The sequence below is a fragment of the Heteronotia binoei genome, chromosome 1, assembly GCF_032191835.1.
Source record: "Heteronotia binoei isolate CCM8104 ecotype False Entrance Well chromosome 1, APGP_CSIRO_Hbin_v1, whole genome shotgun sequence".
Classification (NCBI taxonomy): Eukaryota; Metazoa; Chordata; class Lepidosauria; order Squamata; family Gekkonidae; genus Heteronotia; species Heteronotia binoei.
In genome coordinates this window covers 129699943-129772031 of record NC_083223.1, presented here as the reverse complement: position 1 = coordinate 129772031, position 72089 = coordinate 129699943, and positions in this window count along the sequence as shown.

The following is a 72089-nucleotide window of genomic DNA, read 5'->3' as shown; positions in this document are numbered from 1 at the left end:
TATAGGTCAAGTATTGATCCAGGCTGATCTTGCGCAATCTTTAAAACGTTGCTCTTGCTAATTAGTGAGATGTCTGAGCCTGCATTTCATCCACCAGCTTTTTGAAGTTGGGTGAATATTGCATGAAAGCCAGTCTCAGGGAATCCTGGAGATGTTCATTTGTCATGTTGGAACACTGTGTACTCTTTTGTCATTTTCAGATGGGAAAACGCAGATTCACACAAATAAGTTGAACTGAAACAGGAGTGTACAGCTTCACTGCATCTTCTCAAGTTGGGAAATTTGTCTCTAGGCACCAGCTTCCGAAATGATTCTTGCTCAGCACGGGTCTTGAGAAAAATGTCATTGTTGGAAAACTTCCGGGGAGGAAAATGGCGAGCTGAGTTGTCTCTCGTAACGGGAGCAAGCTGAAGGTCTTGTTCGGGGTAGTGGAGGGCAAACCAAAGCCCACTGCCTACCTTTCTCAGTGAGAGAAAGGTCCAAGACTTGCACTAAAAACTTTAGAAGAGATTTACCTTGGCTGAAAAGGAGCTTTGGAGAAGGGTCCTTTGAGGCTTTGAGGAGTCTCAGAAGTTTGCAAAATTATCGTCTGCAAGATCTCTCAGAGCCATGGATTTGGCATAAGCTCGTCACGATCCTAACCTTCTGGGACATTTTTAAACAACTAAAGTCTTGGAAGACCAGTGGAACTTGGATAAACAGAGGAAAAAAGGTACAGAAACTCTTCTTTCACTCCGGAGCTATTTACAGACTAAAGAGACGTTTTAAAGGTGGAAATAAGGGGAAAATATAAAACTTGCAAGTAGAAGAAGGGAAGGGTGAAGTTTGGACTATTTTGACATAAAAGACAGTGTTAAAAACTGCTAAAAATTGAAGAGAAATCATTGTTGTGTCTACTTACGATTTGTGGAATGTAAACAACCATACTGCGCAGGAATATACTGGAACAGTCCTCTAACTCTACTGAGCAAGACAGGAAGTGCGTCAAGCAATCTATAAGGTTGAAGGTGACAGAGACAGGAAGCAGTAAAGAAAAAAGCCTACTCTACATCATAGAGAAACATCGGCAGCCATTGCTGGGAGGTCCAATTTAAAACATCGTTTTAAAAAGATTTGGGACTTTAAAAAGTGACAGAAACGACAGGGAAAAGGGTAAGAAGATAAGAACTATTGACTACATTATTGGTGGGCTCCTGGGGTGATTTTAAAAGGGGAAAAAAAATCTTTAAAAGGAGAAAAAATCGCGGCCGCCATTTTGGATTTTTTAAAGACTTTTTTGTTAAATATCTTTGCTTTGGGGGCTCAGAAACCAGCGAAATTGGGCTTGCTGGAAAGGGCAAGCCCTGCTCTATTGAACCTGACTGTCAGATTTTAAATTGGTGAGGTCAAAAATTTCGTCATTTTTTTAAAGGGGAAAATTCTTCAAAAATTTATATCTGGGCCTGGGAAGCTCAGAAGAAAACAGAACAAAGTTTAATTGAGAGAGAAAATTTAGACCTTCTGAACTTGGTAGTCAAACTTGCAAATTGTGCGACGGAAATTTTTGGTATTTTAATTGCATCCCCCTTGCTCTTTGCTTAAATGTCAGAGCCCAGGCAGCTCCGAACAAGAGCCCTTTCATTAGAAAAAATGCAAGACCAAATGGAGGCTATGGAAGCCAGGATTATGAAAGGAGTTAAGAAAATGATGGAAGAGTTGAAGGAAGAACTTACTACAGTGATTAAAAAAGAAGTGGATGACCTCAAAAACCAAATTGGGAAAATAGACAAGAAAGTACAGGAGGTGGAGGAGAAAGTTAAAACACATGATACCACCTTGCTGAAAGTACAAGAAAAAGTGACGATTCACGACTGCAAATTAATGGAAAATCAGCTACGTTTGAGAGGAGTACCTGAGGAAGAGAATGATGATTTGAAAGGATATATAACAAACATAATCGCAGAATTCTTAGAAGAAGACCCTGATAAGACTAAAAGCATGTATGATCACATGTATAGAGTCAACTCGTTATATGCCAAAAAAAATAACTTACCAAGAGATGTGGTTGTAAGATTCATGACAAAGGAAATGGTGGGAAGGATTATGAAGAGAAACTTTGAACAATCATTGATAGTAAGAGGTAGCAGAGTGAGAATTATGAAGGAGCTACCGAAAGAAGTGATAAATGACAGGAGAACATATAAAAAGTTGACAGAAAAATTGAAAGACAATGGCACAAGGTACAGATGGATAATCCCCGAGGGTTTGAGCTTTGAACTTCAGGGGAAGAGAGTCACGATCACAAATGCCCGAGAACTGAGGAGATTTTTTGAAGAAAATAAAGAATTTGCACCATGATGGATTACAAACTATTGTCTTGGAATGTTAATGGACTAAATTCACCACAAAAAAGAAGGGCAACTTTTCATTGGATTAAAAAGCAAAATTGTAATATAATTTGTTTGCAAGAAGTCCACATTAAACAAAAGGATTATAAATTTTTATGGAACAAACAATTGGGAAGGGAATTTTTTTCGTTAGCTGACCAGAAAAAAAGGGGAGTAGTTTTTTATATTAAACAAGACCTGGAGCCAAAATTGGTATTTAAAGATAAGGATGGAAGATTTGTAGCAGTGGAAATAACATCAAATGGGAAAAAAACGCTGTTATTGGGACTATATGCACCTAATGGTGCAAAAGATGTTTTTTTTAAAGACATTACACAACAACTAGATGAGTTGACCTACGATCAAATACTCTTAATGGGAGATTTTAATGGAACAGTTGAGAACTCATTGGATAGATCCGGAGGGAAAAAAAATAGTGGAAAAGAAGGAAAATTGCCAAAGTCTTTTTTTGAATTAGTAAAACAGGAAAATTTGGAGGACATATGGAGAAAGTTTAACCCTGAAGTGCGGGACTATACTTTTTTTTCTGCAAGACATAAGACATTTTCTAGAATTGACATGCTATGGGGAACCAGAGATTTAGGCCTCATAACAAGAAAGATAGAGATTTTGCCTAAAATTGGCACTGACCATAACCCAATAATGTGGATTACAAAACTGTCCAAAAGATTGAGAAGATGGAGATTGAATGAAGACTTGCTACAGAACAAAGAAACAGTGACTTTCCTAGGAAAAGAAACTAAAGAATTTTTCCAAGTGAATGATAAAGAAGATATCGATTTTCAGACGGTCTGGGATGCTTATAAAGCAGTAATGAGAGGGTTGCTGATTACTTTGAACAATAAAGATAAAAGGGAAAAAGAAAAACAACTACTGGATATTCAAAATGAAATAAAGAAAAAAGAAAGAGAGCTGAGGAAAAGACCAGGGAAAAAGAAAATTCTAAGGGAAATTTCAATATTGCAAACTCAACTAAGACATTTATTAAACAAAGAAGTAGAATGGAATTTGAAAAGGCTCCAGCAAAAATCGTTTGAAGGAGCAAATAAGACGGGGAAATACTTGGCGTGGCAGCTGAAAAAAAAGAGGGAAAATAAAATAATTAATAGAATTGTGATAGATGAAAGAGACGTAGTTACTCAAGAGGGAATAAAAAGAGAATTTTTTAAGTATTATGCCAAGCTGTTTAAAGGTGCTGAAGTAAAGAGAAAAAAGATAGATGAATATCTACAGAAAATAAAAATTGAGCCATTAACTGAGAATATGAGAAAAATTTTGAATGACCCAATTGAAAAAATAGAAATTGAGGCAGCAATCAACGTGATGAAAAATGATAAAGCTCCCGGGCCAGACGGTTATACAGCCAAGTATTTTAAAATGTTTAAAGATGAATTAATACCAAAATTACAGAAGCTGATGAATGCAATAAGAGTCAAAGGGAAGGTACCAAATACATGGAAAGAAGCTGTTATTTCTTTGATACCTAAAGAAGAAAGAGATGTTACAAATGTGAAAAATTACAGACCAATTTCACTTTTGAACAATGATTATAAAATATTTACAAGAATTCTGGCAGAACGTCTTAAGCAATATTTGATAAATTTTATAAAAGAGGACCAAGCCGGTTTTCTTCCCAAAAGACAAATAAGAGACAATATTAGAACTGTTGTAAATATTGTAGAATATTATGAAAGACATCCAGAAAAGGAAGTAGCGCTATTCTTTGCGGATGCAGAAAAAGCATTTGACAATTTAAATTGGGACTTTATGTTTGCAGTGATGGAAAAAATGGAACTTGGAGAAAGTTTTATAAGAATGATAAAGGCAATATATTCTGAACAAAGTGCAAGGCTGTGCATCAACGCAGATCTTACAGATGAAATGAAAATTAGTAAAGGTACCAGACAAGGCTGCCCGCTTTCGCCATTGCTGTTTATAATGACTCTTGAAATTTTACTAATGCAGATTCAAGAAGAAAAAGATTTAGAAGGACTACAAATAAAAGGATTTACCTATAAATACAGAGCATTTGCAGATGATATAATGTTTATAAATGAAAATCCTTTACAAGTTACACCTTTGTTGTTAATGAGAATACAAGAGTTTGGGGAGTTGGCGGGACTTTATATAAACAAAGAAAAATCAAAAATCTTATGTAAGAATATGCAGAAAAATAGACAACAAGAACTACAAAGACTAACGGGTTGTGAAGTTACCTCTAAGGTAAAATACCTAGGGGTAGAGATAACAATGAAAAATATTGATTTGTTTAAGAACAATTATGAAAAGCTATGGCGTAAAATAGAAGAAGATATGCTAAAGTGGAACAAGCTCAATTTGTCACTGTTGGGTAGAATAGCTGCAGTAAAAATGAATATTTTACCAAGGATTATGTATCTGTTTCAAACCATCCCCATTGTGAAAGATGCTAAGCAATTTGATAAATGGCGAAGAAAAATTTCGGAATTCGTGTGGGCCGGGAGGAAACCTAGAATTAAAATGAAAGTCCTGATAGATGCGAAAGAGAGAGGTGGATTCCAATTACCAGATTTGAAACTGTATCATGAAGCAATTTGTTTAGTATGGTTAAAAGAATGGATAACGTTATTAAATAAAAAACTTCTAATGTTAGAAGGCCATGGAAAAAAATTCGGCTGGCATGCATATTTGTACTATGAAAAAAAGAAGATGGACGGTCTTTTCTCTCACCATTATATAAGGAGTAGCTTATTAAATGTGTGGATAAAGTACAAGAAATATGGTGATGAGAGGAGACCTTTATGGATAGTGCCGGCTGAAGTGATAAAGTTAACGGCCAAAACAGTCAAGGAAAAACAACTATCATACAACCAGTTACTAAAAATACAAAGCGGGAAAATAGAATTGAAAACTGCAGAAGAACTAAACTATAAATATGATTGGTTTCAAATGCAACAAATAAAAAGTTTGATGGAGAATGATATCAAAGCTGAAGGAATAAGGAAAGAACAAACAGAAATGGAAAGAGTTCTGCTTGGAGATAATGAGAAATTAATTTCAAAAGTGTACAAATTACTTTTACAATGGGCTACAGAAGATGAAGTAGTGAAATCTCAAATGATAAAATGGGCAATTAATGTAAATAAAGAAATAAAGATGGAATCTTGGGAATATCTGTGGAAAAATTCCATGAAACTCGCAACATGTCATAGTATTAAAGAGAACTGTTTTAAGATGATGTATAGATGGTATATGACTCCAAAAAAATTAGCAAAGATGAACAATAAGATGCCAGATAGGTGCTGGAAATGTAAAAAGCATGAAGGTTCTTTCTACCATATGTGGTGGACTTGTGAAAGAGCTAAAATGTTTTGGCAAATGATTCAACAAGAGATATCTAAGATCCTGGGATATGAATTCAATAAAGAGGCAGAGACTTTTCTGCTGGGATTACAAATGGAAAAATTTCCAAAAGAAGATAGAACATTAATATGGTACTTGCTCTCAGCTGCTAGGACATTGTATGCGCAGTTGTGGAAGCAAGAAAAAATACCAGAAAAATGGGACTGGATTATGAAAGTTATGTCATGGAGTGAAATGGACAAATTAACAAGAAAATTAAGAGACTGTGATTTAGAACTTTTTAACCAAGAGTGGAAGAAATTCAGAAGATATGTAGAGAAAGAGTGGAAAATAAAAGGACATTGGACAATTTTTGAGGATTAAGATTTTTAAGATAACAATATAACTCTTGAAGGGGGTTCTTCTTCCCTATGTTTCTTTTTTGTTTCGTTTTTTTTCTTGATAGTTAAGGGTACCTTTAATATCTGTTTTTTTAAAGAAAATAACACTGGCGGGGGTCAAGTAATTGGGGGAGGGGTGGGAGAAAGTAAGATGTGGGGTAGAATGATGGTCTTTTTCTTAATATATATTAAGCTTTTTATAAGTTGTAGTTATAGTTCTACTACCATATGTTACTAATAAAATTGTTTATTCACGAGAAAAATGTCATTGTTCAGTTGTGTCTCCACACATCTTTTCTATTCGCCGCACGACTGTGTTTCTTGACAATTGTACATCTTGAACAGCAGCTATGATCTCATTCTTAAATCCTTCAAAAAGATTGCTGCTTCAAGAAAACAATCTTTTACAAACTCTCCTCCTTTGAAAGGTTTGCATTTCTTTGTGATCAGGTTGTTGACCTTGAAGGATGCCATGGTTGCATTGACCGAATGTGACCTTGGCTTCGCCAATTTAGATTTAAGTTCTTTGAACTTCAGTTTACGAATTTCACTTTTGGGTGGAAAATCAGCATCAAACATTGCTATGCATAGCCTTATAATGACGCTCCAGACTACCCTTTTTTGGGCAAGGATACAGCAGTGTTACAAAGTAGACAACAACACTTGTCTTTCACCATGATGAAGAAGTAGTCCATTTCCCATTCATCATGAAAGTGGTAGATTTTGCTCTTCTTTGAAACACTCATCTTCATTATACTGGGGCTGGGGTGCTAAGTTAACACTGGCTGAATCTGGTCCAAAACTGTCACTGTCCCAAAGTATTAAAGATCAACAGGAACCGAAGACCTCTGGATGATGCCAAAACCACACATGCAGCTCTAAAAGTAAAAATAAGAATTCATCATACTGGCACCAATAATCAAATACCACCACACCAAACAGTCATCAAAAACCCCCAAACACCTGTCCAGCAAACCATGAGACCAAGTGGGGCTGGTGATCTACTTCTGACCCCTTTGCGATCCTCTGGTAGATCGCGATCTACCTGTTGGACATACCTGAGATAAATGGCAATGGTACTACTTCAGGCGGATCATATAATATTTTCTTTCTCACGTGCACAGATCCTAGGCAGTTAGTAAAAAAAGCACGATGGATCCAGATGTGGTGGCAGCCCTCTCCCATTAGATGTTACATGCCGTCCGAAACAGTTCAGTCTTGCAGACCCTGTGGAACTGCAATAAATGATGTAGGGCCCTGATGGCTTCTGGGAGGGTGTTCCAAAATATTGGGGCCACAACCAAGAAGGCTCTTGCTCTGGTGGAGTTGAGCCTAGCCTCCTTTAGCTCAGGGACAGCCAAAAGATTTTGAGAGCTTGATCTCAGTGCTCTCTGGGGAACATGTGGGGCAAGGCGGTCCCGCAGATAGGTAGGTCCTAGGCCGCATAGGGTTTTGAAGGTTAACACCAAAACCTTGAAATGGATTCAGTACACAACAGACAGCCAGTGCAGCATTCTCAGCACAGGCTGAATATGCTCCTGACAGGGAAGCACCATTAGTAGACTGGCTGCAGCATTCTGTACCAACTGCAGCTTCCGACTCTGAGTCAAGGGCAGCCCCATTTAGTGAGCATTACAGTAATCGATTCTTGAGGTGACCGAGGCTTGGATCACCATTGCTAAGTTGCTGCGCTCAAGGTAGGGGACCAACTGCTGTGTTTGTTGAAGGTGAAAAAAGCAGCTCTGGCAGTGGCTGCTACTTGGGCCTCCATAGTTAAGGAGGACTTCAGAAGCACTCCCAAGCTCTTAACCCTCGACGCTGGCGTCAATGGTGCCCCATTGAAGGCTAGTAGACGGATCACCCTTCCCAGTCCTCAACGACTTAGATAGAGAACCTCCGTCTTTGTTGGATTCAGCTTTAGCCGATTCAGCATGAGCCAAATTCTCCAGGGCACAACCAGACCGGCCACCCATCAATAGATAGAGTTGGGTGTCACCCGCATACTGATGACAACCCAGCCTATACCTCCTGACCATCTGGGCAAGGGGGCGCATATAGATATTAAACAACATTGGGGAAAGAACTGCCCACTGGGGCACCCAACAAATAAGTGGGTGTGACAGAAAGCTAGGGGTTAACCAGAAACTGGAGACGCACAGGGCCTGCGTCAGGTGACCTGAGGGTGGGGGCAAAGTGCTCAGAGCTCTCAGGGAGGGAAAGTGGTTGAGTGACAGGAATCTGCTGAGGCAGTCATTCAGTCAAGTTGGCTTCTGACAGAGAAGGTGCCTGTCAGAGAAGTCTGTCAGTGGGGACCTGACAGAGATTGAGAGGGTCAGTTCGAGCCTGCCAGAAGGGCTGAGAGGGCAGCTGATCCTGTGAAGGAGCTTGAGGCGGAGATGGGGAAGTCTTCCAGAGACTGCAAGCTCGACAAAACCAGCCAAGAGGGCTGTGTGTGTGTGAGTCAGTTAAGACCTGAACGGTCACAGACACCAAGAGACAACTCTGAAGATCTAGTGAGGTGGTTGAGGGAGTGGATGTGGGTCTGAGACACCAAGAAGGGCTGTGAGGAGAGAGACTCCAGTCGTAGGGTGAGACTTGGCACATCAATCCCAAGAGGCCAGACCTTGGCTAGAGGTGGAGAGTGAGTTAAAGGGAAACTGTGAACTGTGAGAGACTCCAAGAAAAGTAAAAGTGATTGTAAAGCCTGAAACAACTGAGCAACGTATTAGCCTGTGTAAATATCTCCCATACCCCCAAGTTAAGAACTTTGTGTTATAATAAATCTGTGGTTTAAGTTAAAGTTCTCAAGAGCCTATATTTTGTGGGAAGAACAAACAAAGCTGCTGTGGTCCCATCAAATAAACAAGTAAAATACCCCGAAGAGACTGAAATAAAAGAGGTCCAGTGAGGCCGTGAGGTTGGCGCTGCTATAGTGGGTGTCTCTGGGACAGCATTTCTCCAATCGCCACCCTTTGTCCCCGACCTTGGAGGAAAGAGGAGAGCCACTGTAAGGCAGACCCCTGTATCCCCATGTCAGCAAGACGGCTAAACAGCAGCTGGTGGTCGACTGTATCGAACGCAGCCGACAGGTCTAATAGGAGCAGTACTGCCGAGCCGCCTTGATCCAGATGTCTCAGGTGGTCTGGTTTTATAATTTTTTATTGATTTTAACTATAAAAAGAAAAGGCATAAGCATAGATACAGAGACATTAAAGAGGAGGAGGGGTGGATACGAAGTGGGAAGCCAGAAACAAAGAAAAATACAAATATATCAGTTACATTTTTACCTCCAAATAAAATACCCAATTCTTTCTACCTGCAAGTATTACGTTTTCCCCTTATATTTTACCATCTTTATCTTTCATTATAGACTTTTTACTAAACTATTACTTAAAATACAAGTCTAAACTATTCTTCAGCACATATAAGTATAAAAATGTCAGAGAAGTCTCAACACAGAACTAACTGGCTAAGCTTAACCGTATTAAAAATACAGACTAACTTGTTATTTTAACAATGTCTTCATAAAATGAGCATAAGAAACAAATATCTTTATCCTTCTAACTTACTTATTTCAAATGGAAAGAGAAAAACAACAGATTTAAAGTACCATAAAACATAGAGAGAGAAAAAAGTAATAAGCAGAAAAAAAACCCATAGTAATTTATCTGTCTCAGTATAAACAATTTTTCCAAACATATTAAGAGCAGATCTACCAAATTAAATAATAATTGTGTTGTCTGCCTTCTTAAAAATTGATCCAAGTTAACTATTTATTTATATAAAATTCTTATCAAAACTTTTCAATCCTTTAATTCTTATATCCACATTGCTCTAGGAGGAACAACTTAATATGACCCAAAAATCTCACTTGGTCTTTTAAAATCGCATGTCAGTTCTTATTGAGCATTCCATCTCCAATTACCCACACAGGGAGAAACAGTTCAAAGACCCTTCTCCCTGAAAGATTTCCATGTCTTAATTTTTTTTGAAAGCCAACTTACTTGCAGAGTAGAATTGCCGTGCTTGAGGTAGGAAAGTGATGCATCAGAAGCTTGTTAAGAAAAAGAGCAAGCGGTCGAGTGTTCACCTTTTACTGCTGTAATAGCGATCATGGCAGCGGAACTTTGGGACATACAAGAAGGACAGGAACAGCCGCCACTATGCCCCTGGCTTCTTGCAAAGTCCCATGCCGAAAGGAAACCCCTTCAGGGTCTCCTTGGAGATGCCACGTTGGTAGCACCTCTCCAACTGCCTGACTCAGGGGGGCCATTAGAGACAAGCTCCGCAGACCCCCAGTGAGCTCAAGGCAACATAACCCGGAAACTCGATGTCTCAGGAGGTCATCCATGAGGGCAATCAGGTCCAGTATGGAAGCATCCTCCAGGAAACCCTGTAACTGTGTTGCCACCGCCCTCTCTATGATCACTGCAGATGGTGACACTGGCTGATAGTTGGCCAAATTGGTCTGGTCTAAAGATGGTTTCTTCAAGAGAGGGCGGATCACAGCCTCTTAAAGAAGTGTGGGGAAGACCCCCTCTATGAGGGATCCGTTGACAATGAATTGAAGTGGATCACATAACACCATCCGGCAAGTTTTTATCAGCCAAGACGGGCACGGATCCAAAATGCAAGTTGTAGGGCACACAGAAATGAGAATCCTATAAACTTCCTCCGGGCTGAGTGGGTCAAAGTGATCCAGAAATGGACCTGAAGACGTGCTCGGAGCCTCGAGTTCACTAACTGTTTCAAGTGTGGGAAGGAGGTCGTGACGGAGTGATGAGACCTTATCTGCGAAAAAACTCGCAAAAGCTTTGCAATCGATTTCCAATTCCCTAGCATTTGATTTAAGGAACTAGAGTTGATAGGGTACCTGAAGAACTATGGATGGAGGTTAAGAACATAAGAGAAGCCATGTTGGATCAGGCCAATGGCCCATCCAGTCCAACACTCTATGTCACACAGTGGCCAAATACACACACACGCACACATATACACGCTGTGGCTAATAGCCACTGATGGACCCCTGCTCCATATTTTTATCTAATCCCCTCTTGAAGCTGGCTATGCTTGTAGCCGCCGCCACCTCCTGTGGCAGTGAATTCCACATATTAATCACCCTTTGGATGAAGAAGTATTTCCTTTTATCCATTTTAACCTGACTGCTCAGCAATTTCATCGAATGCCCACGAGTTCTTGTATTGTGAGAAAGGGAGAAAAGTACTTCTTTCTCTACTTTCTCCATCCCATGCATTATCTTGTAAACCTCTATCATGTCACCCCGCAGTTGATGTTTCTCCAAGCTAAAGAGCCCCAAGCGTTTTAACCTTTCTTCATAGGGAAAGTGTTCCAACCCTTTAATCATTCTAGTTGCCCTTTTCTGGACTTTTTCCAATGCTATAATATCCTTTTTGAGGTGTGGTGACCAGAATTGCACACAGGATTCCAAATGAGACCGCACCATCGATTTATACAGGGGCATAATGATACTGGCTGATTCGTTTTCAATTCCCTTCCTAATAATTCCCAGCATGGCATTGGCCTTTTTTATTGCAATCGCACACTGTCTTGACATTTTCAGTGGATTATCTACCACGACCCCAAGAGCTCTCTCTTGGTCAGTCTCTGCCAGTTCACACCCCATCAACTTGTATTTGTAGCTGGGATTCTTGGCCCCAAAGTGCATTACTTTGCACTTGGCCACATTAAACCTCATCTGCCACGTTGACGCCCACTCACCCAGCCTCAACAGATCCCTTTGGAGTGCCTCACAATCCTCTCTGGTTCTCACAACCTTGAACAATTTAGTGTCATCTGCAAACTTGGCCACTTCACTGCTCACTCCCAACTCCAAATCATTTATGAACAAGGTTTGTGACATTGTACAGAAGGCAGCAATCAGCACCATCTCAAAGAAAAAGAAATGCAAGAAAGCAAAATGGCTGTCTGATGAGGCTTTACAAATAGCTGAGGAAAGAAGGCAAAGGTGAAAAGGAAAAATTCACCCAACGGAATGCAGATTTCCAGAGAACAGCAAGGAGACATAAGGAGGCCTTCCTGAAGGAACAATGCAAAGCAATAGAGGAAAATAATAGAATGGGAAGGACAAGAAATCTATTCAGGAAAATTGAAGAAATCAAGGGAACATTTCATGCAAAGATGGCCATGATAAAGGACAAAAACGGTAGGCAGAAGAGATCAGGAAGAGGTGGCAAGAATACACAGAAGAATTATACAAGAAGGATCTCAATGTCCCGGACAACCATGACAGTGAAATCAATGACCTTGAGCCAGACATCCTGGAGAGTAAAGTCAAATGGGCTTTAGAAAGCATTACTAACAACAAAGTGAGCGGAGATGATGTTATCCCAATTGAGTTATTCAAAGTCCTAAAAGATTATGCTGTTAAAGTGATGCACATTATGTCAACAAATTTGGAAAACATAACAGTGCCCACAGGATTGGAAAAGATCGGTTTATATTCCAATACCAAAGAAGAATAATGCCAAGGAATGTTCAAACTATCACACCATTGTACTCATTTCACATGCCAGCAAGGTCATGTTAAACATCCTACAAGATTGGCTTCAGCAGTATGTAGATTGTAGATTGGGAACTACCAGAAGTTCAAGCTGGGTTTCGGAGAGGTAGAGGAACTGGAGATCAGATTGCCAACATTCGATGAATTATGGAGAAAACACGGGAGTATCAGAAAAACGTCTATTTCTGCTTCATTGACTATGCCCGGGGTAACCAACGGTAGCTCTCCAGATGTTTTTTGCCTACAACTCCCATCAGCTGGGGCTGATGGGAGTTGTAGGCAAAAAAAATCTTGAGAGCTACTGTTGGCCACCCCTGGACTATGCTAAAGCCTTTGATTGTGTGGATCACAACAAACTGTGGCAAGTCCTTAAAGAGATGGGAGTACCAGGCCATCTCACATGTCTCCTGAGAAACCTGTATAAGGGTCAAGAAGCAACTGTCAGAACGGGATATGGAACAACTGATTGTTTTAGAATAGGTAAAGGAGTTCAACAAGGATATATATTGTCATCCTGCTTATTTAATTTATATCCAGAGTACATCACACCAAATGCTGGCTTGCATGAAGCACAAGCCAAAATTAAGATTGCCGGGAAAAATTTCAACAACCTCAGATATGCAGATAGCACTACTCTAATGGCAGAAAGTGAGGAGGACCTAAAGAACCTCTTGTTGAGGGTGAAAGAGGAGAGCACAAAAGTAAGCTTGAAACTCAACATAAAAAAAAAAACTAAGATCATGGCATCCGGCCCCATCACACCTTGGCAAATAGAAGGGGAAGACATGGAAGTAGTGACAGATTTCACATTCCTGGGATCCAAAATCACTGCAGATGGTGACTGTAGCCATAAAATTAAAAGACATTTGCTCCTTGGGAGGACAGCTATGGCGAACCTGGGCAGTATAATAAAAAGTAGAGGCATCACCCTGTCAATAAAAGTCCATATAGTCAAAGCGATGGTATTCCCAGTAGTAATGTATGGCTGTGGACCATAAGGAAGCTCGAGCGCAGAAGAATAGATGCTTTTGAGCTGCGGTGCTGGAGAAGAATCTTGAGAGTTCCTTGGACTGCAAGAAGATCAAATCAGTCAGTCCTAAGGGAAATCAACCCAGACTGTTCCCTGGAAGGTCAGATGCTGAAGCTGAAGCTCAAATACTTTGGCCACCAAATGAGAAGGGAGCACTCCCTGGAGAAGATCCTGATGCTAGGTATAATATAGTGAGTTCAAAGCATTGCAGAGATGAGATGATAGTGAGGACAGTTCATTATTAAGGAAAGCATGGTGAAGGCTGCTCCCAACGAAGACTGACTAAGGGCCTGTGGGCCAAACCTATATACAACTCTACTCTCCCGCGCTAGCTTACCATTGGTTCATTCAAACAGGCAGGGGTCTGTGATTGGTGTAGGGAGGCAGGCATTTGGATCCCACTACACATTGTTATACAGTTCCCAAGCTCTGCTTTTCTGGCTCCAATGAGCCGGCAGGAAGTACATACTTTTAGGCACATACATAACATCCCTCCCCCCTAAATTCGCAAGCCCTATTGTACGTAGTCCTATAGGTACGCAGGTTGCACCGCTTGCGTGTTGACCTTCTTTGTTCTGGGGCCGCAGGCGGGGAGGTTGCGGCCTCGGTTGCAGCGGGCTGGGGGTCCGGTAGCATTGTAGCCTTGGCTCACGATTCAGAGTCTTCTTGATGCTCGGCTCCGGCTGGTTGTTCCAGTTTCCCTTGCAGAGTGGGTGTTTGTTGATCTGCCGCTGGTGTGGTCACTTCCTCTGTCTCCACCTCCAGACTGTCGACCGGTGAGGCATCAGGGTTTGCTGACCTACCCTCTGGTGCCTTGCGAGGCCGTAACTGGTCTACGTGTCGCCTCGTCATGAATCCCTCTTCTGAGGTGACCTCATACATTATGGCCCCCAGTACCCTAGAGACTCGAGCCTGTATCCATGCTGCTCCCCCTCCAAAGTTTTTAGCGAACACCAGGTCCAGTGTGTCGAACCCTCTGGGTTTGACCGTCTCTGGTACCTCCTGTAGGTTTGGGGCCTGGTCCAGGTGCATGCAGCCTAATAATGTGTTAAGCCTTTTACCCATGAGCAGTTCTGCTTGGCTTTGGCTGGTTACCGTACTGGGGGTGTAGTGTTGGGTGAGCAGGCATTTGGCTAGGCGTGCTTCCCAGTCTCCCTGGACAATGCGGTGGAGTGATTCTTTGGTAGCCTTCACCATCCACTCTGCTTGCCCGTTTGTGGCAGGATGGAAGGGGAAATACATGCTTTATTATATTTTGGCCACAAAAGTCTTGGAACTCGTCCGAAGTGAATCCGTCCCATTGTCCGAGACAAGGGTGTCTGGCAACCCGTGTGTGGTGAAAACCCTTCGGAGCACTCCTAGTGCTGCCCTGGTGGAAGTGGATGCTACTGGGATTACCTCTAGCCACTTGGATTGGGAATGTATGATCAGGAAGAATACCTGTCCCTGAAGGTAAATGGTAAAATGGTAAAATGTGGTAAAATGTGGTGGACTTGTGAAAGAGCAAAAAAATATTGGCAGATGATTCAACAAGAAATATCTAGGATCTTGGTATATGAAATCAAGAAAGTTGCAGAGACTTTTCTGTTGGGATTATATATGGAAAAATTTCCAAAAGAAGATAGAACTATAATTTGGTACTTGCTCTCAGCTGCTAGGAAATTGTATGCGCAGTTGTGGAAGCAAGAAAAAATACCAGAGAATTGGGACTGGATTATAAAAGTTATGTCATGTAGTGAAATGGACAAATTAACAAGAATATTAAGAGACTATGATTTAGAACTTTTTAAGTTGGAGTGGAAGACGTTCAGAAGATACGTAGAAAAAGAGTGGAAAATAAAGGGACACTGGACAATCTTTGATAATGATTAAGTTTTTAAATAAGAGTATAACTTTTGGTTCATTAATAGTTAATGGTACCTTTAATATTTGTTTTTCTTTAAGTAAATAACACTGGTGGGGGTCAAGTAATGGGGGGAGGGGTGGGGGAAACGTAAGATATGGGGTAGATAAACTTTTCTTTTTTAAGTTGTAAGATATAGATATAGTTTTGCTACCATATGTTACTAATAAAATTGTTTATAACCAGAAGGAAGAATACCTGTCCCTGGAAGGGCCCCGCAAAATCTAAATGCAGGCATGACCAGGGGTTTCGTGTGTGTTCCCACTGTTGACGTAGGGCTCTAGGCAGGGCTGGCCGAGTCTCCTGGCAAGGCTGGCAATGAGCTACCCAGGAATCAATGGCATTGTTGATCCCTGGCCACCAAACATAACTGCGGGCTAGTGCCTTCATGTGCACAATACTGGGGTGTGTCTCGTGTAGTGCATTGGGGACCCGCTGCCTTAAAACCAGGGGTACCACCACCCTGTTTCCACACAACAAACACCCCTTGTGTACAGACAATTCTTCCCGATGGGATACAAATGCAGAGAATTCAGATCCCACCTGGGCTGCCAGCCATCCCCTCCACACCCATTCCAGAACCCACAAGAGGGTCTCATCTTTTTTGGAGCATTGGGCAATGTCTGTAGCGTGTACTGGGCAGTCCAGAAGGGACTCCAACGACATGATATGGTACGCCGGGACAGGATCTGAGTCCATAGAAGGCAGCGGCAGTCGGCTCAACGCGTCCGCGTGGCCCATCACTTTCCCCGGTTGGTAGCACAAGCCGTACTGGTACCCTGCAAGGAAGATGGACCACCGCAAGACTCACGATGAAAGCATTTGCAGCGTCTGGCGGTCAGGGGCAAACAGTCCTGACAAGGGCTTCTGGTCTGTGTGTATTGTGAAGGGCTGGCTGTACAAATAATCATGACATTTCTTTACCCCTGCAACTATAGCCAGGCTCTCCTTGTCAATCTGTGCGTAGTTGCGCTCCGTTTTTTGCGAGGTTTGGGAATAGTAGGCCACTGGGACCTCACAGCCATCCGGCAGCATGTGAGCTAAGACCGCCCCCACCCCATATGGAGATGCATCGCAGGCCAAGACGACTGGCAGCTGCTCATCAAAGTGTGCCAGCAAGCTGTTGGAAGTCAAAATGTCCTTTACCACCTGGAACGCTGAGGCTTGCCGGTGACCCCAGACCCATGGAGCCCTTTTGTCCAGTAGGCGGTGCAGAGGTTCTGCTACTGCCGCCTTGTGCGGAAGGAAAGCGTGGTAAAAACTGAGAAGTCCCAAAAATGATTGTAGTTCCTTTTTGTTCCTGGGGGCCGGTGAATCACAAATCGTCCTGATTTTGTCCATAGCCAGGTGAATCCCTTGTTCATCCACCCTGTACCCCAGGAAGTCAATGCTGGTTACCCCCAGTTCACATTTCTCTCTCTTGACCTTCAACCCTGCCCCATCGAAATGCTGTAAAACTGCTCAGAGGCGGGATGCGAATTCCTCCTCCATGGTTGCGGCGATCAGCACATAATCAAAGAACGGCTGGACCCTGGGAATGCCTTTAAGGAGAGAGTCCATTAAGTTCTGGAAGATCCCCGGGGCCATGCTGACATCGAATTGCAGCAGTTTGACCCTGAAAACCCCTCTCTGTGTGACAATAGTTTGTGCATCTGCGGTGGCAGCGTCTACTGGAAGCTGCTTGTAAGCCTGGGCCAAATCGAGCTTCCTGAAAATCTTAGCTCCTGCCAGCGAGGCCAACACATGACCGACCACCGGTACCGGATAAGCATGGCCTTGCAATGCCTTGTTAATCGTACATTTGTAGTCTGCACAAATGCGCACGCTGCCGTTGGGCTTTACTGGAGTGACTATGGGGGTTTCCCATTTGGCGTTTGCCACCAGCTCCAGTACTCTTTGAGCCACAAGGCTGTCCTACTCTTTCTCTATCTTGGGCTTTAACGCCAGGGACACCCGCTGGGTCTTCAATCTAATAGGCTGCACATTGGGGTCTAGTTGTAGGGTCACTGGTTTTTCCGTGTATGTACCCAGGTTGCCGTCGAAAACGGCGGGGAATTCTTCGCACACCCTCTGGAAATCGGTCTGGGAGGCCGCGGGTGTGTGATGGACGCCAGTTACCCGGATTCCCAGGGCCTTGAACCAGGACCGCCCCAGTAGACAGCACAGGTCCCCCTCAACCACAATCAGGGGCAGCCAGCTGGAAAACTGGCCATACTTTACATAGACATTTCCTACTCCCAGTACTGCAACTTCCCTCTTCTGAAAGTCCCAGACTACAAAGGGGGATGGGCTCAACCGGGCTTCCCTCCCTGGGCACAGTTTCCTGAATGTCTGGGCCTGAATGTCTGGCCCACCCCTGAATCGACTTCCATCTGGCAGGGCCTGCCCGCTATGAGCACAGTCACCTTGTACTTTCCCGGGGAGGGCATGGGAAGTTGGCATACCTGGTCCCTCGCCTCTGTGAGTGTCTGGATGTCCTCCATGAATGTGACCTCATGGTGGCAGCCATTTTTCTGTCTTGGTTTTCCGCCCAGGTGCAGCAACTTTGACCAACAGACCTGTGTGAGGTGCCCCGTTTTTCCACACATGTGGCAGACGGCATTCTGGAATTTGCAGGAATAGCACTCGTGGGCTTCCCCGCAGCTGGCACATCCTCCTGTCGAGGCAGAGTCAGTGGCACATGGCTGCTTGAGCTTCGGGGCCTGGCGTGTCTGCAGAGCGTCTTCCTCGCCGGAGTCTTCCGAGTTGGACCCGCTGGCAACTTGGTTCATTGCAGTGGCCTGCTGCTCCTTCTCTTAGGTGGCCACCTCGTACAGGGCATCCGCCAGCGTAAGCTTCTTATGCCTTGTCAGTTTGGCCTGTATCTTTTTGTCGCAGAGCCCCGCCATGAAATGGCACAGCAGCACTTCGTCGAGGCTCTCGAACTCACAATTCCGGGCCAGGTGGCGCAGCTCTGCTAAGAAGGTCAAAGCGGTCTCACTGGCCTTCTGTACCCCCTTGTGGTATTCTGGTCTCAGGGCCATGAGTGTTGGCCGGGGTGAGAAATGCTCAGTGACCCTCTCCATGATGGCCTTGTATGTTGCGGCATCATCGGTCAGCCGCACCAGCGACATCAAGCTCTTTGCCAGCGCTAGCGTGTCTTCTCCGCAGAGGCTGAGCAAAAGTTGTTTTTGCTTCCTCTCATGGTAGAGGAGATAGGAGTTGAGTCACTTCACCCATCAGTCCCATATTTTGGGTTGATTGGGGTTGAATTCGGGCAGTTGTTCATGTGGGCCAGGCGCTGCAGCCTGGACAGGGTTGGCCCTTGGGGAAGTTGGTTCCCCAGTGTTGGAGGAGCTGGAAGCTTGGCTCTGACTCATCTCCTGTCCTGGTGTGGTGACCCATGTGCGCAATGGCGGCGCAATGCGCGGAGCGGGAGCTTGCTGCGCGGTGTGGTGCATTGCCGGTTGCTGTGTTGCCTACCAGGATCCCACCTTCATTGCCACTATAATATAGTGAGTTCAAAGCATTGCAGAGATGAAATCATAGTGAGTACAGATCTTTATTAAGGAAAGCATGGTGAAGGCTGCTCCCAACAAAGACTGACTCAGGGCCTGTGCACCAAACCTATATACAACTCTAATCTCCTGCGCTAGCTTACCATTGGTTCATTCAAACAGGCAGGGGTCTGTGATTGGTGTAGGACGGCAGGTATTTGGATCCCACTACCCATTGTTTTACAGTCCCAAAGCTCTGCTTTCCTGGCTCCAATGAGCCGGCAGGAAATACATACTTTAAGGCACATACATAACACTAGGAAAGACAGAAGGCAAAAGATGAAGGGGACAGCAAAAGATGAGATGGCTGGACAATGTTACTGATGTAACAAACACGAATTTGAGCAGACTTCGGAGGACGATGGAAGACAGGAGGGCCTGGAGTGACTTTGTCCATGGGGTCGCAAGGAGTCAGACTAGACTGTGCGACTGAACAACAAAGCATTTGAACTGCCTTGAGGTAGGGTAGTTAAGGACCAATTATTACATTGTAAAATGTCCAATGACTAAGGAGGCAGGTATCCAGGCAATCTAAAGCTGAGCTCTCCACTTCTGGTTAAAGAGAAAAGGAATTTGGAGGCAATTTTAAAAAGAAAAGAAAAGAAAAGAAAAAGCCAAGGATAAGCAGTCTTGGGAAGCAATGCCAAAGAGAGTGCTTAATCTGTTTTCTTTCATTGTATCTTTCTGTCCAGGAGCAGGCCTAACTTCATTGCAAGAGCTGCTCTTCTGCTTGCCCAGGAGCCACAGGATGCTCTATTGGTAAACTAGGGTTGCCAATCCCCAGGTGTGGGCAGGGGATCCTCCAGTTTGGAGGCCCTCCCCCCGCTTCAAGGTCATCAGAAAGCAAGGGGGGGATGTCTGCTGGGCACTCCCTATGGAGACTGATTCCCATGGGATATAATGAAGAATTGATCCATGGGTATCTAGGGCTCTGGAGGGACTGTTTTTTTTTTTTTAAGTAGAGGCACCAAATTTTCAGCAGAGCATCCAGTGCCTCTCCCCAAAATACTCTCAAAGTTTCAAAAAGATTGGACCAGGAAGTCCAGTTCTATGAGTCCCCAAAGAAGGTGCCCCTATCCTTCATTATTTCCAGTGGAGGAAAGGAATTAAAAAGGCATGCAATCCCTATAAATGTGATTGCTAGAACTCCCTTCAGAATTCAGCCATGCTCGTCACACCCTTGCTCCTGGCTCCACCCCCAGAGTCCCCAGATATTTCTTGAATTGGACTTGGCAACCCTATAGGTAACTCAGAGTGCCAGCAAAAGAGAAGCCCATCAGGACAACAGCAACAACACAGCATAGATCTTTTAAGGCCCCACTTCAATGATTGCCAATAGCTGATAGCAGTTTAGCCCAGCCAGTGCAATGGAAGGGGGACAGAGGCTGCAGACGGAGACCAAGATTCCCCTGAGGTCTCTCAAGACTACTAGTTCTTGTAAGACTTCATGGAATTAACTGAGTTGGCTTCATAAGGATAGGGTTGCCAGGTGTTCAGTTTTGAACTAGGAATGCCAGTATTTTCCCTTTCTGTCTGATAAATAAACTAAGAAAATACTAGACATATAAATGTCTAGTATTTTCAAATTAAGTGAGCATGCACTGTGGCCAAGCTCCATGTATGTGCTCTTTCTTTTCTCTGATGTTTGGTCATGGTGTGGGGAAAGGCTGGAGAGTTTGGAGGCAATAAGACCCCCAGAGGGAGGTATGTGGACAAAGTGTACATCATGCACTTTTAGCTTTTGTTCCATACTGTTGATTACAAGTGCTTTATTGCTATAAAGTACTTTAAGACTGCATGACTATGCACAGTTTCCTACAAGTAAATGCCATTGAACTCATTGAGGATTAGTTGTGAGTAAATATGTTTAGATTTCTGTGGTAATTCTCCCAGTGATTTTAGTGGAAGAGTTAAGCATATGCTGTAGGGATATGCACCTTTAAAAAAACTAGTATTTTTCAGATCCAGATATCAGGGAGCTATTAAAGGGATGGGCATTTCTCCTTTTTTTTCTTATTAATGAACAGAAGTCTGACATCAGAAACCACAACATTCAAAAACCAGTGGGAGGACATTTTAACTTTCCAGGACATTCAGTTGCTGACCTGAAAGTAGCAGTTATTTTACAAAGGAATTTCAAAGGGAGATTAGAGAGACTGCTGAATTGCAACTGATAACAAAGCTCAAGTCAAATGCATCCACCTAGATTGAACAGAAACCTAGGTTTCCTGTCTCATTACCAATGCTGATTTCTCCACGCCTACTACCTCTCTGCATATCCATAATCCAATCACACCTTGTATGTCACCTGCTACGTCATTTGGCAACTGAAATCACTCCACTTTCCAATATATAGGACAGACGGACTCAAATTCTAGCTGTATCTGAAGAAGTGAGCAGTGACTCACAAAAGCTCATACCCTACCATACATTTTGTTAAAGTGCTACCTGACTCTTACTCTTTTCTACTTCTGCAGACAGATTAGACAGCTACGCATCTTGATCTAGCTTCTTTCATGTTCATGTGTTTGGTCAACAAATTTTTATCAATTGCATCCAGTATTTTTGAAGCCACATAGCAATCCTTCATGAAGGGCTTGGAAGCAAGCCAGAAACTTGGCATCTGAACTCTCTCTCCAGGCTGCGCAAGAAAGAACCAGCAGTAGAAAGGGAGAGCTTGCTCCCTCCCCCTCCCCTATTGAGGTTCTGAAAGCCCCAAACAGGACAGAAAAGGACATGATAGACAAGTAGGCACTGAGGGCAGGGTTGTGGACACCCGTGAACCCTCCCTCTTTCTCTCGCAAGATAAGTGTAATGACCAGAGCCATGTCTGCTTGCCTCTGGTTGGATATGCACACAGTAACTTTCCCTCACTACATGCAACCACTACATGTTTGCTCTTTGTGGTCCTACAGTGCTGCATTTTTGTACAAATGCTAGAATTTTAACTGTAAAATATATCCAATACTTCTTTAATTTAATTTAATTTTAATTTAATTTTTCAATTTATACCCCGCCCTATCCTGCAAGTGGGCTCAGGGCAGCTTACAACCTTAAAACATTAAAATGAGTTACTTCAAAAACATCACCACCACAAAAATGTCACAGATTTGAGAGTAATAATCAGTACAACAAACCACACAACATTGTGTAGGCTGGAAGCTTTCAACACAGCTTGAGCACCTTGTTGGTAGGGTGCTGGGTGCTGGGGGGGTGATGACTTCATAGGACATCTGCTGGATAAAGCAAAAGCCTGGTCTTTTTAACTGTAAAATATATTCAATACTTCTTTAATTTAATTTAATTTTTCAATTTATATCCGATCTCTATCTTACAGGCCCTGCAGAACTTGGATAGGTCCTGCAGGGCCCAAATCTACAACTGGAGCTCATTCCACCAGGTAGGGGCCCAGACGGAAAAGGCCCTGGCCCTCATCGAAGCCAGATGGGCATCCTTAGGCCCAGGGATCACAAGAAGATGTTGTGTAGCTGACTGCAGTGCCGGGGGGGGGGGCTCATATGGGGAGAGGCAATATCTATTAGTTGGAATCGATGTCCAGGATGGTACTCAGCTTTTATGACTGTTTCAGAGGGTAGCCATATTGGTCTGCCATAGAAGAGCTAGGTATAAGTATGATTAGTGACTAACAAGGCCTTTTGAGGTATAATCTTTCAAGAACTCAAACTCCCTTCATTAGATACAATGGAGATCTCTGTGTCCTTATATCCTAATAAGAAGGTGAGAGGGTGTTGCAGAAAAGGGATTCTGGATGCCAAGGTAAAGTTTGATTAGAGTAGGGGAGAAATGCTTAAGGACAGAAAATTAGCATATGTTGACAAATAAGAACTGTACCTATATACTCTGGAGGGGGGAGTATCCATTATTCTGAATTTGTGAATGAAGCCAGGTTTAACAATCTCGCGTTGCAATTCCTCCTTGAAGCTTCTCTATTGGAGGACTATCAGGATATTCCATTGCTGACCTAACACTACTTCATTCAACAAGGTTCTGTACAACTTGGAATTTTCAATAAACTTATCATATGTTTAAAAAACAGAGCAGTTGAATTCTCAAACAGAAAGCTTCAAGTGGAGATTATAATGTGAAATTGCTGAACACAAAATCAAAACAATGGAACCCCACAACAACACACACACATCAATGCTGAATAGGGACATAGGATTAATATCTCATTACAGATGCTAATTTTCTACACCAAAGCATTTCTCTTCTGCTCTGATTGAGGTAATTATATTTTACATTGTACCTCTACATTCAGACTTCTTTCTTTGCAACACCCTTCTCACCTTCTTACTATGATGGAAAGGACTCAGGGATTTCCATTCCTACTTGTATCCTTTGACTCTGCTTTTCTGACTTGCTTTAAGAATAGTTTAAAATCTTTTATTTTTGATGTTGCTATTCAGAGATGAATCCCTTCAGTTGCTCAACTTGCTTATCTGCTGTTTTGATGCTGTTGGTTTTTGTATGATTTTAGATCTCTGTGTGTTTTCTTTTAAACTGAATATATTTAAGCTGCCTTCAACATATTCTTACTGAAAGAGTGGGATGTAAATGATTTGAATAAACAAACAACCAATCTGTTCTTACTATCTAACTGTTAAATAAATGAATAGAAATTAGTTCTACCACTCCGTCTACAATTAAATCCAAGATGCATTTCTACCCTTCTGCCCATGCTTGATTTTGTTGACATTTATTAGATAGAACCAAAAACTGAACATTATTTCCTATACTATTTTTGATAAATATCTTCATTGTGTTGCATGCTAATTTACTGTCCACTCTCTACCTCTACCTATATGTATGGACTAATAAATTCCATTGTATCTGAGAAAGTGTGCATACACATGAAAGCGCATACCTTGACCAACTTTGTTGGTCTTATAGGTGCCACTGGACTCAAGCTTTCTTCTATTATTTCCTGTTTTTTCCTGAATACTGTAAAACCCCTTGTTCTAAGTAACATCCTCAGAACAAAGGAAACACTTTAAGACTATATAAAGCGCAGTCGAAAATGACATCCTCCTTGCCTGGCGTTTAAAAACACAGTATAGGACATCATATAACAAAAAACTGTTTAAATATAAAATGGTGGGAAAGTCTTCCATTAGACACAATCTGGAGGTTCTATATATCTTGCTCATAAACACGCTTTATCTGAAAAACAATCCAACAGCTGAAGGAGCAAAGAGCAAAATGTTTCCAGCATGATTAACAAATAAGATCAATAACATATTAGACTTTGAAAGAAATCATTATCACCATTACTATCATTCTCTGCAGTCTACTAAGTAAAACAATTTTAAAATGGTTGTGGATGTTTTAATGGTATGTTCTGAAGTGAATGTTTTGAGGTAGCTGACTGCAGTGCTGACTGCACTTGTCTCACTTCGACTGGCTGTATTCTTTTTGGACTCTGAAGTGACTTTCCAAAATGAGAATACTTTTCTATAGGGTTCATTTTGTAGAGAAATAGGCGCTGGAGATTATTAGCACAACTCACTTGCATAACTTATTTGCATATGGTACATCACTGGAAGGTTAGTAAATTGTATCAGCTCAGCCTCTACCTTAAAATGCTTCTTGAATTATAATTGCCATAATAAAATCTTATTCCCATCATACTCTTTAAATTACTTTCTCCTATAAAGAAACTCTTGTTGAGGGTGAATGAGGAGAGCACAAAAGTAGGCTTGAAACTCAACATCAAAAAACCCAAGATCATGGCATCCGGCCCAATCACACCTTGGCAAATAGAAGGGGAAGACATGAAAGTAGTGAGACTTCATATTTCTGGGATCCAAGATCACTGCAGATGGTGACTGTAGCCATGAAATTAAAAGACGTTTGCTCCTTGAGAGGACAGCAATGGCGAACCTAGGCAGTATAATAAGGAGACATCACCCTGCCAACGAAAGTTCGTATAGTCAAAGCGACTACTGGTATTCCCAGTAGTAATGTATGACTGAGAGCTGGACCATAAGGAAGGCCAAGTGCAGAAGAATAGATGCTTTCGAGCTGTGGTACTGGAGAAGACTCTTGAGAGTCCCTTGGACTGCAAGAAGATCAAATCAGTCAGTCCTAAGGGAAATCAACCCTGACTGTTCTCTGGAAGGTCAGATGCTGAAGCTCAAATACTTTGGCCACCAAATGAGAAGGGAGCACTCACTGGAGAAGATCCTGATGCTGGGAAAGACAGAAGACAAAAGAAGGGGACAGCAAAAGATGAGATGGCTGGACAGCGTTACTGATGTAACTAACACGAGTGTAAGCAGACTTCAGAGGATGGTGGAAGACAGGAGGCCTGGCTTGACTTTGTCCAATGCGACCACAATGGCATGACGAAGATTTCCATCTGTCTGCTTTATACGTTGGGGTTATTTTCCCATTTTTTTTGTGGGAAAAACTATTAAAGTAAATGTTTTACTGTTTTAATGTTTTAATATTGTTTGTCTCATGTTGTTAGCCACCTTAAGTCTTTGTAGAATGGGCAGGATATAAATCTAATGAAATTAATTAATTAATTGTCAAATCTCAGAGTTCAACAAAATTCTCACAGGGGGTTTGAACAATGGATACCAGAAGCAAGTATTAGGGGGAGGGGTAAGAAAGAAGAAGATGGTGATGATGATATTGGATTACCCCACCCTGCACTCCGAATCTCAGAGTGGCTTGCAATCTCCTTTCCCTTCCTCCTCCACAACAGACATCCTGTGAGATGGGTGGGGCTGAGAGAGCTCTCCCAGAAGCTGCTCTTTCAAGGACAACTCTGCAAGAGCTGTGGTTGGCCCAGGGCCATTCCAGCAGCTGCAAGTGGAGGAGTGGGGAATCAAATCCAATTCTCCCAGGTAAGAGTCTGCACACTTAACTACTGCACCAAACTGGCTCTCTGAAAGAGCACAATAAAATTTAGAGGTCCTGAAGCTCCAGTCCTATGAGCTCCTGTCCAAAATGAGGCCTGCTTTTCTATGACAACAATAATTTATATTCTTCTGAATAACAAGGTTAGCAGGGCACTTAGATTCCAGACTAATATAAATGGAAAAAGGGCTTACTGAAGTTTTTGTTTGCATGGGTTAGGGAACTAATTTAAAACTAGCTAAATATGAATATTTGCAAACACAGTATCTGACATTTAAAATCTTATTGCTATTTGCAGGAAGTAATAAGATAAGAGAGACGAACAAGAAGGCCTACTCTAGGAAATTTCTACTATAGAGAAATTCTGATCACCATTTTGAAGAAAATAAAACTTTTAAAATTAATATCTATGCCCAGGAAGGTCGTAGAAAGGCGAAATTAGGCTTATTTAAAAGGGCAAGCTCTAAGCTATTGAATCTGTTGTTTGGATTTTGATTTTGAGACGTTAAAATTTTCGTAGGCTTTCTTTAATGTCACAAAAACAACACATACAAGAGCTCTCTCTTTGGAAAAAATGCAAGACCAGTTAGAAGCGATGAAAGCTAGAACAATGAAAGGGGTTGATAAGATGCTAACTGCTTGTAAAAAAGAACTTAAAAAAGATATTGGAGATCTTAAAAAGGAAGTGGAAGATTTTAAAAATGACGTGGTGGTGGTCACAAAAAAAGTCCAGGATGTTGAGAATGGTTTTAAAAATTGAATATGTTTTAAAAATTGAAATATGTAAATTATGGTTTTATATGTTTTATTGGTTTAATTGTATTGATATGATGTTGTGAGCCGCCCTGAGTCCGCTTGTGGAGAGGGCGGGATATAAGTTGAATGTAATAAATAAATAAATAAATAGAGGAGAAAGTTAAAGTACATGATTCCACCTTGTTAAAGCTGTAAGAGAAGGTGACAATACATGACTGCAGAATGATGGAAACTCAAGTTCGCCTGAAAGGAGTACCTGAAGGGGCGGGAACTGACTTAAAGGAATATATGGTGAAAATAATTGCTGACTTTTTGGAGGAAGATCCTGAAGGGACTAGAAATATGTATGATAATATGTATAGAGTTAACTCATCATATGCCAAGAACAAAAATTTGCCAAGAGATATAGTTATAAAATTTATGACAAAAGACATGGCAGGGAAAATTTTGAATAAAAATTTTCAAACAACTCTGATAGTAGGAAGGAGCAGAGTCAGAATAATGAAAGAGTTGCTAAGACAAGTGATAAATTATAGGAAAACGTACAAGAAACTGACAGAGAAATTGCGTGCTAATGAAATAAGACATAGATGGATAATACCTGAAGGCTTGAGTTTTGAGCTACATGGAAGGAGGATTACAATTACAAATGCACATGAGTTGTCTAGTTTTTATGAACAAAACAAAGTCTTTGTACCATGACGGATTACAAATTATTATCTTGAAATGTAAATGGATTAAATTCACCACAAAAAAGAAAAGCAACATTTCATTGGATTAAAAAAACAAAATTGTAACATAATTTGTTTACAGGAAGTTCATATACAACAAAAGGATTACAATTTTTTATGGAATAAACAATTAGGACTGGAATTTTTTTCATTGGCTGAACAAAAGAAAAGGGGCATGGTTTTTTATATTAATCAACAATTAGAGTCAAAATGGGTATTTAAAGACAAAGATGGAAGATATATAGCAGTAGAGATAATGATTAATGAGGAAAAAACGTTGTTATTAGGACTGTATGCACCAAATGGTGCAAAAGATGCTTTTTAAAAAGACATTATCAGACAGCTGGATGAAGTGACTTATGACCAGATCTTGATGATGGGAGATTTTAATGGAACACTACAGAATAAAATAGATAGTTCTGGCCAAAAAAGTAATAATAAGGAAGGAAAATTGCCAGAATCGTTTTTTAAATTGGCTAAATAAGAAAATTTGGAAGATATTTGGAGAAAATTTAACCCTGAAGTAAGAGACTATACTTTCTTTTCAGCAAGACACAATACGTCTTCCAGAATTGACAGGTTATGGGGTACTAAGGATTTGGGCCTCATAACTAAAAAAGTAGAGATTCTTCCAAAGATAAGTGCGGATCATAATCCAATATTATGGGCTACAAAACTGCAAAGAAAAACAAGAAGATGGAGAATAAATAAAGATTTGCTACAAGATAAAGAAATTGTAACGTTTTTAGAAAATGAAACTAAAGCTTTTTTCCAAATAAATGACAAAGATGATATAGAGTTCCAGATGGTATGGGATGCTTATAAAGCTGTAATGAGAGGAATATTGATTACATTAAACAATAAGGATAAAAGAGCAAAAGAAAAACATAGATTGGACATTCAAAATGAGATAAAGAAAAAAGAAGGGGAACTGAGAAAAAGACCAGTGAAAAAGAAAATTATAAGGGAGATTACTATATTACAAACCCAAATGAGACATTTGTTGAATAAAGTAGTAGAATGGAATTTGAAAAAACTGCAACAGAAATCTTTTGAGGGTGCAAATACACCTGGAAAGTATTTAGCCTGGCAAATGAAGAAAAAGAGAGAAAGTAAAATTATTAATAAAATTGTGGCTGAAGGAAGAGTGATAGTAGATCAAGAAGGAATAAAAAGACAATTTTTAAGTATTATGCTAATTTATTTAAGGGTATGAAGATAAAAAAGAAAAGATAAGCGTATTTGCAAAATATTAAAATAGCACCCTTAACTGAATTTATGAAGAAAATGTTGAATGATCCAATTGAAAAAATTGATATTGAAGCAGCAATTAATGCAATGAAAATGGGAAAGGCACCTGGGCCAGATGGATATACGGCTAAATTTTTCAAAACCTTTAAAGAAGAATTCTTTAAAGAAGAATTAGTACCAAAACTGCAAAAATTGATGAATATGATAAGAATAAAAGGAAAAATACCAAACACTTGGAAAGAAGCTGTAATTTCGTTGATCCTCAAGGAAGATAGAGATGTTACAAACGTACAGAACTACAGACCAATTTCATTATTAAATAATGATTATAAGATATACACAAGAATCTTGGCAGAACGACTTAAACAATATTTGATTAACTTCATAAAGGAAGATCAAGCAGGATTTCTCACTAAAAGGCAAATAAGAGACAATATAAGAACAGTTGTAAATATTGTAGAATACTATGAAAAACATCCAGAAAAGGAAGTCGCATTATTTTTTGCGGATGCAGAGAAAGCCTTTGATAATTTGATCTGGGACTTTATGTTTGCAGTAATGGAAAAGATAGAACTTGGAGAACACTTCATAAGAATGATAAAAGCAATATATATGGAACAGCAAGCAAAGTTGTGTATAAATGCAGACCTCACAGAGGACATGATGATCAGTAAAGGTACAAGACAAGGTTGTCCGCTTTCACCATTGTTGTTTCTAATGACTCTTGAAATTTTGCTGATGCAAATATTAGATGATAAAAAAATAGAAGGGCTGAAAATTAGAGGATTTACTTATAAATATAGAGCGTTTGCTGATGATATAATGTTTATAGCTGAAAATCCTATACAAGTAATACCTTTGCTGTTAGCCAAGATACAAGAATATGGAGAGCTGGTGAGACTTTATGTTAATAAAGAAAAATTGAATTTTTTATGTAAAAACATGCAAGTAAATAAACAAAAGGAATTGCAGAGACGGATGTGATGTGAAGTTACTTCTAAAGTCTAAGGTCACTTTCTTCCTTTTCAGGTACTCCTCTCAGACGTATCTGAGTCTCCATCAATTTTCAGTCATGGATTGCCACTTTTTCTTGTATTTTCAACAAGGTGGAATCATGTACTTTCATTCTCCCTTCTACCTCCTGCACTTTCTTAGATGTTTCCTCAGTCTCATTTCTGAGATCTTCAATATCTTTTTAAATCTCTTCTATGATTTCTTTCTTAGAGGCAGTTATCATCTCTTTCATACCTTTCATCCTCCATAGCCTCTAATTGTTCCTGCGTTTTCTCCAGAGAAGTAGCCCTTGTACGGGTTTGCTTATTCTGTGACATTTAAAAACACCACAAATTTTGTTCTCACCAATTTAAAATTTAACTATCAGGTTCAAAAGATTAGAGCTTGCTTTTCCCAACAAGCCTAATTTGCCGTCCTCAAAGCCTCCTAGGCTGAGATGTTAATTTTTAAAGTTTTTATTTCTTTCAAAATGGCAGTTGCGACTTTCTACTTCCCTTTAAAAAAAAAAATTCTTTTTTCCTTTAAAAGCTTTTAAAGTCTATAATTAACAATAATGTCTAATAGTATTTATCTTTTCATCACCACCTCTATTATTTCCAACAATTTTTAATGTCCCGAACACCTTAAAAATATTATTTTAATTTGACCTCCTTGTAATGGCTGCCGATGTTTTTCTTTGGTATTATAATCCTAGAGTAGGCTTTTCATCTGATACTTCCTGCTTTACTTGCCACCAAATCCCGTTTTCGCTGGTTGAGAGATCTCACAATACTTGACGTGCTTCCTGTGTTGACTGTATATGCTGCAGGTCTGTGACGATGGTGCTCTTTTTTCAAAACTGCAAGTGGACCAAACAGTAAATTCCTTCTCACTTTTTAGCATTGTCCTTTAAATTTAAAAAGTCCAAATTTCACCTCTCCTTCCCTTCTTCTATCAAGCTTTCTAGATTTCCATTTCCCACCTTCTGAATTTATTCTGTTTAACTTTAAATAGTCCCAGAATGAAAGATAGTAATCTGTACCTTTTCTGCAAGTTATCCAGATCCACACCGGTCTTGTATAGCTTTAGATGTGTAGTAATGTCCAAGAAGGTTAGGATTCTGTCGAGCTTATGTCAAATAAATGACTCTGTAAACTTCTGCAGATGATGAAAATGCAACTCTTCTCCGGAGACCCCTCAAAGGAGACCCCCCCCCCCTGGGACTCCCTTTTAGCCAAGGTAAATCTCCTCAAAGTTTTCTGTGCATATCTTGGACTAATCTCTGACTGAGAAAAGTAGGCAGTAGGCATTACCCTGAACAGAAGTTCCAGCCTGCTTCTTTAATGAGAAGCAGCTCAGCTCGGCATTTTCCCACCCCAGAAGTCCGACATTTTGACATCATAACTGACCACAAACCTCTCCTAGGACTGTTTGTGTCTGATTGCCAGACCCCACAAACCTTGTTGCCTAAGATGATGTGCTGGTCTGTGTTCTTGCTAATAAAGAGTTGTGTTGAATGAAAGCTGGCTGAACTCACTATTTAACACCATTGTCTTACCCACTTTCTTGCTTCCTTCTGAGCTTTTCACCCACCAGACAACCTACTTTTATCTGCTCCCCTGCCTTCAGCTTTTCCTCCTTCCTTCCCACTGGCAACATCTCCCTGAAAAAAATCTGTGTGGTTCCAGCCACCACCAGGCTTGGTCATTCTCAGTTGCATAGTGCTAGTCACTGGGGTAGGTCTAGTTGCACCATAGGGAGCCTTCAAGGACTTGCATTTGGCACTTAATTTCCCCTTGTATCCCCCTCCCCACACAATTTCCTTTTTTCCTTCTCCTGGTAATCCCCTTATCCTCAAATTTTCCTGTTTCCTTCTTTCCTTTCTACCCAACAGTCAGGTTATCTTTTATCTGCCCCCCCATCTTAAACAATAATTATTTATTTCCTTCATCTATGTCCCATCTTTTCCCACAGTAGGGACTCAAAGTAGCTTGCATCATTTTCCTCCATTTTATCCTCCCAACAACCCCATGTGGTTAGGTTAGGCTGAAAGTGTGAGTGGCCCATGGGTACCCAATTAGATCCATGGCAGAGTGGGGATTCAAACCTGGGTCTCCTAGACACTACTGTGAAATTCTAACCACTACAGCACACCGACTTTTGTGAGGTGGCTGCTGTTAAACAGCAGCAACCCCCTCAGGTGTGGGTGGATCATGTAAATCATGTGGTAGCAAGTAGCCCACTGGTTGTTGCCAGGCCTGGCTCTGATTCGTCCCCCCTCAAAGATCAAAATAGACCTACAAAGGGCCTTGCTCCTGCCTTTTACTGACAGAATTCAAGGCTTGAAGGCTGGCAATAAGCATTGTGGTTACCTAGCAATAATTACTGAGGGCATTCATTTCTTAAGGCGCTGCTTATCTTTATTTTGAGGGGGTTTTAACCCTCCAATGTTTTAAACGTCATATTTCTTTGCAAACCTGGAACTTTCTTCAGGTTTGTAGGAAGATCTGCCTTGTCTGTTCATAATTTTAGGCTCTGGATTTACATATACACAGATTTTGCCATGTTGAGAATTATATATACTCATTATTGTTATCTAAGGAGGAATTTGGATATTTGCACTGTAAACTGGGATTTTATAGTGCTTTCTTGGAAATAATTAGATCTTTTAATTTATACTTTAATTTCAGACGTTTTCTTTTGAGTGGCATAATATCACTAATAAAATCTATAATATGGACACTATCCAAGATTATCTTGGAATGTTCACTTTTCTGGCTTTAAATAACACTAGGGTTGCCAGGTCCAATTCAGGAAACATCTGGAGACTTTGGGGGTGGAGTCAGGAGCAAGGTTGTGACAAGCATGATTGAACTCCAAAGGGAGTTCTGGCCATCACATTTAAAGCGACCGTGCTCCTTTTAAATGGTTTTCTCCCATAGGCAATAATGGAGGATGGAGGCACCTTCTTTTGGGATTCATAGAATTGGACCCCCCAGGCCCAATCTTTTTGAAACTTCAGGGGGTTGAGGAGAGGCACCAGATGCTATGCTGAAAATGTGGTGCCTCTACCTAAAAAACAGCCCCCCCCGGAGGTCCAGATACCCCAGAACCAGTCTCCATAGGGTATAATAGAGTGCCCAGCAGACATTTCCCCCCTCCCCGGCTTCTGATAACCTGAAGTGGGGGAAGGACTGCCAAAACAGGGGATCTTCTGCCCCACCTTGGAGATGGGCAGCCTTAGATAACACATTTTTCATTTGTGAGTCTTGCCCAATCATAAAACATAGCATTCTTGAAGTTAGCATTTATTCTGGGGGGTTTTCCCCTGGGAAAATACTTTTTTTATTTATAACGAAGTACCCCTGAGATTTCAAGTCAGAATGGGCTAATTTTATGTGTGTTTATTGCATTTCTTGTCTGACTAACTACACTTGAATTTTTGAGACCAAATTATTTGATACACAAGATAGTACCTCAATCCCGGTTTTCAAACTAGGCTCAAGATCATAAGTATACAGTCAACAAAACCAGGTGGTACAGATTTTCCTTTGAGTAGAGTTCTGATTGTAGGTTGGAAGTTGTATTTTAGAATGCTCCCACATAATAGGCTCCATACAAACTGGCCTTCTAGTGTACTTATTTGGACATTAATTAATTAATTAATTTCCATTTATAGCCTGCCCTTTCCCATATGGGCTCTGAGTGGGTTACAACAGTCAATAATACAAGGTTAAAATCGGATATATATAATAAAACAATATACAATCTAAAAGTAATATAACAGTCTAAAACAAACTCCAATTTTGCATAGTGGTAAATCCTAAATTAGTAGTGGGATCCCAGATATATACATAGGAGTGGCTCCTAGCTAGCATGAGCCAGAGTGGCTATGTAAATTAACTTTCCTGCTTATCCCTCTCACTACAGCCTGCTGTGGCAGCAGTATGTGAGCAAACTGGAAACCTTCAGTGGGAGGAGGAAACTGGTAAAATTACACACTTTCACCCACTGGTGTAAATATATTGCCTCTGGAAAACAAGGTTAGAGTCCACCTCATAACCTACAGATGTTAAGGTGTAAACTGGAAATTTTGTTTAGGTTCTGTTGACTATGAAACAAACTGAGAATTGGTTAGTTAAGCAAAATGTTGTGAAAAGGTTAATCTCATACTTACTATATTATTGTTATCAGCTTGCTTTCTAAGGCATATCAGAACTGCAAGGACTAGAAGTGCTGAATTCCTACAAAACAGAGCAAGATTATCTTACTCACTTTCCCATGGTTACCCAAGAAGAACTGTACCTCACTTCAGGTGGCAGAGTGATGAGGATCCAATCCATATTAAAGGTTCCTCGAGGAAGTGTGTATTTGTGGAGTTACCTGAATTTTCTGTCTCCATTTTAGATGAGGAAATCAGCATGGAGACCAGTCTGGCAAAGGGATATAACAGGTGCGATCTGTACCCACGTATACTAAGTTCCGTTGCAGGAGGACCCTCAGAATGAACCAGGCCAATTAAAAGGAAAATGATTTTATTGAAAAAAATACTGATAATAATAAAAATGCACACATACCAAAGCAATCAAATGTATATACATACAAGACTACAGAGAAATGGAGGAGTTTAGAGACATAAAGAAAGGGGTGATATTTACCATCCCAATGTGCAGAAGTCAGTGAAAAAGGGAACATGAATGGCCAGCACATCTTGACCCGGGGACCCAAATTGTAAGTTTGGGGGTGCTACTCTGTAGGACTTAGTGTGACACACTACGCTGGGTGCTCCTTTTTTATGGACTCTAAAAGAAGAAGAAGGTATTGGATTTATATCCCGCCCTCCACGCCGAAGAGTCTCAGAGCGGCTCACAATCTCCTTTACCTTCCTCCCCGACAACAGACACCCTGTGAGGTGGGTGGGGTTGGAGAGGGCTCTCCCAGCAGCTGCCCTTTCAAGGACAACCTCTGCCAGAGCTATGACTGACCCAAGGCCATGCCAGCGGGTGCAAGTGGAGGAGTGGGGAATCAAACCCGGTTCTCCCAGATAAGAGTCCGCACACTTAACCACTACACCAAACTGGCTTTCCTGACCTGAGGGGCAGGATGCTGGAGTTACACAATGAGGTAATGGAATTCCCAGCCCTAAAACTATAGGTGGGATGGCATCTTGATGGTGCCTCCTAAGATGTGATACTAAGGCTAATATCTGAAAATGGATGTTCAATAGTAAGACTGCCATCTCTTCTGAAGTACAGTCTGAAAGTTTTCCATCAAATTCTAATGAAGATTCTATAGATTGGACACAATAATATATATTTCAGATGTATGGTTATCTTAAATATAAAGCACATTAATGCAGTTTAACTAAAGGCAGGGCTTTTTTTGAGCAGGAACGCACAGGAACACAGTTCCGGCTGGCTCGATGTCAGGGGTGTGTGTGGCCTAATATGCAAATGAGTTCCTGCTGCCATCAGGGGGTGTGGCCTAATATGCAAATGAGTTCTTCTGACCTTTTTCTACAAAAAGACCCCTGATCTTATTACTGAAAAGAACAGAATATTATTACTGAAAACAGATCTTATTACTGAAAAGAATATGCAAATGAGTTCTTCTGACTTTTTCTACAAACAGAGCCCTGATCTTTTTACTGAAAAGAACAGACCTAAGCAGGTCTACTCAGACTCTTATTAAGGTCTATTAAGTGTGGTTTACTCCCAGGAGAGTGTTCTTAGTACTGTATTGTTTTATTGCTATCCTAAACAGAGTTAACAGCCCATTGATTTCAATAGACTGTAACTATGTTTAGGATGGCACTGTTACTGATGTTTTGTTTTTTGCCACCCTCAAATGACAAGCAATATGGATACAATCAGATATTGACTGTTGTTACTCAGAGCCCATTTGGGAAAGGGTGGACTATAAATTGAAACTAATAAATAATAATAAATTAATCAATTAAAATATAATGCTGGGTCGGGCTGATGGGAGTTGTAGGTAAAAAACATCTGGAGAGCTACCGTTGGCCACCCCTGTAATATATTATATGTGTCCAAACTGAAATGTGTACAGTTAACTGATTAGATTTTACATTTCTTGTTCTTATTTTCACAATCTTTAATTACAAATTTCATTTTTTTAAGCTGACTCTTTATCCATTTTCATGTAATGCAGACACTTGACCACAGGTATGCTAGCCAAGTCAAAGGGTTACTTCATACACTACAGTGTGAAATCCAACAGTGCAGAAAACAGCTTATGTATGATGCTAAAAACAGAGGCTGCAACATGTATATGTTTCTAACTATATAAGCTGTTGTTATTGTATAGACAATCATCATGCCAGCAATAGTGGCCTCCAGAAATGCACACCACTAAAAAGGCTTAAAACATTGCTATATGGAATACCAGGATTTATATTTATATTTATATTTATATTTATATTTATTTATTTATTTATCCATCCATCCATCCATCCATCCATCCATCCATCCATCCATCCATCCATCCATCCATCCATCCTTGGATTTATATCCCACCCTCCCTGCAAGCAGGCTCAGGGTCACAACAAAAAGCTAGAACAATAAATATAATTAGTAACAAGTTAAGATTCAAAATAATTTAACTTTAAAACAGCACATAACCATCTCTGGTGCCCACCAATGTCTCCTACTGGGCAGGGCATAACAACCAACAACAGTGCTCAATTCAGCAGATGCCAAGATGGGTCTTGAGGACCATTCATCTGGACAGTGTATGTGGGGGAGGCTAAGGTCTTTAAAAGTCTACCACTTCACCAAAGGCCTGGTGAAACAACTCCATCTTGCAGGCCCTGTGGAATTGTACTATATCCAACATCTTGAGTGGGAGCAAGTTCTACCAGTTTGGAGCTGATGCAAAAGCATTTGGATGGAAAAACATTTTTTCTTGGGTCTGCCGTGAAAACATTGTGAAAGCAACGTCACCCCAGAGTCGGAAACGACTCGTGCTTGCACAGGGGACTACCTTTATCTTTTTAGTCCGGAAGGTTCCAGAGTTGCTTGGGCCCTGGACAATATTGTATTACTGGGCAACCTTTGGTACAGCCCCTTTTGCTTCTCATCATACTCTTTCCTTTCGGACACCTCCCTTTTGACTCTACTTTTTCTTCTTCAGCAACTTCAGTTTCCATTTCAATTTACTTATTTTGTGTCTGGGGCCACTGCCAACAAGCTACCCAGTGGGATGTGCAGGTCCTGGGGTGAGAGAGGGTGTCTGGGCAGAGCTCCACAGGTGTCTAGAGTTCTGGGAGTGGGGGAGAGTCAGCAGGACATCCCCTCCCTCCTCCAATATGGGATTAGAAGAGAGGGGTAGGGGCGGGGAGTAAAGCAATAACATTTTGCTTTCTCAGTTATTTTTATTCTGCTGTATAAAATCAGAAAGAAGAAAATATGCCTTCCATTATTTTATTTGGAGCAGTATTCAATAAAATTTGCATAATTTGTGCAAAAGTGATACAAATATTGTTCTGGAGGAGCCTTGGTTTAAGGGTCTCAAAAAGTTTCTCTACTCCACTGAAAGTGAGGAAGCCAATCCACATCCTTCCAAAATGCTTAAGTAGCTAAACGATCCCAACATACTGGAGATTTTCTTTTGAAACCATCTGATAGAGAGAAGGGAACTTCATTTTACCACTCAACACAGGACTAAAGGAGCCATAACTAATACAAGGGAAGGAAGTGTTTTAATATTGTGAAATGCATCATTCAGGTTTTTTTTAACAAAGAGTTACATCTTTGACTCTACTCATTTTATACATGTACATTATTTTAAAAATTATATATTATCTTGTTAAAAACATGTAGCATCCCAAGATGTCTGAGATAGCTTTCAGGGTCACAAAAGCTACATGGCATTTCAAAGCTAGGGCTGCTGAGTTCCTGGGCCGGGCAGAGGTTCCCCTGCCCCGGAGGTTCCCAACCCACTGATCCACATTGGGCCAGTGGGGGGATCCTCCCCGACATCGCTGGCATGATGACATCACTTGCAGTGACGTCATCACACTGGCAACGTCGCATGTCGGCTGCTCTAGGAGTTTCCAGAAAAACTCTATGGTTTCCCCAGACGCTCTAGCAATTTGGGAGGGAAAACTCTATGGTACCTATTGTTCCATAGAGTTTTCCCTCCCAAATTGCTAGAGCATCTGGGAAAACCATAGAGTTTTTCTGGAAGCTCCTAGAGCGGCTGGCATGCAACGTCGCTGGCACAATGACATCACTTGCGAGAGGACTTGGCTATCCTATTCAAAGCATTTTGTAGCTCCAGGGAAAAAAATGAATAAATATGATGGTATATTACAAAAAATTGCTTTGCCTCATCAAAACTTTGCTCTCCCCGCCCCCCCCCCCCCCGAAGAAAAATGGATTCTACTCCTCTGGCACTATTAGCATGGCACTGGGCACAAATATTACGCAGCAACAATCCATACTTTTCTATCACCCTGTTGAACACAATGCTTGGAAGTCTTTTTCCTGTTGTATGAGTGACATGCAGAAATTAGAAAAACTTCCTTTGATGTCCACTCACTTGCTATTAACCAAAAGAGGAGGAATACCTGTGTACAAAGCAAATTGTCTTTTGGCTTTGGTGAGAGCTTAGCATCCATTATCATTAAGCAATAAAGCTGCCATTCACCACTCTACTGAGATGTGGAATTTGATGTGTGAGAAAAACACAATTATTTTACATCAGGGATGGACCTTGGCATACACTGTACCCTGACCATTGCTGATGTTGACACTGGATATAGCCATGATTGGCCAGTAGAAGCCACACCCCACCTGGAACACTGATTTGCCCTAAGTTTGATTAAAGAACGAAAGAGCCTGATTTTAAAGTATGAAAAATTCTGATTAAAAAGACCAATTGCTACTGGTGTCCTCAAAATGTTAATATTGCTCAGTCTCCTTCAGCCTGACATGTTCAACTGTGTCAAACTGATTTTGTCTTGTCTCAGCATGGATGTTTCATGATTGTCCTTATGAAGTTTAAGTTATCCCAGGAAGAAAAATACCCCCATTTAGTTTTTATGGCTGTGAATATGATAGTGTTTAGAGTTATGCATTTTATAGAAGTTATTATAAAGAAGATCCATTATAAGTTAAAATTATCTTCAAAATAGCAATTTTTATTTAGAATAAAATTTATATAGAATAGAATGTATTTATTTAAAATAGCAGTTTTATTTATTCTGTTGATCATGAGGTTAGCTTATACTAACAACGTATAGATACTAACATACAACATACATATATTTATTTTTATTTTTTTATTGCATTTATGAATTGCCTAATCCCCACAATTGTGGGGCTCTAGGTGACATACATCATTATAAAAACAGAACATATAATGCATTTATTTAAAATCAAGAAGAAAAATTTACAGTTTCCTCCTATTTTCAAGCTGTGAGCACCTCATGGATATGGTGGAGAAGAATTAAGACAAACTGAGGGGATGCAGAGCAAATGAGGGTACCAGCCATGATGTCAACCATTACTGCCCTCAACCAAATGCCTAGCAGAACATCTCTGCCTTACAGGTTTCCCTAGTTCCTGCTGGGGGGTGGGCCTCCAACCCGCCACCCCATAATGAGCTGGCAGGGGCAGCCCTGCCCCCAAAGAGTCCCAGTGTGCCTCAACATACCTGGCATGATGACATCCAGAAGTGACGTTATCGTGCTTAGCACAATGCTGTAGCAACCAGGTAAAGAACTCCATGGTGCCATAGAGTTTTTACTCGATTGCTAGAGCATCACTTGCACAATATGTTTGGTGCAATAATGTCACTTCTGGGTTATATCATCATGCCATGCATGCAAAGCGCACGTGAAAACAATTCCCTGCCCAGAGCCAACTAAGATTTGGCAACGCCACTGCCTTGCAGGCCCTGCGGAATTGCATAAGATCCCACCAGGCCCTGATGTTATTTGGCAGAGTTGCACTAGGTTGGGGCCAGGACTGAGAAAGCCCTGGCCCTGGTCAAGGACAGCCGGATATCTCTGAGGCTGGAGATCACCAGGAGGTTGTTATCTGAGGAGCATAATACTCTCCTGGGAGCAAACCAGAGGAGGCAGTCCTGCAGATACTGTGGTCTCAGACTACTCAAGGCCTTAAAAGTCAAAACCAAAACCAACACTTGCGTTTGGTGAGGGGATTATGGCAGTTTCTGTTGATCATGAGGAAAGCATTTATTTTCTATCCATTACTTTGCCCTTAGGAAATGTGAGAGTTGCATCTAATGACCACTACCATAGCCCCACCTAGAAGGCTGGTTATGGTCTTGGGTGTTCAGTATTGTTTAGAAGAACATGAAGAACATGAAGGGAGTATGAATCCTGAGCTTTTTCATTGTGTATAGTTTTAGACTATATAATGATTACAATAATTAACAAAAACATTGTTAATTATTATACTATAACTAAATACTATAACTAAATATAGTATGAAAGCTTCACTTTACTTTTATCTCAGTAATTATGTCAGTATTGGTACCCTCATACTGCAGATGCAGGGCTGAGAGGCGGTTACATGTTTAAGGTCTCCTAGTGAATTCCAGCCTAGGGTGAGATTTGAATTGGGGACCCTTAGGCTTGTAGCACACACCCTTAGCTGTTACACTAATCCCAGTATCAATTGTATCTAGAAAGCATAATTTTCTTTATACATAGGCCTTTTTCACACAGCCTAAGTATTCCAGTATGGCAGCTGGTCAGTTACTGAACAGTAATGGGTTTCTGCTGTCATTTCAGACAGACTCGATTCAGTAACTGGCTGCTACCGGAATACTATTACCTTTTCACACAGTCCCACTACTGTCCCTATAGTGATATTTCAAAATAGCATCACCATTGGGATGCCTGGGCTCCACTGAGATGCCTGAGATCACTGCCACTGCCACTTGGTAGCAAGTACCCCATTGGATACACAGTTCAAGCGGGAGATCAGGGCACCAGGCATTGGTCTGTCACCTGTCGCTAACCCAACTGGTTATGCACCCATCCATGCCCGCAGGCTATTGGGAAGTGACTTGTGACAAGCTGCAGCAGGTATAAATGTCAGGGGGGGAAGCCACAGATTTCTGTGGGTTGTAGTTGGTGAGTGGTTTGCCTAGTTTAATAGGTTGGTGAGTGATTTGTCTGGAATTGTAAGGAGGAGGAGTGGGTCAAGAGGTGTTGGCATAGAAGTGTTAGCAACAGGTGGCAGACCAATTCCTGGTGCCCTGATCTTCCGCTTGAACTGTGTACCCAATGGGGCACTTGTTACCAAGTGTCAGCGGCAGCAATCTCAGGCATCTCAATGCAGCCCAGGCATCCCAATGGTGGTGCTGTTTTGAAACATCACTAAAAAAAAGAAAAGCCGGAGATCATGTGACAGAGGGCAAAAAAGGGCGCAAAAACAGCTGGTGCTCGTGGAAGCAAGATAAAAGTGGAATAGTGTGAAATGGCTCGCTTCAATCACAGAACCCTACTGGGGATAAAAACACATGTGTCTGAAAACTCCCATCCCTATCCCAGATTACGCCTTGGCGGCACAAAACCAATCCCCTTCTGATTTCCACTGGTAAGTGTGAAAAGGGCCTATTAGTCTCCAAGCTCTGAGCCCTCTGAATGAGTCCTGGAACTAGCTTCTTGATATTTTGCTTACATTGGTTTATCTTGCACTGTTTCTATTGCGGTCTTGAGAGATTGATTCAACTTGACAATAGTTTGATAATTAGGGGTGCTCTGAGGGCCAATTCACACAACCTTTGGGGCATGTTGCCAGCCACTTCTTTTCTTTGTAGGCTGACATTTTCATCTGCCTGGATTCTAGCATGCTCTTGGTAAAGCGGTCATCCAAAAACACTGTCATAAGCACAAATTCCATTCAATATCACAGCAAAAAATGAGTAATAATTTCTGTCAAGCAGCAGCATGCTGAATCTTTGTTTATACCAGACATAGAGGAATCAGATGACCATTTCACCAGGGGCATGCCAGAATCCAAGCTGACATAAACAACCAGACCAGATAGAAAATAGTAATCTAATCATGATCTGACAGGCCACGAGAATTAGTTCTTATACTCATCCTGTCCAGCACAGCACAGTAAACATAGGAGAGCTCTTTAGGTTCGTCAGCCATATAGCACTGTGATCTTATAGAAGCCATTTGAAATTGCACTTGAATGGCAGCTGCCCAATACAATGATCCTATTTGTGTGCCATATCATATGGACTGACTTCTAGATATCTGTGCTGTGAGGGACTCTGCCCCCTCCTCCAGCTGAGATCCTCTTGGCTAGTGGGATCCTCATCTTATCTTGGACTTAGTTGTTTTAATAAGCACTTCCCTTTACAGCCTAAGTGCCAAGGGGACCTGAAATCTAGAGAGTCTCATAAGGACACTTGGGTTCTGCCATGACATTGGAAATTTCCAGGGACAGAAGGGAAAGGGTGTGCTGGCATCACAATCTACCACAGCTCAATAACAACAAGATTTCATTCCCAATAACAAAAGACTTTTCAACAATAGGATATCTTGGCATCTTCCAGATATGTCTGCCCAGGACAAGGAAGTTGCTATTACATTAACTTATGCCCAGTTCCTCTTTTTCTTTTTTATTACTCAATCAAGAAGGACACCCAAGTCATTGATTTATGCTCAGGCCTGGTTTCAGGAGCTATCTTGACTCACCCAAAATTTTGGATCAATGCAACCTAATTAAAGTATGTTAATTATGTTGCCTCACCCAGGTTCTTTGTGGCCCTTTAGATTTGACTCACAATAGCCTAATCAAAGCGTTTTGCACATGTTTCCCCACCAAAGTTTGTCTGCAATTAACTTTAAACCAGCCAGTGGGATTGAAACTTCACATTTTGGACCAATCAGGTTCCTGAGAAAGTGAGTTCCCATGTCCAGCTATGGGACTTGTCCCCATAAAAAGACCATTCCCAGGACAGTGAAAAGTGTACCAGGTTTGCCCACTAACTGAACACACCTGCAACTCCTGTGTTGCAGGCTTTTCTTTCTTGCTTAGCTGGCTCCATGATCTGCTCCTTGGACCTCTCCAGACCTGAAGCCCAGGATTTCAGGTTATATATTCCTTCCCTAAAATTTCCCAATATCCTCCCTTGTTCCTCTTGCTTGTGTATGTGTGATTACTTTAGGGAACTAGTTCTCAAGTGCTTAGTGGAGGCTGTATACAATAAAGCATTTGTGTTTAAAATTAAGATGAAAGTGTGAGAGAATGGGGAGAGATCTGAAAGGAGGCTAGGTCTACCACCCGTATGAAATGATGGGACCATTATTTCTCCTATGCACAGTTGCAAGACCAAGTCTACTTCTCTAGATTTGGGAGGCCAGGCCTTGTTATAGAACAGAGGTGGTCAAACTGTGGCTCAGGAGCCACATGTGGCTCTTTCACACATATTATGTGGCTCTCAAATTCCCTACCACTCAGCCAGCCAGCTTGGAGAAGACATTTGTCTCATTAAATCACTTCTCGAAGCCAAGCCAGCTGGCAGCTTGAAGTATGCATTTAAAGTTGCTTTCTTACCTCCCCCTCCCCCATCTATTTGCTCTCTTTCCACTTTTCCACCTTTCCATACTTCCTTCCTTGCTGCTCTCAAACATCTGACATTCAAGTTTTGTGGCTTTCAAACATCTGATGTATATTCTATGTGGCTATTATGTTATGCAAGTTTGGCCACTTCTGTTATAGAAAATAGTGGCCCTTTAAAGTTAAAGGGGCAATGTGCCTTGGAATAGCTGAGATTTGAGTGTGCTTCCTCTCTCTCCCTCCCTGTCTGTCTCTAATGGCACAAGATACAATGATCCCAAGATTACGGAATCCAAACAATGTACCCAAAACAGAATGCTGACCTGGTAATAACATTCCTTAAAATTTAGGATAATGAAAGGCATGGCTTCCCTGGAATCCCAAAATGTAATTAATCAAAATTTTATGAAATTCACACATCTGGTATTAATATCAGTTAAATGACTGTCTGCCACACAATGGCCACTCACTATGAGCATGTGTGTCAGGAATCACTGCTGTAGATATGAGCCAATGCATCCCCATTGCTGCTGGCACACTTGGGCGTATGCATGGGCATGATAGAAGTGACAAAAGAATACTAGTACCTTGCTCAGTGGAGATGGGCAGTTCGCCAAGAGGCTTTCAAAAGCACCAGCTGAAGAGATGGCCAGCATGGAGGAGCCCTATCTACCAGAATAGAGGCAAGAGACTCCTATTGTGGTTGCTCAACTGCCACAACCATTCTGGCTCCCAACCGAAAGAAGCAGGAAAACCCAGCCTAGCACAGCCTATCAATAGGACCTGCTTGCTAGGCATTCTTCCAAAACATCCCATTAAAAGAGCTTAGTTGTCTCAGAAGTTCTAAGCAGATCTTATGAACACTTTAAACACTTGGCCCAGGGCTGAGGAGAGTGCTGTTTCTATTGTTGACTTGTCATGTGTGGGAAGTCCCAATTCAGTTACTCAAATAAACAGAGAAAGAACCTGAAGAGTGTTGGTGCCACCTACTTAGCCCCATCAACAAGATGATGACACAATCCAAACATGGAATGGTCATTCATGTGGATGAGGTCAATTTTAATTTGTTGCCACAAATGTAAATATGAGGTACTTAAATTTGCCTCATACATGATGTAACCTACAGATAGTGCCCCATAAGCTTGCTTTTGCCCCAAGATGAGTGTAAACGCAACAATCAAGTGGCTGTGATAGTAATGCCATTAAGTATCAACTCAGTATGTAGCTTTTAATCTTAGTATCCATATTAATTCATTCTGAGGTGCCTAGCACAAAATAAGGGGTCTCGCTTGGTGTAGTGGTTAGTGTATTAATCTAGGCAAGCTTCAGATAAATCTCTGCTTTCTATTAAACTCACTGTCTGACCTTGGGCCATTTACTCTGTCAGTTTAACCTATTTCACAGGGATTTTAGGGAGGACAAAATGTTGGAGGGGAGAACCATTTATGCTACCCTGAACTCCTTGGAGGAAAGGCAGAATAAAAATGTAATAAATACATTGATTCTTACTATTTATTGACTTCCAGGTATCATTTGTATTTCATGTTTTCTTCTCAATTGATTTGCAACTTTCAGAAAACTTTGCAGGAAGATCTGATGCATTTTTAATCTCACATCAGCTGAGACTGATGCCAAGAACTTCCACCACCCACCTTTGGTCAATAAATATCATTACTGCAAACAAGCATGAATTGGAAGAACAGAACAAATCAGAAAGTGCTTTTGACAGGCTTCCCTAGCAGTGTAGGAGGATATTCTGCAACTCTAAAAATATCCTCTGCAGTTCTCATAGATAATTTGCAATGCCTCCCTAAATTCTCACCACAAAAGATAGTCCCAGAATTTACACACTGAATCTGACAGATGGATACACACACACACAATATTTTCTTCACATATGCAATTTAGTTCTTGTTTGTCAATAGATGATCCTCATACTTACATAAGTTCCTTCAACTTCTCCAGCCAATCAAGTCCCTGAACTCTTTCCAGGAACCCCTTCTCCTCTCACCTTTCTCTGTTGCTCCTACTGGTTGCCAGTACCTGACTTCTGGTTACCATTCCTTATAATGGTAGGTAAATGTTTTCACTATAAATTGACATGAGAACCAATATGAATTGTAAGATTGCTGGCCTCTGGGACAAATCCAGCCCCTCAATATATTATATTTAGCTGTAGCGATTCAAGTAAATATTAATCAAAACACTGCAATGTTTTCCCACTTACTGCTGACAAATGTTTTTAAGTTGTACGAAAACAGAGCTGTTCCACACGCAAACACACGTACCAATCTATTAGAGCTATTCTGGCTCTGGCCTTTTGTGAACACACTGATCTATTACACTTTACCCTGTTCATCTTCCAAGGACCTGCCCTCCGTTTTATCCTTACAACAAACCTATGAGGAAGGTGAGGGTTCAATGTAATAGGCCAGCAAGTGTATTTTCTGGCCAAGCAGAGATTTCAGCCCAGGGCTCCTGGATTCCAGTCGAACACGTCTATGTACTCCCTACAGCCACATCACAGCTATTCTGTTATGAGGCCTGCTCCATTCATGAGGGGATACAAGAAAATAGTTCTTTGACCTTCACTGTCTGGTGATTAAAGTAGCCTCCATTTGAATTATGTATATTTGCCCTCCCTACTATGTGAAAGGTCTTCTTCATCCAGATAAGGAGATCCATAGTTGTAAAAAGGCTTATCTGCACATAAAAAGGCTTGCTTGCTTGGTAGGGTTGCCAATTCCCAGGTGGGGGCAGGAGATCCCCCGGTTTGGAAGCCCTCCCCCCGCTTCAGGGTCATCAGAAAGCGGGGGGAGGGGAGGGAAATGTCTGCTGGGAACTCTGTTATTCCCTATGGAGATTTATTCCCATAGAAAATCATGGAGGATTGATCCGCAGGTATCTGAGGCTCTGGGGGGGGGGCTGTTTTTTGAGGTAGAGGCACAAAGTTTTCAGTACAGCATCTAGTGCCTCTCCCCAGATTATCCCCCAAGTTTCAAAACGATTGGACCAGGGGGTCCAATTCTATGAGCCCCAAAAGAAGATGCCCCATTCATTATTTCCTATGGAAGGAAGGAATTGAAAAGGTGCCATCCCTTTAAATGTGATGATCAGAACTACCTTTGGAGTTCAATTATGCTTGTCACAGCCTTGATCTTGGCTCCACCCCAAAGTCTCCTGGCTCCACCCCCAAAGTCCCCAGATATTTCTTGAATTGGACTTGGGAACCCTATTGCTTGGGCATAATTTTAATGCACATTTAAGTTGTATAGGCATAATTTTAATGCACATTTAAGATAATTTGAATACACATTCTGATATGCATGCACATTCCCACACATATTCTCATGCAATTAATAGTACATTAATACACTGAAATGGGACTGTTATGGTTGGGACCGAGGCCTTGGCATAGGAAGCAATGGGCTGGCTTGCCTGACAATTGTACTGAACTGCATTTAGGATTAAGGTCACTGTATAAGTGACTCAGTTGACTACTGGGAATGACATTTTTTGAGAACCATGGTGGCATGGAAGGATGTGATAAGTACAGGAGTCGTTTTGTAGAAAAATAGGTGGTGGAGCTCATCCAGGGATTGTTATGCATCTGCACCTACTATTCAATGGGCAAGATGGGAAGGAGGAAGAGAAACCCTCAGAAAAGTTCAGGAGTTGCGCTACTTCCTACTGAATCTGAGGCCTGGATAAGTATGGAATATTTGTGGCATCACCGCCAAGACCTGACCTGCTGCTGCATTTCTTGGGGCCAAATCCTGGTTGCTGGAAGTATGGATCAGGGGGGCAATTGGCACATTTAAACTTTTCGACTTACACTGGCTACAACTGCTTTGGATGGCAAAATAGCTTATATTGGGCATATGTAGACTATAGACGCCCCAATAGGATCGCCAGCTCTGCTTGGGAAATTCCTGGAGCTGGAGAAGGCAGAGTCTGGGGAGAGGACAGAGTTCAGTGGGGATGTGATGCCATCAAGCCTGGCCTCTGAAGCTGCCATTCCTCCAGGAAGACTGGTCTCTGTGATCTAGAGAGCAGTTATAATGCCAGGAGAACTCCAGGCCCCACCTGGAGGCTGGCAACCCTAAACCCCTAATGCCTGTATTGCAGCAGAGCATTGCCCTGTGTTAAGATGATTGTTTTCTTTCAATAGAACAAAGTAGGAGTCCAGTAGCACCTTTAAGACCAATAAAGTTTTATTCAGAATGAAAGCTTTTGTATACATGCATACTTCATCAGACAAATTATTCTTAGGTTTTTTTGGCATTCCTGTGACATTTAAATATTTTTTATAAAAACGTAATTGTTTTCTGTAATTTTATATTTGCTTTTGAGGTAAATAGTAGTAGTAAGTCTAAAAGAGAATTCAAATAAATAAAATTCAATAATATAAAATAAAATTATAAAATAATTAAATTAAATATTAAATTTATTCAGTACAAGCGGCCATCTATTCTAAACCTAGTGTTTCATACAAGTTCATTGAAAGCAGAAATAAGGTTATAAAACAAGTTACATTTAAAAAGGCTTTTTTAAAAACAGCAATGGGAATGACAAAGAAAGGAGAGGCAAAATGTATTACAGCTATTCATCTTATTCTGCTGAGGTTCCCATACTGCCAATAATTTAATTAATCAGTTTGGATAGAAACAGCTTATTCATTCATGCATGTTGCCATCACAATTGTACCAGATTGTTGGTATTCTATTGTTTTGACTAAATTAGCTTAGGGAGTACCAATGATAGCTATCCCATCAGTTCCTCAGGGAAACAGCGCTACACCATAATGGATGTCGGAGGCTGATTTTCCTCTTAGTCACTGGTGTCACCTAGGAAGAATGGAGGTGGAGAATTCCTTTCTGCCCATTTCAGAGTCCATGAGTATTGTCCTAACCAAAGTTATACCCTTCTTGTCCATTGACTTTTAATGGACCTAGAAGGATCATAGAATCATAGAGTTGGAAGCCTGTTCCACCTCCTGAGGAAGCCTGTTCCACTGAGGAATTGCTCTAACGGTCAGGAAGTTTTTCCTAATGTTGAGCCGGAAACTCTTTTCACTTAATTTCAACCCACTGGTTCTGGTCCTACCTTCCGGGGCCACAGAAAACAATTCCACACCATCCTCTACATCAGGGTTTCCCAAACTTTTCTATACCGTGGCCCGGTTATTTTTACACTTCTCCTTTGTGGCCCACTAAAATTTGGGGGTGGAGCCGGAAGACTTTGGAGGTGGAGCCGGGAGACAGGAATTATGTCATTTCCTGTGGTATCGACCAAGTGATGTCACTTCCAGGGCACACTGAACCAAAATTCCACCTTTTCCCATGATGTCACTTTCAGGGCACTCCCCCAAACCTGCCTCTTCTTTGAAAGTAAATTCATTTTCAGAAAAATCTCTCTGAAACTCATGCTGAGTCAAAATGGGGGTGGAAAGTGGGCTGTCCTCTCTTTTCACCCCCACACCTGCATGCACCTATCTGTTTGTGTATTCTTCTCCGGCTTGCAAGCACTCCTAATGCCCATATTCAATTGCCTGCACCACCTATACACCCCTTCTTCAACACCACTGGCCAGTGCATGCAGTTGGGAATGCTGTTGCCATTGCCATCAGGAATGTCAGCACTGTGTACCACCCAAACTGGTCTCCGGCAGCTGCTCTACCTCAAAATAGGCTGACAATTTTGTAGACCCTTCCTTCAGCTGCTACTGCTGGAACCCTGCCTCAAGCTACAACCAAGCTTGCTTGGTTTCAAAAAATTCTTTTGACAGCTATTTTTCATACTTTTCTTTGGTTAAAACATGGGGAAATTGCTGTGAAAGGTAGCAGAGAATTGTACTGCAATTAATAAATTAATTTCAAATTATATGAAGTTCATACAAGCTTTTCTGCAGTTATCCCAAAAAGGATATTTATGAGGGACTTGCAGCTTTTTACTGGCTGTGTTTCCCATGCCTTTAAAAGCAACCTGTTGTGCAGATACTTAGCCAGTGAACTACTTTCATCCTTTTTAATATCTACAGGAGGAGTTTAATTTTGGTATCAGACAGCTGTTAAAAGCAGGACCAGTAAAATGGTGCCAAGTTCATAGTACCATCTCTTCCAGTGTTGTTGAGATATACCGCAGTAATATTTCTGCCCCACACCTCTTACTCTCACTCACTCACACAGAAATCTCATAGAAGGCCACCTGGTTACAACTGGGGGTGCCAATTTTTAACTGGCAGAGCTCCTATGTCTGCAACAACAGTATGATGAACAGAAAAGTTTCATCCAGTAAAAATGGAAGGAAAGAAAGAAAAAGATTGGGAAAGAAAGAAAGGGAAAAAATGAAATGGAAGGAAAGGAAAAGAAAAGAAAAGAAAAGAAAAGAAAAGAAAGACATGGAAAGAAAGAACATAAATATAAGAGGAGCCATGTTGGATCAGGCCAGTGGACTATTCAGTCCAAAATTCCCTCATACAATGCCCAAAAAGCACCAGAATGTCCACCAGTGGGGCTAGGGCACTAGAAACCCTCCCACTGTTGCTTCCCGTCCCCTCCCCAAGCACCAAGAATACCGACAGAGCATCAGTTGCAGGGAGGGAGGGAGGGAGGGAGGGAAAGAAAGAAAGAAAGAAAGAAAGAAAGAAAGAAAGAAAGAAAGAAAGAAAGAAAGAAAGAAAGAAAGAAAGAAAGAAAGAAAGAAAGAAAGAAAGAAAGGGGGCAAAGGAAAGAAAAGCCTTCCTCACCATCAGATGACCTCAGCCAGCAAAAATTCTGCCCAGGGGTCGTTTGATAAAACAAACTAGCTACTGGAATGCCCACTCCCTGCCCCTCCCAGCTGAAAAAAACACACAAACCCTTCTTTGCCGCCCAGGCCTCCCGGGGAAATCTCCCCAAAAGAAAATACTGCAAGGCACATGAAAGCTCATACCTCGAAGAACACTTCATGGATCTAAAGTGCCAGTGAATGCTAGCTTTTCTCTCAAACACTGGGAGTGGGGGAGAAGGAAGGAGAGGCAGCCCAGCTCCTTTCTGCACAACACAGAGATGAGGTGGGCCAGTTTTGCTGGGGGTGGGGCTAGCTTTGGCTTTTCTTGTGACCTGGTAGTGAGGCTTCCATGGCCTGGTACCGGGTCATGACCCTGTAAATGGGAAACACTGCTCTATATGACAGCCTTTCAAATACTTGAAGATGGTGATCATATTACCTCTCAGCTGCCTCTTTTCCAGGCTAAACATCCCCAGCTCCTTCAACCTTTCCTCATAGGACTTGGTCTCCAGACCCCTCACCATCTTCATCACCCTCCTCTGGACCATTCCAGCTTGTCTGTATCCTTCTTAAAATGTGCTGCCCTAAACTGAACACAATACTCCAGGTGAGGTCTTACCAGAGCAGAGTAAAGTGATACTTACCAGAGCAGAGTAAAGCGATACAATATACTTCTGTTGATACAGCCCAAAATTGCATTTGCCTTTTTAGCCACCGCATCACACTGTTGACTCATGTTCAGCGTATGATCCACTAAGACCCCTAGATCCTTTTCGCACATACTACTGTTAAGACAAGTCTCCCCCATCCTATAACCATGCATTGGATTTTTCCTACCTAAATGCAGAACGTTCCATTTATCCCTGTTAAAATTCATTGTATTGGTTTTAGCGCAGTTTTCCAGCCTGCCAAGGTCATCCTGTATCCTGTTTCTGTCTTCTTCTGTGTTTGCAACCCCTCCCAATTTAGTATCATCTGCAAATTTAATAAGCATTCCCTCTATTCCTTCATCCAAATAATTGATAAAGATGTTGAATAATACAGATCCCATGACAGATCCTTGAGGCACTCCACTTGTCACTCCTCTCCAAGAGGATGAGGAACCATTCACAAGCACTCTTTGGGTGAGATCTGTCAACCAGTTACAGATCCACCTAACGGAAACAGGATCCAAACCACATTTTACCAAATTGTCAACAAGGATAGTATGTGGAACTTTATCAGAAGCCTTACTGAAATCAAGATAAATGATGTCTACAGCATTCCCCTGATCCAGCAAAGTAGTCACTTTCTCAAAAAAAGAGATCAGGTTAATCTGACTTGACTTGTTCTTGAGAAAACCATGCTGGCTCTTAGTCACCACAGCCATTCTTTCTAAATGTTCCAGGATCGACTGTTTGATTATTTGTTCTAAAACTGGTGATTTGTTTATATTCATCCTTGGTTATAAGGCCCTCCTTCCAATTCCTAAAGGAGTCTTTTTTATTTCTCAAGTCCTTAGAGAGCTGTTTATGGAGCCACTCCGGCTTCTTTAGGCTTTTTTCATTTTTTCTTCTCATAGGAATTGTCTGTGATTGCGCTTTCAGTATTTCACTTTTAAGAAACCCCCTTCCTCCTAAGTATCTCTTACCATGGGATTTTACCCAGCCTAGTTCTAAGTTTATCAAAGTTTGCCTTTCTGAAATCAAACCTATAAGTCTGATTATGTATAGCTTTCCTAAGAATGTAAATTCCAAAAACACATGGTCACTACTGCCCATTTCCACTTCTTCAATCAATTCTTCCTTGTTGGTGAGAATCTAATCCAAGATAGCAGATCCCCTTGTTTCCTTCTTCACTTTCTGGAAAAGGAAGATGTCAGCAAGACAAGTCAGGAATCTATTTGACTTTTCATTTTTAGCAGAGTTGAACTTCCAACAAATGTCTGGGTAATTGAAATCTCCCATGATCACTGTTTCCCTTCTCTTGGAGAACTTTGCAATCTGCTGTAGAAATATCTCATCCAAGTCCTCTGACTGACTTGGTGGTCTATAGCAGACCACCGCAATAATATCACTGTTATTTCTTACTCCTTTTATTTTTACCCAGAGACTCTCAACTGAGCTGCCATGCTCAGATTCACATATTTCCTCACAAGTATATACCTCCTTCACATATACTGCTACGCCTCCGCCCTTTCTCATTTTCCTGTCCCTTTTAAATAAGTTGTACCCCTGAATCATAATATTCCAATTGTGATTTTCATTCCACCAAGTTTCAGTAAGACGTATTATGTCATAGTCTCCTTCCTTTATTAGGACTTTCAGTTCCTCCGGTTTGTTTCCCATACTCTGTGCATTAGTGTAGAGACATCGGAATCCATGTTTTATGCATCCTGAGGGTTTAGTTTCTGTACAAGCCTGCAAGTTAACATTACCTAGCATATGCACCACTCTTTGCAGATCTTTAATGTTCTTATCCCCAGTTTCTGGCATCATACAAAGCTTTGAATTATTGTCTCGCTCCCCCATACAATTTAGTTTAAAGCCCTCCTTATTAGGTTAGCAAGGCTGTTACCAAACACTCTTTTCCCTACTGCCGTAAGGTGAAAACCATCTCCCGATAGAAGATCTGCTTATAACTCTGCTTAGGCATGCATTGTACAGGAGCACCTTCATGATGCACCAATTATTGTTATAAATAATTGAATGGGGAAATTTGATTTAGCAGCAGTCTAACCATGCCAAAAATGCATATGGAGAACCACAGCAAATGTTCTTTTAAATTTTTAAAAATGTATTCAAAAGCAGGGATTTGGATGCTGTGGTGAATCATGTCCCCTGAAATCTCTTTTTCTGCACCTCTGCTGAAATCTATAATGGTACCCTTGTTTCTGGTACTTCAGTAGTCCAGATAATGGATTATCACTCTCAAGGTAAGCCACACTGAAGTGAATGCAACCTTCTCTTTCAGTCTTCATTTCCAAATGAACTCAAAGGTAAACTTGTCGATCTCCTGACAAAAATATGTAATCTTTCTTTGAAATCTACCTTCATTCCTGAGGACTGGAAGGTAGCAAATGTCACCCCTATCTTTAAAAAGGGTTCCAGAGGAGATCCGAGAAATTACAGGCCAGTCAGTCTGACTTCAATACTGGGAAAGTTGGTAGAAACCATTAGCAAAGAGAGAATGAGTAGGCACACTGATGAACAAAAGTTATTGAGGAAGACAAGTTATTGAGGTTCTGTAAGGGAAGATCTTGTGTCACTAACCTAAGTTCTTTGAGGGGGTGAACAAATATGTGGACAAAGGGGACTCAGTAGATGTTGTTTACCTTGACTTCCAGACAGCTTTTCATAAAGTTTGTTCACCCCCTCAAAGAACTCTAACAGGTTAGTCCATATAGCAAAATAGTAGAACGAACACCCACATGATGCTCCCCCAGATTGTTTTCTAAAGTCACATCTCAGAGACACTGCCTTCAGCCGCTTCTTGTAGTTCAGAATCTGAGTGGAGACAGGGGCGTCGTTCTGCACAACTTCTCACAAAGAGATCAAAAGATCATATTTCCTGGATTTCCTACAGTTTCGTTGGTTTTACCCTTCGTCAGTCTTCTCTCAATGCTGTTTTAACTGGAGCCACAGTAGAAAGAATCCAATCACGGATCAAGGTTTACATGCTCAAGTCTCTGCTACCGGTCGCCCAGTCTCCAGCCAGATTCTGAACTCCAAGAAGCGGCTAAAGGCAGTGCTCTGAGACGTGACTTTAGAAAACAGTCTGGGGGAGCGTCATGTGAGTGTTCATTCTATTATTTTGCTGTATTGACTTATTATAAACTGTGCACTAAATATTTGTTTACACACTTTTTGTGTGGGAGTGATAATTCTACTGGTGAGATTTTGAAGGATATATTGTGCCTAATGCACCAGTACCCCTGGAAAAAATGGCTGCTTTGAAGGGTAGATTGTATGGCATTGTACCATGCTGAGGCCCCTCCCCTCTGCAAACCCCACCCTCTCCCAGATCCACCCCCAAAGTATCCAGATATTTTTCAACACAGACCTTACGACCCTAGTCCAGGGCCATTCCAGTGGTGGGGATTTTTTGTCTGTTTGGTGCCCTAGGCAAACTATGACTTTGGCACTCCCCCCCCCCCCCCATTCAATAGAGAGAAAAGTGACAGTCTAGAATGAATGTTTTACTTGCTGGGGATTCAAAATGAAGAATCTGAAGACAAAAATTTGTAAGTTCTTCAAGAGCCATTCATGTTGCATTGTGGCAGATTTAGAAGATCAGAATCAACACATGAGGCAATTCTTGAAGCTAGTTAACACCAAACTCCCCTTAAAGACAGTAGAGGTGGCTCTTGGGTTTTTGGCACCCTTCAAAATGTGACACCTTAGTGGATTGTCTATGTTTTCTAGTGGTCAGGCCTTCCTTTTTTGTGCTCCATTAAACATTAAAATCAGATCAAGACCAAAACTGTGGCTTTCAGATAGTTTATAAAAATATACAAGCAGCACAATTAGAGTATGAAACTTCTAATCTCCTAACATTGAAATCCTGTGCAGAGTTACTTGAGTCTAACCCTACTGATTTCAGTGGATTTAGACTGGAATAATTTGGCATAAGATAGCATTAGAGTTGCCAGGTCTGACTGGGGAAATATCTGGGGACTTTGGGGGTGGAAACAGGAGGCTTTGGGAGTGGACCCAGGACCAAAGTTGTGACAAGCACAATTGAACTCTGAAGGGAGTTCTGGCCATCACATTTAAATCAATCATGGCTTATTTTTTTTCCTTGGGCAAAAGCCAATGAACTGTTTGTAGCTCTCCTTTAATGGGAAATATGAGTACAGTTAAAGTTTACAAACAGGGTGAGTGCTTGGTTTGTTTAGTTCCAGCAGGGTGCCTGAAATTTTCTTGAAAAATGCAAACAATGTTGTAAATAGCGTGCTTCTCCAGTGCAGGTGTGTGTGAGAGAAAGATAGCATGTGTTCTAATTACAGAATCTTATCAAATTCAGGACAAAAAATAACAGGATTACAGACTAGCCAAATAAGATGGATTGTCCCTTCAGTGTATAAATTTGTTTCTGTGGGGCTGGCAGAGGGTTAAGTGACTGTTTCTCCTCCTGGCTTCTTGTATGGCAAGTCATCAAACATGTTTGACAACAGCCAGAGAAAATGCTCTTCAGGGTTTGAGGCAGCTGCCAGTTATAAACACTAGATTTCAACAGTGTCCTTTCCTGGTAAGAGACCAGATTTTAAAAGTAACACATGTTGTAGTTTCCTGATTCTGAACACATATTCATCACTATTTCATCTTGCAAAGGGAATGCAGCATTTGGCTTTCAGTTAGAGATTCAAAGCTACAAAGCTAAGTTGGCTTAGTGCTTTGAAAGTGAACAGCTTGGAGGGGAAGGGAACATGAAACAAACATTAGTGAATGTAGAGAGAAAACAGAGTTGGAGGAACAGAAAGAGAGGCTTAGAGAGTTGATGGACATAGAAAACCCTTAATCTCCTTCCTAAAACTCAGAGAAAAGGTGTGACTGGATAACGTTTTAAAAATGCATATGAATAGCATGTATGAAATAAGAAGTGTACCCATTTACTGCTTGTTCCAATTGTGGTCCTCTGGCACATATCACAAAACTTTCAGAATGACCTCAGACTGGTCATTCTTTCTCAGCCTAACCTAATTTATAAGAGTTCTTGCAGATCAAAGAATGGAATTACTCAAGCAGTTGCGCTTAAGATCTCATATTTAGCATACATTGTGCATTAGGCAATAAAAACAGAATTTTTTTAGAATTAAAAGATGGTCCTTTTACTATGAAAATTGTAATAGAACCTTGTTTATATTATTATGTGAGCAGGGCTTTTTTTCGCCAGAGCCCACAGAAACAGCTCCGCCTGGGCTGGCCAGGGCTCCAACTGGCCGGACCCAGCATGTGGCAGTCATGTGCTCCCAAGTCAGGTGGTGTGTCCCAATATGCAAATAAGCTCCTGCTCAGCTTTTTCTACAAAAATGCACTGTATCTGAGGAAAACATAAGGATCATAATGAAAACAAGGATAATAGTAAAAATGAAGATCACACCCCAAGAGTGCTTGTGAATGGTTCCTCATCCTCTTGGAGAGGAGTGACAAGTGGAGTGCCTCAAGATCTGTCCTGGGGCCTGTTTTGTTTCATATCTTTATAAATGATTTGGATAAAATAATAGAGGAAATGCTTATTAAATTTTCAGCTGGTACTAAATTGGGAGGGGTTGCAAATACATTAGAAGACAGAAACAGGATACAGGATGATCTTGACAAATTAGAAAACTGGGCTAAAACCAATAAAATGAATTTTAACAGGGATGAATTTGAAGTTGTGCATTTAGGTAGGAAAAATCAAACGCATCATTATAGGATGGGGGAGACTTGTCTTGGTAGTAGTATGTGTGAAAAGGATTTAGGGGTCTTAGTGAATCATACACTGAACATGTGTCAGCAGTGTGATGCAGTGATTAAAAAGGCAAATGCAATTTTGGGCTATATTAATGGAAGTATAGTGTCCAGATCATGCAAAGTGATGGTATCACTTTACTCTGCTCTTGTTAGACTTCATATAGAGTATTGTGTTCAGTTTTGGGCACCACAATTTAAGAAGGATATAGACAAGCTGGAACATGTCCAGTGGAAGATAGCAATGAAGATGGTAAGGGGTCTGGAGACTCAAATCCTATGAGGAAGGATTGAAGGAGCTTGGTATGTTTAGCCTGGAGAGGAGACGACTGAGAGGTGATATGATCACCATCTTCAAGTAATTGAGGGGCTGTCATATAGAGGATGTTGCAGAATTGTTTTTGTTGCCCCAGAAGGTTGGACCAGAACCAACAGGCTGAAATTAAATCAGAAGAGTTTCCGGCTAAGTGTTAGGAAGAATTTCCTGACAGTTAGAGGGTTTCTCAGTGCAACAGGCTTCCTCAGGAGGTGGTGGCTCTGCTTCCTTGGAGGTTTTTAAGCAGAGGCTAGATGGCCATCTGACAGCAACGCTGATTCTGTGGATTAGGCAGATCATGAGAAGGAGGACGGGTAGGGCTCAGTTCTCAGGGCGACTGGGAGGCTCTTCCTCGTGTCCTAACCCTATTTCTTCTCATCATTTGCTGTTTTCTTGGCTTTTTTCTTGCTTAGTTCTTGTGGCCCTTTCTTACACACCCAGGAAAATGCTGATTGATACTTTCTGGTTAGTCAGCAATTTTTCTCCAGGCCAGCTTGGCAAGGGATCCTGGAGGTTTCTGCCATCTTCTGGGCATGGAGCAGGGGTCACTGGGGATGTATGTGTGTGTGTGTGGGGGGGGGGAGTAGGGTTGCCAATCCCCAGGTAGGGGCAGGGGATCCCCCGGTTTGGAGACCCTCCCCCCGCTTCAGGGTCGTCAGAAAGCAGGGGGAGGGGAGGGAAATGTCTGATGGGAACTCTATTATTCCCTATGGAGATTTATTCCCATAGAAAATCATGGAGAATTGATCTGCGGGTATCTGGGGCTCTGGGGGGCTGTTTTTTGGGGTAGAGGCACCAAATTTTCAGTATAGCATCTGGTGCCTCTTCCCAAAATACCCCCCAAGTTTCAAAAAGATTGGACCAGGGGGCCCAATTCTATGAGCCTCAAAAGAAAGTGCCCCTATCCTTCATTATTTCCTATGGAAGGAAGGAATTGAAAAGGTGTGCCGTCCCTTTAAATGTGATTTCCAGAACTCCCTTTGGAGTTCAATTATGCTTGTCACAGCCTTGATCTTGGCTCCACCCCCAAAGTCTCCTGCTCCACCCCCAAAGTCCCCAGATATTTCTTAAATTGTACTTGGCAACCCTAAGGGGGAGGTATTTGTGAAATTCCTGCATTGTGCAGGGGGTTGGACTAGATGACCCTGGAGGTTCCTTCCAACTCTATGAATCTATGATTCTGTGAAGTTTGAATTGTTCTTTTTGCATTTTAAAAAGGTTATTAAAAAGGTTATTACGAAGGTTATTTTTAAAAAAAGATAACCAGAAATATTTGAACACAACAAAAGAGTGAATGTCGACTACTACCTCTGCTGTTTAGGCTATGCTGATTTATTCAAGGCCAGCCAGTGAGTTTCACGGTGCACAGAAGTTTTAACTAAGTTCCCTTAGTCCATATATGTGCAAGAGAAATGCCATCAAAGCAGATATTAAAAGGAAAGGTCTCTCACTGCTCTTTGCAGACCGTGACAGTGTGTGGTAGAGATTAGTATTAGTGCTGTGACTATGGCCCATCCAGTTCAGCATCACTGGTGGCCTGGGAGAAGCAAATATGTGCTTCTCCTGAGGCATGGAATACATCAAAAGACACATCTTATTCTGTGAAATTAATTTTAGAAATTATACTGTACATAAACTGAACAGCCAGGAAGGAAAGATTCTATCCAGGCACCTGAAGGCTATGTTCATTTTTCTGTGTCACTCGATCAATTGGCTTTTCCTTTAATCATGCAACACTGCAGATTTTATAGCATTATGACTGGGGAGCTGAAGGTCTGTAGAACAGGAAAATACTGTTTAGTTTAAAAATAGAAACCATACCTTTGTTTCAACATAGTGCCTTCTTCAAAATAACTAGAACTGTCTCAAATTAACAGGCTTTTCATAACTTGTTTCTGAGACAGTGTCTTATCCAACTCTTTGTCCCAATTTTAGGAGCACTGCATCCAGTCACCAGGCCACAGAACTGACAAGCACTGTGACGGCATGTGTTATTTTCTCACTATTTCCTGACACACAGCCGAGGTCCTAATTTAATGTCATGCTGCACATTTTTTCCTATGAGGCTTCAAACTAATTGGAGTATGTACAGTTCAATCTACAGAACACTCTAGTCTGAATACAGTTAGGTTGCTCAAAACAAAGCTGTAGCACTGGCAAGTGAACACAGATTAATTTGAGTTTATTACCACTAGCAAATGGATTATTCTCTGGTTTATTTCATAAAAGAAGTAGGTTTGGCCCCTACCTATTGGGAACATCATTTATGTTTGCTGACAAATATTATCAAATAAAAGCTTCTAAACTAGCACAATGATAGACATTGGGCAAAAATGCCTCTGAGAGCATTTTTGTTCAACTGAATGTCCTAGACACAGAACAAGCAAGCATATAACAGCCAGGCATCATAATACTTTGTGCTGCCCACCACTCCAGGACTGTATGTAGGGAGTTTTCAGGAGAGCCTGTATAGGGTCAGGTAGGCCACCTGTGATAACGCTGGAAACTTCTTATGTGGTATCTTTTCCAAATGTGCAACCATGCTAGTATATTGTAGCAAAATTAAGTAGAAGTCTTGCGACATCTGAAAAACTAACTTTAAAAACTTCTAGCAAACTCTCATGGATTAGATTTTCTGACTTCAGAAACATAGTCGTACCCCTCCCTCTCTCTCACTCTTGCGTGTGCACACACACACACTCCCTCTATTTTAATTAGTGTCTTTAGAGTGTTGTAGTCTCATACTCCCAGATGAAGTAGTGAATAAATGGCTTTCATCTACACATTTCAAAATCCTTGTATTTGTTAAGGAGCAACATAAGAACCTTGTATCATATGTGTAATGGGAGTTCTGTGCCTCCCAGACACATAACTGCTGTCTTCTGTTTGAGACCACAGCCTGCAGTAAAAAGCCAGTCCATGCAGGGGTGGTGCAACCATTAGGCCAACAAGTCAGCCACCTATAGCGCAGACCTCAGAGAGCAGTAGAAATAACAATCAGCATTAGGGTGTGAAATGTGTCACACATCTATCAGGTGTAAATTTTCTAGTAAAAAAGGATGAAGTTGTGGTAAACAGTGTGAAGCCTGTTGTACATCTTCCAAGGCTGAATTCTCTATATAGTTGGCTACAAAAACATTAGATTAAGGAATGAAGGGATAATAAAACAGATGTTGTAGAAGGCTCAGAAGGAAGTTAAGAAAAAGAGAGAAGAACAGGACAGTGTTTCACTATAGTGAATCCTGTAGAACTCTTATTGGTGGGGGAAATTATTTTTGACAGAACAGAAGAATATGAAATTTAGATCCAGAGGTGAGTTTGAACAAATCTTCTTTGACTAATATATGCTAGCCCACAGGAATTTTATTCACTGAGGGGAGTCTTGTAGTGTTTTGTGTTTGCTCTGAAGATAGAAAGCTGCTGGGAGATTACCTCAGGGATCGTGCTACTGTTGCTTGAGCCTATGTTTGTTCACTTAGAAAAGAATCCTACTCACAGCCTGATCCTATGTACCTTATTTTATTTACTTTATATATTGTCTACCTTTCTCATTGAGACTCAAAATGGGTTACACAGTGTAAATCAATGCAATAATTCACATGAGACACTTAAAAAACAATGCAATAAGACCAAGATTATAGCAATTTGAAACAGAGCAAAAATAATTACTCTTGGTATGTCAAAGAATGCAGAAAATATTACAAAGGTAGAAAGAAACCTAATCCTAATCCCCAAGACAAAGCAAGCTCACCCCTGGGTTAAGGTTGCCAAGTCCAATTCAAGAAATATCTGGTTACTTTGGGGGTGGAGCCAGGAGCCTTTGGGGGTGGAGCCAGGAACAAGGGTGTGACAAGCATAATTGAACTCCAAGGGAGTTCTGGCCATAACATTTAAAGGGACAGCACACCTTTTAAAATACCTTTCTTCCATAGGAAATAATGAAGGATAGGGGCACCATCTTTTGGGGCTCATAGAATTGGACCCCCTGGTCCAATCATTTTGAAACTTGGTGGGTATTTTGGGGAGAGGCACTAGATGCTATACTAAAAATTTGGTGCCTCTACCTCAAAACATAGCCCCCCCAGAGCCCCCAATATCCGCAAATCAATTCCCCATTATTTCCTATGGGAATTCTTCTCCATAGGGAATAATTGAGTACCCAGTAGACATTTCCCTCCCCCCCTTTCTAAAGCAGGAGGAGGGCCTCCAAACCAGGGAATCCCCTGCCCCCTCCCTCTCTCTCACACACAAATACTTACTGGGTCTTGTTCCTGCAGAACTTTACTTGATCTGAAAACAAAAGCAAAACAAAGAGAGGGGCCGTTCTCCGAAGCCCTTCCTGTTTCCTGCTTCCTGCTCAGCCTTAAAGGCACATATTTTAAAAACGGACCTGCAGGAGCTCTAAAACTACATGGTGATTGTGGGGGGCGGGGCTTCCCCCGAAGGCCAGCTGGCTGGGGGCGGGGAGAAGCCTGTTAAAACCGGGGATTCCCCGCTGGAACCTGGGAATTGGGAAGCCTACCCTGGGTACATGCAAGAACACAGGCTCAGCATGTGCACACTTCCTCACATAAGTTGAAACAGATTCCCTCAAATATTATGTGCAGGGAGGGCAGGGTTAGTTGTCTGGAAGAGATGGTTAGAGTCAAGATGCATAAGTAACTGAACAATAAATACAGTACGATTGAATAGCAATATGATAGGACATGTAAACAGCAGCAAATTGGCATACAGATAATAAAGGAGTTAACAACAAATGTGAGAACCAAGTTTGAGTCCAGTGGTCCCTTTAAGATGACCAAAGTTTAATTTCTGGGTATAAGTAAGAACTGAGTGACTTAGCATGTGTAGTCAGCAATATTCCCTCATAGAACCATAGAATCATGGAAGGGACCTCCAGGGTCATCTAATCCAAACCCCTGCACAATGCAGGAAACTCACAAATAAAAAAAAGGTAAAGGTATGCAAGCACCAGTCGTTTCCGACTCTGGGGTGACGTTGCTTTCACAGCGTTTTCACGGCAAACTTTTAATGGAATGGTTTGCCATTGCCTTCCCCAATCATCTACACTTTCCCCCCAGCAAGCTGGGTACTCATTTTACCAACCTCGGAAGGATGGAAGGCTGAGTCAACCTGAGTCAGCTACCTGAAACCAGCTTCCACCGGGATTGAACTCAGGTCGTGAGCAGAGTTCAGACTGCAGTACTGCAGCTTTACCACTTTGCGCCATGGGACTCTTAACTCACAAATACCTCCCCCCAAATTCATTGCTGTCAGATAGCCATCTAGCCTCTGTTTAAAAACCTCCAAGGAAGGAGAGCCCACCACCTCCCGAGGAAGCCTGTTCCACTGAGGAATCACTCTAATGGTCAGGAAGTTCTTCCTAATGTTGAGCCGGAAACTCTTTTGATTTGATTTCAGCCTGTTGGTTCTGCTTCTACCTTCTGGGGCCACAGGAAATAATTCCACACCATCCTCTATATGACAACGCTTCAAGTACTTGAAGATAGTAATCACATCACCTCTCAGCCGTCTTCTCTCCAGGCTAAACATCCCCAGCTTCTTCAGCCTTTCTTCATAGGACTTGGTCTCCAGACCCCTCACCATCTTCATCGCCCTCCTCTGGATCTGTTCCAGCTTCTCTATATCCTTCTTAAAATGTGGTGCCCCAAACTGAACACAATACTCCAGGTGAGGTTTTACCAGAGCAAAGCGATACTATCACTTCACGTGATCTGGACACTATACTTCTGTTGATACAGCCCAAAATTGCATTTGCCTTTTTAGCCACTGCATCACACTGTTGACTCATGTTTAGCGTATGATCCACTAAGACCCCTAGATCCTTTTGGCACATACTGCTGCTAAGACAAGTCTCCCCCATCCTATAACCATGCCTTGGATTTTTCCTACTTAAATGCAGAATTTTACATTTATCCCTGTTAAAATTCATTTTATTGGTTTTAGCACAGTTTTCCAGCCTATCATGGTCATCCTGTATCCTGTTTCTGTCTTCTACTGTATTTGCAACCCCTCCCAATTTAGTATCATCTGCAAATTTAATAAGCATTTTTTTATTACTTCATCCAAATAATTTATAAAGTTTTTGAACAAAAAGGGTCCCAGGACAGATCCTTGAGGCACTCCACTTGTCATTCCTCTCCAAGAGGATGAGGAACGATTCACAAACAAAGATTTCAGGTTTTCACGGCTGGTAACATCATTAGGGTTTGTAGAATCTTTCGGGCTCAAGTGCTGTGTTCTACTGGAGAAAGTTTTTCTTCCAGACGTTTCATTCTCGGCCGAGAACGAAACGTCTGGAAGAAAAACTTTCTCCAGTAGAACACGGCACTTGAGCCTGAAAGATTCTACAAACCCTAATGATTCACAAACACTCTTTGGGTGTGATCTGTCAACCAGATACAGATACACCTAACGGTAACAGGTTCCAAACCACATTTTACCAACTTTTCAACAAGGATAGTATGTGGAAACTTATCAAAAGCCTTACTGAAATCAAGATAAATGATGTCTACAGCATTCCCCTGATCCAGCAAGGTAGTCACTTTCTCAAAAAAAGAGATCAGGTTAGTCTGACATGACTTGTTCTTGAGAAAACCATGCTGGCTCTTAGTCATCACAGCCATCCTTTCTAAATGTTCCAGGACTGACTGTTTGATGGTTTGTTCTTAAACTTTTCCAGGTATAAACGTCAAGCTGATGGGTCGGATGTTACCCGGATCCTCCTTTTTCCTCTTCTTGAAGATGGGGATAACATTCGCCTGCCTTCGATCTTCTGGCCCCTCTCCTGTTCTCTAAGAATTCTCAAAAATAAGAGCTGGAGGCTAAGAAATTACATCCACAGGCTCTTTTAGAACCCTTGGATGCAGTTCATCTGCCCCTGAGGACTTTGTTTTATTTAAAGAAACTAGGTGTTTATGTACTACCCCTATGCTGATCCTAGTTTGGAACTTCATACCCTTAATATATGTTCTGTTTTTGCCATATTCATATCCTCAATATATGTTCTGTTTTTGAACAGTTCCGCAGGGCCTGCAAGACCATCTTGTTCCCAACAGCCTTCACCAGCTGAAACTACTAAACTACCAAGCAAACTTGCCAGCAATTATAGCACCAAATACACTAATGTTTTTAGAATTTTAATAGATTTTAATCAATTGTAGTTAAATGTTATTTATAGTACAATGTATGTATTAAGTTCTTGTTGTTAGCCGCCCTGAGCCGCTTTGGCGGGGAGGGCGGGATACAAATAAAATGTGACTGACTGATATTGAGCACTGTTTCCCTCAGAAGAGAAGACTGAGGAAAAGTAGGAATTGAGCAGTTCTGCCCTCTCTTCATTACCTGTTACAATTTCACTTTCCTGCCCTCACAATGAGCCTACCATGTCCTTGCTCTTTTTCTTACTATGAACATTTTAAAAAGAACACTTTTTTGTTGTTTTGAGCATCTTTGGCCAGCCTAAGCTCAGACTGAGCTTTAGCTTTCCTAACTTTTTCTCTACAAGCAGTGGTGATTTGTTTATATTCATCCTTGGTTATAAGGCCCTCCTTCCAATTCCTAAAGGAGTCTTTTTTATTTTTCAAGTCTTTAGAGAGCTGTTTATGGAGCCAACCTGGCTTCTTTAGGCTTTTTCCATTTTTTCTTCTCATAGGAATTGTCTGTGATTGTGCTTTCAGTATTTCACTTTTAAGAAACTCTCACCCCTTCTGAACCCCCTTCTTCCTAAGTATTTCTGACCATGGGATATTACCCAGCATAGTTCTAAGTTTATCGAAGTTTGCCTTTCTGAAGTTCAACCTATAAGTCTGGCTATGTAGCGCTTTCCCCTTCCCTAAGACTGTAAATTCCAAAATCACATAGTCACTATTGCCCAGGGTGCCCACTATTTCCACTTCATCAATCAATTCTTCCTTGTTGGTGAGAATCAAATCCAAGATAGCAGATTCCCTTGTTTCCTTCTTCACTTTCTGGAAAAGGAAGTTGTCAGCAAGACAAGTCAGGAATCTATTTGACCTTTCATTTTTAGCAGTTGGACTTCAAACAGATGTTTGGGTAATTGATATCTTCCATGATCACTGTATCCCTTCTCTTGGAGAACTTTGTAATCTGTTGTAGGAGTATCTTATTCAAGTCCTCTGCCTGGCTTGGTGGTCTATAGCAGACCCCCACAATAATATCACTGTTTTTTCTTACTCCTTTTATTTTTACCCAGAGACTCTCAACTGAGCTGCCATGCTCAGATTCACATATTTCCTCACAAGTATATACCTCCTTCACATATACCGCTATGCCTCCGCCCTTTCTCATTTGTCTGTCCCTTTTTAATAAGTTGTACCCCTGAATCGTAATACTCCAGTTGTGAGTTTCATCCCATGAAGTTTCAATAAGGCCCATTATTGTCATAGTCTCCTTCCTGTATTAGGACTTCCAGTTCCTCCTGTTTGTGTCCCATAATATGTGCATTAGTGTAGAGACATTGTAATCTATGTTTTATGCATCCTGAGGGTTTAGTTTCAAAACATACCTGCAAGTTAACATTACCTAGTGTATGCGCCACTCTCTGCAAATCATTAGTGTTCTTATCCCCTGTTTCTGGCATCATACAAAGCTTTCAATTATTGTCTCACTCCTCCATACAATTTAGTTTAAAGCCCTTCTTATTAGGTTTGCAAGACTGTTACCAAATACCCTTTTCCCTACCGCTGTAAGGTGCAAACCATTTCCCGACAGAAGACCACCATCTCGAAAGCGTAAGCCATGGTCCTGAAATCTGAATCTTTCCTGATGACACCATCGACATAGCCGGTCATTTATTTGAAGTATTCTTCTTTCTTGTCCTAAGCCATGGCCTTCAACAGGAAGAACTGATGAGAACACAACCTGTGCACCCAGCTCCTTTACCTTCTGATCCAGAGCCACATAGTCTTTTCTAATACGTTCAGGGCTATGATGGGCAGTATCATTCATTCCCATGTGGATCAGCAAGAAAAGATAGTAATCCATGGGCTTGATAATTCTTCCAATCCTTTCTGTCACATCCTGGATGCATGCACCCGGCAGACAGCAGACCTCTTGGGATGACAAGTTCGGACAGAGGGGCTCCACCCCTCTGAGCAAGGAGTCTCCAATCGCCACCACCTTCCTCTCCCTATACTGGGGAGCAGAAGGTCCAGGCTTCTTATCCACAGGATCCTGAGAAACTTTCTTCAAGCTTCGCAGAGGTGGGGGAAGTAGCCCTTTTCTCAATGGTTCAGAATCAATTACTGTGGGGAGATCCTGGAACCTATTGCTGAGCAGCAGAGGCTCAGAACATCTCCTGATTTTCTTCCTTCGGATTACATAACATCCCATAGTCTTTACACATCACTGCCTCTGATCCCTCATCAGCCATGCTGCTGCATTCCATTTCAAAATTTTCTTTATCTTGACTTTCATTTAAATTCCACTACCAATTGCCCCTTGAAACTACTTGTGAGTAACTACCCACCTTTTTACAGAACCCTGAGACCAAGAGCCCTTTGGCCCTTGCCCTTTGGCTCGCGCCAAAAGCTCACACCTCTGGCAAGGATGAGCCTTGCAAATTAAAGGCTCAAGCCCTCACCCACCTCTGACTCAATAGCCAGAGCAACAGCAGAGGGTGGGGTCAGAACTACCCCTTGGCAAACAAGCTCTCCTCACTCAGCAACAGCTACACAAAAGCAATCAGAACCCCCTCTCCAGCAGGCATCAAGCACTCACACAGTTCCCTCCCACAGCAAGCCTAGGTAATGCTCCCCAGCAGTTTTTAAAAAGCAAATAAACACTCACCTTACTAGCAGTTCTGTCCCAGCTCCAAACACCTTCCTCTAATGCAGCTGAGCCACTTCCCTCTAAGCTGTTGAGTCTTGTGGACAAAAGTTCTACTTCATGAGCAACTGTCATTAAAGCTATGAGCTACTGTATAAATTAGTTTGCTCTGGGGCCATCTTTTCCTGAGCCAAGACAAAAAAGTGTGAGACAGAGGCTGAAGAACTGTGAGCTAGCTCACACTAACTCAGCTTAGAGGGAACACTAGTAGTGAGATATCTCAGTTAAGCCCGAGGTGTTCCATTGTCCTGAGTGTTGCAGTAGCTTGTAATTCAGCAGTCTCCCATTCCAATCTGTTTCTGAAATTCCGTTGCAATAAAACATCTACTTTGAGGTCCCCCATTGAGTGCCGCGAGAGGTTTAAATTTCTATAGGTTTCTCAGTTTTGTGAGTCCTGATGTCAGATTTATGTTCATTTATCCTTTGGAGTATCATTTGACCTGTTTGCCCTATGTAGAGGACCAAAGGCATTGTTGGCATTTAACGGCATATACATGTTAGAAGATGAGCAGGTAAATAAACCTTAGATGGTTTAGTTGATGTTGTTAGGTCCAATGATTGTGTTGTTTGGGTGTATGTGGCAGCAATGTTGCCATCTGGATTGAGAGCTGTATGTGAACATTACTGCTGTTCTGCTATTGTCTCTTTTGGACCTGTTTATGTAAAACTGTTGCTTGGGAGGGCATTTTTGTAAAGCTTATAGAGAACAGGACTGTAGTCTATGCAAAGTGTATGCTATGTATTATTGATTTGTTCTATTTTGTGGACAGGAGGTGCTGCCTGCCTTTATGGGAGCACCCCAACAGAGAGAGAATGGGGTTGCCAGTTCAGATAAAATACATACCACAAGTTAGGAAAGGCACAAACAGGCATAAGAAAAGGCCTGCGTGGTTAACAAGCAAAGTAATGGAAGCTGTAAAAGGTAAGAAGGACTCCTTTAAGCAGTGGAAAACCAGTCCAAGTGAGATTAGTAAAAGGGAACACAGGCTGTGGCAAATCAAATGCAAGACTGTGATCAGGCAGGCAAAAAGGGACTATGAGGAGCATATTGCAAAAAAACATAAAGACCAACAATAAAAATTTCTTCAAATATATTAGAAGTAGAAAACCAGCCAGGGAGGCAGTGGGGCCCTTGGATGACCATGGGGTAAAAGGATTACTGAAGGAGGATAGGGAAATGGCTGAGAAGCTAAATGAATTTTTTGCCTCCGTCTTCACTGTGGAAGACGAGAACTTTTTGCCCGCCCCAGAACCACTAATTTTGGAAGGGGTGTTGAAAGACCTGAGTCAGATTGAGGTGACAAAAGAGGAGGTCCTACAACTGATAGACAAATTAAAAACTAATAAGTCACCGGGTCCGGATGGCATACATCCGAGAGTTCTGAAAGAACTCAAGGTTGAACTTGTGGATCTTCTAACAAAAATCTGTAATCTTTCATTGAAATCTGCCTCCGTTCCTGAGGACTGGAAGGTAGCAAATGTCACCCCCATCTTTAAAAAGGGTTCCAGAGGAGATCCGGGAAATTACAGGCCAGTCAGTCTGACTTCAATACCGGGAAAGTTGGTAGAAACCATTATCAAGGACAGAATGAGTAGGCTCATTGATGAACACGGGTTATTGAGGAAGACTCAGCATGGGTTCTGCAAGGGAAGATCTTGCCTCACTAACCTGTTACATTTCAAACATGTGGACAAAGGAGACCCGATAGATGTTGTTTACCTTGACTTCCAGAAAGCTTTTGATAAAGTTCCTCATCAAAGGCTCCTTAGAAAGCTTGAGAGTCATGGAGTAAAAGGACAGGTCCTCTTGTGGATCAAAAACTGGCTGAGTAACAGGAAGCAGAGAGTGAGTATAAATGGGCAGTCTTCGCAGTGGAGGACGGTAAGCAGTGGGGTGCCGCAGGGCTCGGTACTGGGTCCCATGCTCTTTAACTTGTTCATAAATGATTTAGAGTTGGGAGTGAGCAGTGAAGTGGCCAAGTTTGCGGATGACACTAAATTGTTCAGGGTGGTGAGAACCAGAGAGGATTGTGAGGAACTCCAAAGGGATCTGTTGAGGCTGGGTGAGTGGGCGTCAACGTGGCAGATGCGGTTCAATGTGGCCAAGTGCAAAGTAATGCACATTGGGGCCAAGAATCCCAGCTACAAATACAAGTTGATGGGGTGTGAACTGGCAGAGACTGACCAAGAGAGAGATCTTGGGGTCGTGGTAGATAACTCACTGAGAATGTCAAGACAGTGTGCGTTTGCAATAAAAAAGGCCAACGCCATGCTGGGAATTATTAGGAAGTTGAATTGAAAACAAATCAGCCAGTATCATAATGCCCCTGTATAAATCGATGGTGCGGTCTCATTTGGAGTACTGTGTGCGGTTCTGGTCGCCGCACCTCAAAAAGGATATTATAGCATTGGAGAAAGTCCAGAGAAGGGCAACTAGAATGATTAAAGGGCTGGAACACTTTCCCTATGAAGAAAGGTTGAAACGCTTGGGACTCTTTAGCTTGGAGAAACGTCGACTGCGGGGTGACATGATAGAGGTTTACAAGATAATGCATGGGATGGAGAAAGTAGAGAAAGAAGTACTTTTCTCCCTTTCTCACAATACAAGAACTCGTGGGCATTCGATGAAATTGCTGAGCAGACAGGTTAAAACGGATAAAAGGAAGTACTTCTTCACCCAAAGGGTGATTAACATGTGGAATTCACTGCCACAGGAGGTGGTGGCGGCCACAAGCATAGCCACCTTCAAGAGGGGTTTAGATAAAAATATGGAGCACAGGTCCATCAGTGGCTATTAGCCGCAGTGTGTGTGTATATATAAAATTTTTTGCCACTGTGTGACACAGAGTGTTGGACTGGATGGGCCGTTGGCCTGATCCAACATGGCTTCTCTTATGTTCTTAGAAACAAAATGGATTCTTGTCAGAAAACAGGCCAAGGGAAAATACCCCTTACAAAATGGAGTGAGACATGGTATGAGCTTGTTCTGATTGCCACATAGGCATCCTCCTGGTCTGGCTCCCCCCACCCCTACCCAAATGGAATGCGTAAGAACCATGAGGTTCACAGGTAAGTATGACTCAAGAATTAATCCTCATCTTGTTATTAATAGCCCATCTCCTGGGCCCCCTTATTTCAACTCAGCTCTTTCTGTTTACGTCTATGCCAGTGTCTGCCACATTGCACAAAGTCTTTGTCTCTTACACTGAGTCCCTTCCATAGTGTCAAAACTAAAACAGATTAAAAAGATTAAACTCATCATGACCCAATCTCATAGTCATTACTGTGTAAGCATCACCTATTGTTTCAACATGGAAAGTCATTCAGGTGTCCAGAAAAAGGCCATCAATGATCATTAAGGTCTCCATAGTCACCAGATGGTCTCCACACCTCAAAACCCTCTATAAACTGGGTTGAAATCACATTACAGTGTGCATTCTGTAGGGTGCCATTATACAGTTTGTACCCCCCCCCATTACTCTTTGTAATTGTGCCTGTTGGGCATGCCCTTCTCTCCATTTTTCCTGCTGAATGGATGTCTGCACTTCTGAACCAGGTAGTATCACCTCTTCAATGATCCCTGAAAATCACCTCTATTTTTCCTAGCCTCTTGATTGCCTGTATCGAATTCTTTGTGTGTGTAATTGTATCTTTTTACATATTTCTCTAGTAAACATTATAAAATATATTTCCGGGAGCTTTTCTTTCTAAAACCAGACCTCTGCATTATTGGAGAAAAGATCCATGCTTTAATTCAATCTACCCAATTGACTCTGATCCAACATGGCTTCTCATGTTCTTATGTTCTCTTGCTAATTCCCCATCTAAAAGAGGAGACCCCAAGCATTCCCAGTAACAATGTTCTATCACACTCTTACAGCATTGTTTTCACTTTTTGCAATTACATTTTCTGCATTGCTTGACATAGCATGTTTGATACCTTTTTTGCATTTTTGTAAGCCTAATCCTATTGCATTGTTTATTAGATCTCATATGTTATTTGATTACAATACTCCATACTCTGTAATCCACCTTGAGTCTCAAGTAGAAAACTGGTAAATAACTAATAAAAGTATAAATAATAAAGTGAATAAATAATGATGGGCTGACCACCACTGTACTCATCCCACCCCCCCCACCCCCCGTAAAAAAATTCTGACTACGGGCTGTGTTAGGAAAGAAATCGGCAGAAAAACAGCGTCTTAGCTGCAAGAAAGGGGAGGAAAGTAGGGAAATTCTGCTGTTGACCTCTGGTGACTGACCACTACTGGGCTCCTGGAGGATATTCAGAGAGGTGGCTGAATAGAGCCTACCCCATCTACTTGACTGGGTATTTCAAGGAAGTCTCCCACCCAAGTACTAACCACCATCAACCCTGCTTAGCTTCCGAGATCTGATGAGATTGGGCTTGCCTGGGCTATCCAGCTCAGGGAGTAATTTCAAATTTTGTACTTTGCATTTTTTCCTACAATTCATCTGTTTTTGAAAGCTGGTTAGCAGTGGGGGTGCAAGTAGGCAAGTAGTTAGCTTGTCTAGGGCGCAAAAAAGTCTGGAACTGGCCCTGAGTCTGTGTCTGGGAGGCACAAAACTCTAATTGCAGATGTGACGGAAAGTCTTTGCGGTGTTTCCCCAACAAACAAGATTTGCTTGATGGAGCCAAAGGCTGACCTGGAATCACTGAGAAGAAACCAGGGTAAGAATCACTGTCTATGAGAATCAATTATTAGTGCTGCTGTTTGTGGTAGTAGTAGCCTAGTCCCCTCCTTTGCTGCCAGTAAGTCCTCCTTATGAAACTACATTGCCTTGGATCTGTTTTAGCAGCAGTGGTGCAAACAAGAACTTGCATGCTGCTCAAGACCTTTTTAAAAAAATCATTTTCACATAAAATTTGTTTTGAAGAATACACTTTAAAAATGAAGTAAAATGAATGGAAAAAGTCTTGTCTGCAAGCATATGTACTAACTGGGAAACCAGAATTGTCTGCAACTCCTGTGAATTACTTACAGTACTTAAGCAGCATAATGTCCTTGGGACATGAAGCCGAGTCATTCATCCCTGTTTTACATACCACTAATCTTCTTATCACCATGCCCATTATTACATGAAAGACTATGGCCGTTTTCGCACTTAGCGTTTGCTCCCCTTTTTCCGCGGCGCAATTATGTCCGGATCATTTTTCTCGTTTTCCCACTAGTGACTCTTTGCGGAGTCGCCTTCCCTGAAGTCCCGGCTCAAATCGTTTTCCCACTGGCATCGGCTTGAGTCCGATGCCCTGTCAATCATTTTTTTTTTAAGCGCAAGTCTGGTTGCGTAATGACGTACTAACGTACTAACGTAACATCGAGCTGTTCCCTCCCCTTCTTTTCTTGGACAAACCGCATCACGTGTGCTGC